We start from the raw sequence: 72,089 nt of genomic DNA, 5'->3' as shown, positions 1-72,089 counted from the left end.
TGTGGTACTGGCAAATGAACCTTTTTTGGAACACCATTAGTTTTGTCTTACTGAGATTTACTGTCAGGGCTCAGTTCTGAAATATCTTCTGCACAGATTCTAGGTGCTGATGTAGGTCCTCCTTGGTTGGGAACAGAATCACTAGATCTTCAGCAAACAGTAAACATTTGACTTCTGATGCTCGTCGGTTGAGGCAATGTCATAAAACCTGATTTGTAGCCAAGGCAAACATGTGACATTCAACTAGCCTCGTGACACCATGCCAGGAAAACAATAGCGGTCCATTCCAGTAATTTGCAGCCTGGGCTTAAGTCTTCCCCACAGGAAAGATTACATTGATGATAGACTCATCATCACAGAGATAGCAGTCAGTGACAGGGCACAGGACCTGCTGTTTTAGCATGTATCTATCGGTCTATTCTCCACTAAAGCAAAGACAACATGTGCAGTAGTGGGCAGTACTGTTGGCAGGCAAGGTCTTTGTACCTGGGCTGTATCATACTGTATTGAGGATCTTATTGTTCCAGCTGTTGTTCAAGTGTTACATAATATCATTGACAACTCTGTACTGCTTTTTCCAAAATAGGAAACAATTCCCCACGTACACGCATGGGAAAAACAAAAAAGTTAGTTTGGAGTCGACAAATGGCATAGAGGTGGTGTATGGATTCTTTTGGAGAAATTCAATTGGACTTTGAGCATGAGAATTCCCACGAGGGCTTTAAACATTAGCGCTTCGGGACGGAAAAGTCCATATTTGAGTGTAAACAGATGATCAACTGAAAGCTCAGAGGGATTATTTTGTGCCTTGTATCACTGCTTAACTACATGAACTTCCCTTTTTAAAGAGGACTTTTTCAGTTTCAGGTTTTGGCCGGGGAAGCAAAGGGAAGCGGTGGACTGCTCTCGCACATATCCTTCTCCTCCCAGCTAGGATGAAGAAAGCAGCCCATTCACCCTCTCAGAGTATTTGAATTAGACAAGAGTGCATGTGAACTGGAAAACATCTAAGGTTACACCACAAACATAATACAGTGGGGTAAACACAGAGACAGGGCCGGACCACAGAGTGCTATTGTCAAATATAGTTTGTATGAAATTAAACTATAATCAGTATTGGATCAGGTACAGTGGGGTAGACTACTAGACAGTCATACATGCAATACGGCTATGTCCTCGAGTCCACATAACAACCCTTGTTTTCTTCCATCCAGACCAGAGTCACATAAACAACACATGGGCATAGAAACAAAGGGTTTTCCACTTACAAATGTTTCCACCGAGACCTGACACCAGTGTTAGTAGCTATTTACATACTGAGAACGCACTGGCGGAGATTTGCATAATGTTTTTTGGAGCCGGATGCTCAGGGGAGCAGCATTGTAACATATTGGCGCTTAATGAACTCAATAATTTTTTTTATTTTGAACAGAGTAAATTAAGGAACGCATTATAGCTGTTAAAGTCATCTGGAGGGAAATAGGAAGCCTTCCACTGCTAAACTATGCTTAAATCAGTAATAAATTACGTTACACTTTTTTTGCTCTAATTCATGCTAATTTCACCCAATTAATATATCACAGTGGTTCTGAGAGAGGGCCGCCACAAGAGGTTTAATTATTTATCCGATTTCTGTATGTTCATGTGTGTGTTTTCCTGTTTGCATATCTGTGTGTGTATGACGGGCTTCTTTCACTGAGTTTATTCATGACTGTTTGTGTGCTATTATGAATGTATATGTAGAAGTGAGTTTTGTCTGTACACAGGGGCGTTTCTAGGATTAGAAGACATTGTGGATTTAGTCTAAAGCCAGTAGGGGGGCATTCTCCCACTGCAGAAAAACAGTATTTCAACAGCTAAATGCATGAATTTGGTGCACATTTTGATGAACATTGAGAGATTAGATCTAATAAGTTTTTTTGTGAACAATTTATTTAGTTTGTCAGTTTTACAAATTGGGGGTTATACAGGTATAATATTCAGACAAATATCAATGAATATCTTCAGTTATCATATTTCCACAAATATTTTGTGAAAATAAAATTGTAATACCTGAATATATTGTAACTTCCACCTTCCACAGCAGACACTGCCAGTATGCATTTACAGTAGCTACTGTGGGGGTCTCTACTCTTAAACACTCCTTACTTCTGGAACACATATCAACAGTGTATTGCCAAAACCCTCCATACCACTCCTCTGCTTCTCTCCATCACTTTTTGTGTTATCTGTTGCTGTCTCTCATCTTCCTTCTTCGGTTGCAGTCTTCGTTTACCCTCCTCTCTGGTCCTGTCAATGTTGTGCAAATAGTACAAGTAAACAGTTGTTTTAAAAGCCATTTCACCTCAACTGCAAATTCTATGATTCATTTCTCGTCAGTTATACCAGCTTATGTGAGACTTTTAGATTATATTTGAGAACTATAACTTAATGGCCTATGTATTTTCAACTGTACTGTTCACCTACAATCTAACCACAAAGCTGGCCCCTCTCTTTCTGGCTGTAGAATGGAAAACAGCATGACTTAAGAACATCAATAGAATCCCCTTTCACTAAATATACTGTTAAATACCTCTAACTAACCCAATAGCTTATGGATGCTGAGCGCTAACGCTAACTTGTAAGCATTAGCCAAACCTTATGCTTAGGGAGACTAGCTAGCTACCAACAACCCTTATGCTGAGGGAGACTAGCTAGCTACTTAGCTACCACCAACCCTGCACAAACCTGTGGCTAACTCTGCTGCAGTGACTTTCTGGCTGTTCTGCCCTCGCCACCTCACTCCCTGCTGCCTGCTCATACTCAACCTGCTTGCTTTTTTCAGAATATCCATATTTGCTCTGTGCTACCCATCCATATATGGCTTTATATATATTGAAGAACGAGACATACAGTACTAGTCAAAAGTTTAGACAAACCCTTGAATGAATACTGTAGGTGTTTCTTTATTTTTACTATTTTCTACATTGTAGAATAATAGTGAAGACATCAAAACTATGAAATAACACATATGGAATCACGTAGTGACCAAAGAATTGTTAAACAAATCAAAATATATTTTAAATGTTAGATTTTTCAAAGTAGCCACATTTTGCCTTGATGACAGCTTTGCACACTCTTGATATTCTCTCAACCAGCTTCACCTGGAATGCTTTTCCAACATTATTCCCACATATGCTGAGCACTTGTTGGCTGCTTTTCCTTCAGTCTGTGGTCCAACTCATCCCAAACCATCTCAAATGGGTTGAGGTCAGGTAATTTTGGAGGCCAGGTCATCTGATGCAGCACTCCATCACTCTTCTTCTTGGTCAAATAGCCCTTACACAGCCTGGAGGTGTGTTGGGTCATTGTCCTGTTGAAAAACAAATGATAGTGGGACTAAGCACAAACCAGATAGTATGGAGTATTGCTGCAGAATGCCCTGGTAGTCATGCTGGTTAAGTGTGCCTTGAACTCTAAATAAATCACTGACAGTGTCACCAGCAAAGTACCCACACACCATCACACCACCTCCTCCATACTTCACGGTGGAAACCACCGTGGAGATCGTCCGTTCACCCACTCTCTCTCTCACAAAGGCATGGCGGTTGGAATAAAAAATCTCAAATTTGGATAAATCAGACCAAAAGGACAGATTTCCACCGGTCTAATGTCCATTGCTCGTGTTTCTTGGACCAAGCAAGTCTCTTCTTATTACCGGTGTCCTTTAGTAGTGTTTTCTTGATGTTGCAGAAATTCGACCATGGAAGGCCTGATTCACGCAGTCTCCTCTGAACAGTTGATGTTGAGACGTGTTAACTTGAACTCTGTGAAGCATTTATTTGGGTTGCAATTTCTGAGGCTGGTAAATCTAATGAACTTATCCTCTGCAGCAGAGGTAACTCTGGGTCTTCCTTTCCTGTGGCAGTCCTCATGAGAGACAGTTTCATCATAGCGCTTGATGGTTCTTGCAACTGCACTTGAAGAAATTTTCCGGATTGACTGACCTTGATGTCTTAAAGTATTGTAATGATGGACTGTCATTTCTCTTTGCTTATTTGAGCGGTTCTTGCTATAATATTGACTTGCTCATTAGCAAATATTCTATTTTCTGTATACACCCCTACCTTGTCACAACACAACCGATTGGCTCCAACACATTAAGGAAATAAATTCCACAAATTAACTTTTTACAAGGCACACCTGTTAATTGAAATGTATTCCAGGTGACTACCTCATGAAGCTGGTTGAGAGAATGCCAAGAGTGTGCAAAGCTGTCATCAAGGCAAAGGGTGGCTACTTTGAAGAATCTCAAATATATTTTGATTTGTTTAACGCTTTTTTGGTTACTACATGATTCCACAGGTGTTATTCATAGTTTTGATGTCTTCACTATTACTCTACAATGTAGAAATAGTAAAAATAAAGAACAACCCTTGAATGAGTAGGTGTGTCCAAACTTTGAATGCTATTCTACAAGTTTTGAAAACGCACAGAATGCTAAGTATGAATGTTTATTTTCGTACACTATAGTTGTGGCTGTCCATAAGGTTATGGCATCACATTGTATTTATAAAACATGGTTTAGATATTATTGTTGTAATCAATGGCTGTATATGGTTGTAATCCACTATTATTTTGGGCAGAGTCTGCCCTCCCCTCAACTCTCGAAGATGACATTCGTGACAACTAATGTTTCTCCTGTCTCCTTTTTCTTTGTTCTGTTAAACTGGTATGTGGTGTACACAAGCATTTTTCCTATAGAAAATGTTAGAGTCAAAATGGTTGTCCGAGTGATACCTTTTATGTAGAAACTGTAAAGTTTAAATGTGTAAATTGATTGAGTGAAAAGTGTTAGTAATCTTGTCAGAGATGACTGGGTTTGAGGCTAAGCTAGGCTAGCCCATAGAATAACATAAGAAAAAATTGTGCAAGCCAATATTCTGGTTTGAACGTATTGATCTATAGCTCCTCTGAGGTAATATTGTGGTTTCTTTCCTACTCCGTTTATATTTTCTAGGCCATGACATCTCCCTATCTAAGGGTTGTATTTTTCTAGGACCTGACATCTCCCCATCCAAGTGTTATATATTACAGAGTTGCATAATACTTTTTTTACTGTATACGCTAACGCTAAGCTAACTGCGCTAATGCTAGCCTGTCAAACTTATATGGTTGCTATTAGCTTAGCGGCTACCATTAGCAGGCTCAGTATTGAGATGGCTGCACTGGTTTATAGTTCATTTAGCTATGACGGTTAAACAGGCTTGCTTATGTGCTTTTATTTTTATTGAAACAGTACATTATTGTTAACTTTTGTATCATCTGAGGTTAACATAAATACTGAGAAGATATATTTTCTAATACAAGTCAATGTTTTAGCTAGCGTGACCATTTTAAAAATAGAGGATGCATTATGTTACTGTACTTGCAATACTTTCAAGTCTTTTACAGCATCTGACTGAATTATTCATGTTTTGCATTCCCCCAGGCTCCAACGTTACGGTCCCAAGGAACGTCTGAAGGGCGGCCATGCATCCAGGCCAACAGTTTCACTGCAATGGCAAGAGTGCAGTTGGGTGCTTTTGATGTTGACATGTTGCTGAAAAGCAACCTGAGAGGTATGTACAGAGATTGCATAGATCGTAAAATTAGAACTAATAAAAGGGGCATAGCCCTTAGATCATGGCTAGGAGGAGCTCGGCCTTGGGTGTGAGGGAGAATCTTTCTCAGGCTCGATATAATTTTGTCTCCAAGTTTAAAGATTCAATCACATTGGGTCATTTTTGGGGGGTCCCCTTCTCAGATTGCACATATAAGGATAACAGGTAACCGGCGATACATCACATGTGAAAAAAGGCTAGTTGCTGTACACCCAAACCAACACTGTTTCGGATGGGACTGCCCGTTTTATTCTTTCTAATTCTATGGGAAAATGGCTGTGGTACAGGATGTACACGGAGTGTTTGAAACATTAGGAACACATGTTCATTCCATGACAGACTGACCAGGGGAATCCAGGTGAAAGCTATAATCCCTTATTTATGTCACTTGTTAAATCCACTTAAAATCAGAGTAGATGAAAGGGAGGAGACGTTAAGGATTTTTAAGCCTTGAAACAATTGAGACATCGATTGTGTATGTGTGCCATTCAGAGGGTGAATGGGCAAAACAAAAGATTTAAGTGCCTTTGAACGGGCTATGGCCATAGTTGCAAGGCTCACAAGTTTGTGTCAGGAGCTGCAATGCTGCTGGGTTTTTCAAGCTCAACAGTTTCATGAATGGTCAAAAACCCAGGGGTTCCTAATGTTTGGTATACTAAGTGTATATGCAATAAACATGTCAGTACCATGAGTCACACATATGAGTACATAAGGTAACATATGACATATCAGGGAAATATACAGTGAGGGAAAAAAGTATTTGATCCCCTGCTGATTTTGTACATTTGCCCACTGACAAAGAAATGATCAGTCTATAATTTTAATGGTAGGTTTATTTGAACAGTGAGAGACAGAATAACAACTAAAAAATCCAGAAAAACGCATGTCAAAAATGTTATAAATTGATTTGCATTTTAATGAGGGAAATAAGTAAGGTCTAGCCTTTTTGTCCGAGACTTGGCACTCTGCTTGCCATGCGGTAGTAGAGAGATCAGTCTATGACTGGGGTGGCTGGGGTCTTTGACAATTTTTAGGGCCTTCCTCTGACACCACCTGTTGTAGAGGTCCTGGATGGCAGGCAGCTTAGCCCCGGTGATGTACTGGGCCGTACGCACTACCCTCTGTAGTGCCTTGCGGTCAGAGGCCCGAGCAATTGCCGTACCAGGCAGTGATGCAACCAGTCAGGATGCTCTCGATGTTGCAGCTGTAGAACCTTTTGAGGATCTCAGGACCCATGCCAAATCGTTTTAGTTTCCTGAGGGGGAATAGGCTTTGTCGTGCCCTCTTCACGACTGTCTTGGTGTGTTTGGACCATTCTAGTTTTTTGGTGATGTGGACACCAAGGAACTTGTAGCTCTCAACCTGCTCCACTACAGCCCCGTCGATGAGAATGGCGGCGTGCTCTGTCCACCTTTTCCTGTAGTCCACAATCATCTCCTTTGTCTTGATCACGTTGAGGGATAGGTTGTTATTCTGGCACCACCCGGCCAGGTCTCTGACCTCCTCCCTATAGGCTGTCTCGTTGTTGTCGGTGATCAGGCCTACCATTGTTGTGTCATCTGCAAACTTAATGATGGTGTTGGAGTCGTGCCTGGCCATGCAGTCGTGTGTGAACAGGAAGTACAGGAAGGGACTGAGCACGCACCCCTGGGGGGGCTCCAGTGTTGAGGAGCAGCGTGGCAGATGTGTTGCTACCTACCCTCACCACCTGGGGGCGGCCCGTCAGGAAGTCCAGGATTCAGTTGCAGAGGGAGGTGTTTAGTCCCAGGATTCCTAGCTTAGTGATGAGCTTTGAGGGTAATATGGTGTTGAACACTGAGCTGTAGTCAATGAATAGCATTCTCACATAGGTGTTCCTTTTGTCCAGGTGGGAAAACGCAGTGTGGAGTGCAATAGAGATTGCATCATCTGTGGATCTGTTTGGGCGGTATGCAAATTGGAGTGGGTCTAGGGTTTCTGGGATAATGGTGTTGATGTGAGCCATTACCAGCCTTTCAAAGCACTTCATGGCTACGGGCGTGAGTGCTACGGGTCTGTTGTCATTTAGACAGGTTGCCTTCGTGTTCTTGGGCACAGGGACTATGGTGGTCTGCTTGAAAATGTTGGTATTACAGACTCAATCAGGGACATGTTGAAAATGTCAGTGAAGACACCTGCCAGTTGGTCAGCACATGCCCGGAGCACATGTCCTGGTAATTCGTCTGGCCCAGCAGCCTTGTGAATGTTGACCTGTTTAAAGGTAGGTAGTGGTCTCTTTGCAGCAATTCGACCATGAAGGCCTGATTCACGCAGTCTCCTCTGAACAGTTGAGATGTGTCTGTTCCTTGAACTCTGTGAAACATTTATTTGGGCTGCAATTTCCGAGCCTGGTAATGAACTTCTCCTCTGCCGCAGAGGTAACTCTGGGTCTTCCATTCCTGTGGCGGTCCTCATGAGAGCCAATTTCATCATAGCGCTTGATGGTTTTTGCGACTGCACTTGAACAAACTTTCAAAGTTCTTGAAATATTCCATATTGACTGAACTTCGTCTTAAAGTAATGATGGACTTTCGTTTCTCTTTGCTTATTTGAGCTGTTCTTGCTATAATATGGACTTGCTCTTTTACCAAGTAGGGCTATCTTTTGTATACCACCCCTACCTTGTCACAACACACCTGATTGGCTCAAACGCATGAAATTTTTTTTAGCAAGTCAGTTAAAACTCCTTATGGATCAGTTTCCCTTCCATGGGAAGGTTGAGCTAACGTAGGCTAATGAGATTAGCATGAGGATGTAAGTAACAAGAACACTTCCCAGGACATAGACATATCTGATATTGGCAGAAAGATTACATTTGTGTTAACCTGTTATGGCTAGGGGGCAGTATTTTCACGGCTGGATAAAAAACGTACCCGATTTAATCTGGTTACTACTCCTGCCCAGTAACTAGAATATGCATATAATTATTGGCTTTGGATAGAAAACACCATAAAGTTTCTAAAACTGTTTGAATGGTGTCTGTGAGTATAACAGAACTTATATGGCAGGCAAAAACCTGAGAAGATTTCATGCAGGAAGTGGCCTGTCTGACAAGGTGTCGTTCTTTTTGTCTCTGTTTATTGAAGAGTGAGGATCTTAGCTGTCCCGTGACACTTCCTACGGCTGCCATAGGCTCTCAGAAGGCGGCAAAACGCTGAATCGTGGCTTTGCAGGCTCTGGCTGAAACAAAGTAGCGCGTTTGGGTAGTGGCTGGTTACAGTACTGTGAGACTCAGGCTCGTGCCCGCGTCGACCGAAAGCTTTGTTTTCTTTCCTCTGTTTAGCTAAATGGACATTCCCGGTCGGAATATTATCGCTTTTTTACGAGAAAAATGGCATAAAAATGGATTTTAAACAGCGGTTGACATGCTTCGAAGTACGGTAATGGAATATTTAGATTTTTTTTGTCACGAATTGCGCCATGCGCACGACCCTGATTTACCATTTCGGATAGTGTCTGGGACGCACGAACAAAACGCCGCTATTCGGATATAACGATGGATTATTTTGGACCAAACCAACATTTGTTATTGAAGTAGCAGTCCTGGGAGTGCATTCTGACGAAGACAACAAAAGGTAATCAAACTTTTATAATAGTAAATCTGATATTGGTGAGTGCTAAACTTGCCGGGTGTCTAAATAGCTAGCCCGTGATGGCTGGGCTATGTACTTAGAATATTGCAAAATGTGCTTTCACCAAAAAGCTATTTTAAAATCGGACATATCGAGTGCATAGAGGAGTTCTGTATCTATAATTCTTAAAATAATTGTTATGCTTTTTGTGAACGTTTATCGTGAGTAATTTAGTAAATTGTTAGCAAATTCCCCGGAAGTATGCTAGTTCTGAACGTCACATGCTAATGTAAAAAGCTGTTTTTTGATATAAATATGAACTTGATTGAACAAAACATGCATGTATTGTATAACATAATGTCCTAGGTGTGTCATCTGATGAAAATCATCAAAGGTTAGTGCTGCATTTAGCTGTCTTCTGGGTTTTTGTGACATTATATGCTAGCTTGAAAAATGGGTGTCTGATTATTTCTGGCTTGGTACTCTGCTGACATAATCTAATGTTTTGCTTTCGTTGTAAAGCCTTTTTGAAATCGGACAGTGTGGTTAGATAAAGGAGAGTCTTGTCTTTAAAATGCTGTGAAATAGTCATGTTTGAAAAATTGAAGTTTTTGTATTTTTGAGGAATTTGTAATTCGCGCCACGCCTATCATTGGATATTGGAGCAGGTGTTCCGCTAGCAGAACGTCTAGATGTAAGAGGTTAATCTAACTGACTGTCCAATTTACAGAAGCTATTACAGTAAAATAATACCATGCTATTGTTTGAGGAGAGTGCACAATTTTGAACATGAAGAGTTATTAATAAACAAATTAGGCATATTTGGGCAGTCTTGATGCAACATTTTGAACAGAAATCCAACGGTTCATTGGATCAGTCTAAAACGTTGCACATACACTGCTGCCATCTAGTGGCCAAAGATGTATATTGCAAATGGGCTGGAATAATACATTATGGCCTTTCTCTTGCATATCTAAGATGATGGTACAAAAAAAATACAAAAGCATGGTTGTTTTTTTTCTTTGTATTATGTTTTACCAGATCTATTGTGTTATATTCTCCTACATTCCTTTTACATTTCCACAAATGTCAAAGTGTTTGTTTTCAAATGGTACCAAGAATATGCATATCCTTGCTTCAGGGCCTGAGCTACAGGTAATTAGATTTGAGTATGCCATTTCAGGCGAAAATTGAAAAAAAGGGGCGGATCCTTAAGAGGTTTTAAGAACAAATTCTTATTTACAATGACGGCCTACTGGGGAACAGTGGGTTAATTGTTCAGGGGCAGAACAACAGATTTTTTGTCAGCTCGGGGATTTGATCCAACAACCTTTCCGTTACTGGCTCAACGCTCTAACCACTAGGCTACCTGCTGCCCCTATTAAGAAGGTAAGAAATTCCACAAATACATTTTTAAGATGTCACACCTGTTAATTGAAATGCATTCCTGGTGACTACATCATGAAGCAGGTTGAGAGAATGCCAAGAGTGTGCAAAGCTGTCATAAAGGCAAAGGGTGGCTATTTGAAGAATCTCAAATATGTTTTGATTTGTTTAACACTTTTTTGGTTATTACATGATTCCATATGTGTTATTTCATTGTATATTAACAGTAAAGACAAACTATGCAAAAAAAAGTAAAAATAAAGAAAAACGCTTGAATGAGTAGGTGTTCTAAAATGTTTGACCGGTAGTGTAAGTATTATACATAAACTACATGACCAAAAGTATTTGTAATTGCACTTTTTGTGCATATGGAACATTTCTGGGATCTTTTATTTCAGCTCATGAAACATGGGACCAACACTTTACGTGTTGCGTTAATATTTTTGTCCAGTGTAAATAATGCAAGTTATGTGAGGGTATGGAAACTCGTATCAGACGTACAGCCTGAAATATAAAAAATATAACTATAATAATTATTGGACCATCAGAACATTCGGGGCTGGACCAAAAACATCTGGGGATTCAGCCCCGGAAGCCCAGGCTTAACGACGCCACTGTCAGTGTATGAAAGTGTGTTCATGTGAATGTGTGTGTGTGAGACAACTCAATCCCCTGGGTGACAGAGCCTTGTAAACAGAGTCCTGATTGTCTTTGTGTTGCCTGCCTTTGCTTTCCTGTACTCTGTGTGAGGAATGGAGTCTGCAGCAGCACAGACAGGCGATCAGCCTTCCTTCCCCAGCTAGCAGCAGGATGAGTCATTGTTTACAGGCCCTTCCATTCTGCCATCCTACAAACGACGGTGACGCCACTTTTCCATTGAATCACAACTTTTGCATGTCGCTACATGACACAAAGCTGGGCCTACGTTTCCTCTATAAAAGGAGACACTCTCTCTCTCTCACGGGCCTCTCGACCATCCTGTTTGTCCTCTGGAATCGGTCATTGGTATTTTTACCAGCTGCTGTACAATACTGTAGAAATACGGCAATAACATGGGAACATGTCAAGCACTTTAGAAGGTGAAGAAGAATATCAACAAAGTGGAAATGTAATATTTCAAACCGACAATTTTTTTTCTCAGTAATCAAAACATATTAGGGCTATATGTTACAGGTCTTTCTGGACCAAACATTTTTACCACTTCAGAATGCATCAAGTAAATACAAACATACACCTCACTGGAATGTTAAATGGAATCGCAGGCTGCCGGGTAAATGTTCCCAGAGCACGTTGGCAACACCCCTGGAAAAAGTTACTGTTGAATTAGCCTTCTGTTTCACTGCCGGCCGCAGAGAATACACTTCTACCTCAGAAAAAATGCTATCCAACCAGGAACTGTATGGCTTACTAATGTATATCAGGTTTTGATAAAACCACTACAACAGTGCAATATCAAGAATCTCAAGCACTGCATAGAACATGAAGCTTTTGTTACAAAAAATTGCATAGGCATTTAAGAAAAGATGCCCACGAATCACACCTAGGCCTTGTTAGCATGAACCAAGAGACTTTGATAAGGAATTAACTGTACTTTGTTTTCCGCCTGCTACAGTAGGCCTTCCCCTTCGGAGAGGCACCGGTATGTATCCGTTCCCGTCATACAGATATTAAAAAGCTTAACCGGAGATATTTTTCAAGTAAATTAGAGAAAACAAAATCTCCTGATTAGCCAATTAAGTGGCACATTAGCCAGGGAGTTAATTAAAAGATAGGGCCATAGTCTAAGGATACGTCGCTAAGGCAAGAGGAGTGTTTAAACAGGAGATTGAACAAATGGTGCTTATTAAAACACACATCTTGCACATAGAGCTACACAAACAGATTGTCACATGGTGCCAGTCCCTGGATTCCACTATGTAAATCTTTGGGATGGGAGAAAGCGAGGAGATGGAGAAGAGAAGTGCCATGCGTCACAGCATACTGGCACATCAAAATGTTAAAGCTTCCTACAATCAGGGGCTTAGCGTGGCTGCCACAGCAACTGAAGAGGAAAAAAAACACAGTTCTTACTGTTCACTATGCGTTGACTCTTCTAATTGCTGAAATTAATGTTTGTAACATTAGACGTAACATATCTCTGGACTGGCGACAAATCTCAGCCGCAGATGCTTAACCCCAAAAGTATTTTGTTTCGCATGAAGGTTTAGCTTGTGCATAAACAAGGCTGTGGGATGCTGTGTTTGTAAGCAGACACAATCATTCATAAGAACATTCAGAGAAAGGGGAATATTATAATTTACACCTTCAGAATGAATCAAGAAAAATAAAAACTCCGGGAGCAAAAGGCAGGAGTTGAGGCAGAGAGAGCCCCAAGAGTTAACAGTAAGGCACACTAACACATCCCAATTCAGTGGGTGTGTGTGTGTGTGTGTGTGTCTCTCAGAAAGACTGAGCCCTGAGAGTTAGGTACACTAAAACATTACAGTTCACTGCACTGTGTTGCCGCCTCAGTCACGTTCATTCCGGAACAATGCGACAGCTGACAGCTCACGTCAAGGAGCATCACGCTAAAACTGAATTATTTCTGCCACGTGTTAATTTATTAACAATCTATGCATGCTCTAATGTAGGCACATTTGCATATACATTTTTAACCTGGAAGCCGAATCATGAATATTCTTGCCAGGCAGGCATGAGGAATATTTCTCTTTGTTATGTACGTTCGAATTTTGAAGGATGGGGTGGGGGAAAAAAATAGGAGAAAGACAAATCTGTGTGAATGTCCGCAGGCCACTTCTTTAAGGGCAGATATCAACACTTCATCACCCAGAACATATGAGCTATGGCAATATGATCTGAAAGCTCCTCCGCCCCACAATCCTGTCTCTGCAGCTGATTTATTTCAGCTTTTTTTTCTTTCATCACAGTGGGTCAGAAGTTTACATACACTCAATTAGTATTTGGTAGCATTGCCTTTAAATTGCTTAACTTGGGTCAAAAGCTTCATGTAGGCTTCCACAAGCTTCCAACAATAAGTTGGGTGAATTTTGACCTATTTCTCCTGACAGAGCTGGTGTAACTGAGTCAGGTTTGTAGGCCTCCTTGCTCACACACGCTTCTTCAGTTCTGCCCACTCTAATACCTTGACTTTGTTGTCCTTAAGCCATTTTGCCACAACTTCTGAAGTATGCTTGGGGTCATTGTCCATTTGGAAGACCCATCTGCGACCAAGCTTTAACTTTCCGACTGATGTCTTGAGATGTTGCTTCAATATATCCACATAATTTTCCTTCCTCATGAAGACATCTATTTTGTGAAGTGCACCAGTCCCTCCTGCAGCAAAGTACCTTCACAACATGATGCTGCCACCCCCGTGCTTCACGGTTGGGATGGTGTTCTTCAGTTTGCAAGCCCCCCCCCCCTTTCCTCCTAACATAACGATGGTCATTATGGTCAAACAGTTCTATTATTGTTTCATCAGACCAGAGGACATTTCTCCAAAAAGTCCGATCTTTGTCCCTATTGTGCAGTTGCAAACCGTAGTCTGGCTTTTTAATGGCGGTTTTGGAGCAGTGGCTTCTTCCTTGCTGAGCAGACCTTCAGGTTATGTTGATATAGAACTCGTTTAACTGTGGATATAGATACTTTTGTACCTGTTTCCTCCAGCATCTTCACAAGGTCCTTTGCGGTTGTTCTGAGATTGATTTGCACTTTTCACACCAAAGTACATTCATCTCTAGGAGACAGAACGCGTCTCCTTCCTGAGCGGTATGACGGCTGCGTGGTCCCATGGTGTTGATATGTGCATACTATTGTTTGTACAGATGAACGTGGTACCTTCAGGTGTTTGTAAATTGCTCCCAAGGATGAACCAGACTTGTGGAGGTCTACAATTATTTTCTGAGGTCTTGGCTGATTTCTTTTGATTTTCCCATGATGTCAAGCAAAGAGGCACTTAGTTTGAAGGTAGGCCTTGAAATACATCCACAGGTACACCTCCAATTGACTCAAATGATGTCAATTAGCCTATCAGAAGCTTCTAAAGCCATGACATAATTTTCTGGAATTTTCCAAGCTCTTTAAAGGCACAGTCAACTTTGTGTATGTAAACGTCTGACCCACTGGAATTGTGATACAGTGAATTATAAGTCAAATAATCCGTCTGTAAACAATTGTTGGAAAAATTACTTGCACAAAGTAAAATTATAGTTTGTTAGTGGTTGAAAAACAATTTTTAATGACTGCAACCTAAGTGTATGTAAACTTCCGTCTTCAACTGTAGCAAACATATAGAAGACGTATCCATGAAGTAAAGAAATAAGGAACACACCCGAAAGATGAGGTACTGATTAACGGATGATAAAATATACAATTGAAAAAGAAAAGAGATAACGGCGTGAAAGACAACCAATAAACAAAGTATCTTACCGTAGAAACTAGTTAACACTTGCAGAGCGCTGACAAACAATCAAGCAAGAGGCTGGGTCACAGAGTTCACATTGTTACAATTATGTTACAGTACTACTAATGGGGCCATAAAACATTGCATATATTAATCAAGTATGTTGTGACAAAGAAGTCTGTCCCAAGTGTGAAGACAGATGTTTCGATGCACATACACCTGCAAAGTTTCTCACATATTATTATTCCCCTAGGTTACACATGCATGAAACCTGCAGATTCCTTCTTCAGGTTATGGGGCTGACTTCACCATCACAAACAAAGTCATTATGTGTAACATTGACAGGCTATTACCGAATGGTTGGTAAACAAGGATGTAAACAGAGATGTATTTGTTGACTTTGGATGAGACGATTAAGAGGTTGACAAGGAAACAAACACATCAAGGTGATGCATCTGCGAGTTGAGAGTCTCAGGTGTAGATGTGTGCCTACATTAGGTGGTATTTCTGTCGCAGTGAGATTGAAAGACTAAAAATGCATTGTTAAAAGTGCTATATGAAACGACTCAATAGGTATGCGGCGATTGATCAATTATTACAATTCATCTCAACTAAAACCATAGTAGGCATTTATTTATCTCTGTACTGCCTTCCTGAATGTGCAGCCACATTGCTGTGTGTGTGCTTTCCTCTGTGTATATGAGACTTCACTTGTCAGTCATGTTAACTCAATGTGAAGAGGGCTGCTCCAAGCGGAAATTTGAGTCCTATAGCAGCACAGGGCTGGTAGTATTAAGACCTTCTATCCATCCGCCCATGTTTTTTTTCTGCATGGGAGGAGGTAAACTACGCTCTCTTAACTACCAGCCTGTGTATAGTCGCTCCGCTGGGCTTATTCGGGGGCGGGGGGGGGTTAACGCCAGCCTGGTGTGTATCTACACACACAAAGGTTTTTGTTATTACACACCATTAGATATGATGTTCCATCTCCTGTCAGGATTCTAAAAGCATTGTTGCATAGTGATAGTTTTGAAATGAAAGAAGACATTCCACAATGAAGAATCTACATAGTAACATGAATGTTAATTATGCTAATTATTTATACATTCCGTCTATTTACTATTGAATAAAAATGGGAGCAAAGTAATGATTGATCTGAAAATAGGATACGTAGTAAAGCGAAGATTGTATTTTTAAGAACAATCTTAAAAAGAAACCATTGTCTGTGTTTAGTTTATTAGGATCCCCATTAGCTACTGCACATGTAGCAGCAACTCTTCCTTGGGTCCACATAAAACGTACAAATACATGACAAAGTACAGAACAGTTATAGACAAGATAAAACCTCTTAAGGATCGGACCCTAAAATGACATACCCAAATCGAACTGCCTGTAGCTCAGGACCTGAAGCAAGGATATGCATATTATTGATACCATTTGAAAGGAAACACTTTGAAGTTAGTGGAGATGTGAAATTTATGTAGAATAACACATTAGATCTGGTAAAAGATAATACAAACAAAAAAACATGCGTTTCCTATTTTTTGTTGTTGTTCCATCATCTTTGAGATGCAAGAGAAAGGCCATAATATAATATTGGAGTTTAGGTACAATTTTGATTTTGGCCACTAGATGGCAGCAGTGTATGTGCAAAGTTCAGACTGATCCAGTGAAGCGTTGCAATACTGCACAACATTTTGTATCAAGTTTGCCCAAATGTGCCGAATTGGTCAAATGATACATTTAAGTACATACACAAATGATATGGTAATAACAAATTTAAGTTTACACACTCCCAGAGAGGTCATATATGATTGAGAATTAGCTACCCTACAGAAAAGACACTAACCTACACACATCTAGATGGCCGGTCGGGGTGGGTGTGAGACCAGAAACAGCAGGGTTTCAAACTTTAGAACCCAGCTCCTACATTTGAATTTAAAAATGGATTTTATCATACAAAACTATGCTACATTTTATTCCTGGGACCCTCAAGATGACAAATCAGAGCAAGATTACTGAATGTAAGTACATTGTTGACCTTCAGAGGTGAATGTATCAAACCAAGTGCCGTGATAAAAGTTGTTGTTCTGCACTCTTCTCAAACAACAGCATGGTATTTTTTCACTGTAATAGCTACTGTAAATTGGACAATGCAGTTAGATTAACAACAATTTAAGCTTTCCACACATATAAGACATGTCTGTGTCCTGGAAAGTTGGATGTTACTTACAATGTCATTATTGTCACATTAGCAACAACCGTCCCAGTGTAGGGACACCGATCCCGAAGAGGTTTAAATTCAAAATAAAAAATTAAATACAAGTTATATTTTGGAAAGAAATACTTTTTACACAATATGCATACACTACATGACCAAAGGTATGTGGACACCTGCTCGTCGAACATCTCATTTCAAAATCATGGGCATTAATATGGAGTTGGTCCCCCTTTGCTGCTATAACTCTTCTGGGAAGGCTTTCCACTAGATAACGAACATTGCTGTGGGGACTTGCTTCCGTTCAGCCACAAGAGCATTAGTGAGGACGGGCACTGATGTTGGGTGATTAGGCCTGGCTTGCAGTCGGCGTTCCAATTCATCTAAAAGGTGTTCGAAGTCAGGGCTCTGTGTAGGCCAGTCAAGTTCTTCCACACCTCTCTCGACAAACCATTTTTGGATGGACCTCGCTTTGTGCACAGGGGCATTGTCATGCTGAAACAAGAAAGGGCCTTCCCCAAACTGTTAAAACAAAGTTGGAAGCACAGAATCGTCTAGAATGTCATAATATGCTGTAGCGTTAAAATTTCCCTTCACTGGAACTAAGGAGCCTAGCCCAAACCATGAAAAACAGCCCCAGACCATTATTCCTCCTTCACCAAACTTTACAGTTGGCACCATGCAGTGGGGGCAGGTAGCATTCTCCTGGCATCCGCCAGATGGTGAAGCGTGATTCATCACTCCAGACAACGTGTTTCCTCTGCTCCAGAGTCTGATGGTGGCAAGCTTAATTAACACCATTCCAGCCGACGCTTGGCATTGCGCATGGCTTGTGTGCGGCTGCTCGGCCATGGAAACCCATTTCATGAAGCTCCCGATGAACAGTTCTTGTGCTGACGTTGCTTCCAGAAGCAGTTTGCAACTTGGCAGTGAGTGTTGCAAAAGAGGACAGACGATTTTACGCGCTTCAGCACTTGGTGGTCCCGTTCTGTGAGCTTGTGCGGCCTACCACTTCGTGGCTGAGCCGTTGTTGCTCCTAGACATTTCCACTTCACAATAACACTTCAAGTTGACTGGAGCAGCACTAGCAGGGCAGAAATTTGACGAACTGACTTGTTGGAAAGGTGGCATACAGTGCCTCCGGAAAGTATTCAGACCCCTTGAATTTCTCCACATTGTTTTATGTTACAGCCTTATTCTTAAATGGATTAAATAAAAATAAATTTTTAAAATCCTCAGCAATCTACACACAATACCCCATAATGAAAAAGCAAAACCAGAAATACCTTATTGACATAAGTATTCAGACCCTTTGCTATGAGACTCGAAATTGAGCTCAGGTGCATCCTGTTTACATTTATCCTCCTTGAGATGTTTCTACAACTTGATTGGAATCCACCTGTGGTAAATTCAATTGATTGGACATGATTTGGAAAGGCACACACCTGTCTATATAAAAGGTCCCACAGTTGACAGTGCATGTCAGAGCAAAAACCAAGCCATGAGGAGGCACAGATCTGGGGAAGGGTACCCAAACATTTCTGCTGCATTGAAGCTCCCCAAGAACACAGTGGCCTCCATCATTCTTAAACGGAATAAGATTGGAACCACCAAGACTTTTCCTAGAGCTGGCCACATGGCCAAACTGAGCAATCGGGGGAGAAGGGCCTTGGTCAGGGTGGTGACCAAGAACGTGATGGTCACTCTGACAGAACTCTAAAGTTCCTCTGTGGAGATGGGAGAACCTTCCAGAAGGACAACAATCTCTGTAGCACTCCACCAATAAGGCCTTTATGGTAGAGTGGCCACACGGAAGCCACTCCTCAGTAAAAATGCACATGACAGCCTGCTTGGAGTTTACCAAAAGTTATTTATTAATACGTTTGCAAAAAAGTTCAGAAGTTCAGCTTCTTCGACATGTTCAATGGTAACACCCTTTACGTACAACTCCAGTTGAGGTTTAGGTCTTAGAGAATGTTTTGAACCAAATACAATGCTTTAAGTTTTAGATGTATTAGAACAGTTTTAGAACAGTTTATTCTTAATTACCCATTATGACACTGACTGTAACTCCTAGTCTCAATGACTTCACTGGCTGTAGGTGCTGATGTGTAGAGTGTGCAAACAGCACTTTAATTAATAGCCCAGGCGTTATTTTCTTAAATCACTGAACACAACAGGCACTTAGAGCCAGGCTTCCATTTCCTTAATGCACAAAGCTTTTGCTCATTTGCATAGTTCATTGTTTAAAACTTTTATGGCTCGTCCCACCTCGACAAATTCCGGTGAAATTGCAGAGCGCCAAATTCAAATTAAATTACTATAAATATTTAACTTTCATGAAATCACAAGCGCAATACATCAAAATAAAGCTTAACTTGTTAATCCAGCCGCCGTGTCAGATTTCAAAAAGGCTTTACCGTCGAAAGCAAACCATGCGATTATCTGAGGACAGCGCTCAGCACACAAAACATTACAAACAGTTAGCAGCCAAGTAGATTAGTCACGAAAGTCAGAAATAGCAATAAAATGAATCACTTACCTTTGATGATCTTCGTATGGTTGCACTCACAAGACTCCCAGTTACACAATAAATGTTTGTTTTGTTCGATAAAGTCCCTCTTTATATCCAAAAACCTCAATTTTGTTGACGTGTTTGTTCAGTAATCCAATGGCTCAAATGCAGTCACAAGAGGCAGATGAAAATTCCAAATAGTATCTGTAAAGTTCGTAGAAACATGTCAAACGATTTTTATAATAAATCCTCAGGTTGTTTTTAGCCTAAATAATCGATAATATTTCAAGCGGAAAATAGCGTCATCAATATAAAAGAAAAACAACGAAAGGCGCGCTCTCGGGATTGCGCACCAAACAGGTTGGGGACTTTCCACTGGCCTCTCATTGAAACTGCTCATTCTCCCTGATTTTTCAGAATAAAGGCCTGAAACAATGTCTAAAGACTGTTCACAGCTAGTGGAAGCCATAGGGAACACAATCTGGGTCATAACCATTTATATGGTGGATAGACTTTCAATGGAAAAACACCCATTTCAAAATAATAGCACTTCCTGGATGGATTTTCCTCAGGTTTCCGCCTGCCATTCCAGTTCTGTTATACTCACAGACATTATATGCACATTATATGCATATCCTAGCTTCTGGGCCTGAGTAGCAGGCAGTTTACTTTGGGCACGCTTTTCATCCAAAATTCAGAATGCTGCCCCCATCCTAAAAAAGTAAATTCCAACATTTTAATTTATTTTTCCAGGTAAATTGGACTGAGAACACATTCTCATTTACAGCCACAAGCTGGTTAAATAGTTACAGCAGAGAGGGAGGGAGATTATTGAGCCAATTGGAAGCTTATGTGGCCATTATGGTATGAGGTCCAAATTGGGAATTTAGCAAGGGCACCAGGGTTAACACCCCTACTCTTACATTAAGCACCATGAGATCGTTAGTGACCACAGAGAGTCAAGACCTCCACTTAACATCCCATCCGAAAGATTGCACATTACACAGGACAATGTCCCTAATCACATTGCCCTGGGGTATTGGGTTATTATTATTATTTTTGACCAGAGGAAAGAGTGCCTTCTACTGGCCTGCCAACTCCACTTCCGGCAGCATCTGGTCTCCCATCCAGGCACTGACCAGGACCAACCCTGCTTAGCTTCAGAGGGAAGACAGCAGTGGGATGCAGGGTGGTATGCTGCTGACCTGAAGACTGACTGTGCATTTAACAGTTCTTACTTTCGCCACTAGAGGGCGATCAGACGATTTCTAACTCTCGAAGTAGTTGACTTTTTATGTTTGCCAGTTAGCTGGCAGTTCTCAGCTGTTAGCAGCCAATGGCTAGCAGTTTATCACTGGCAATAAAAACAGATTTTTGCTGTCATTACTGAATTATTTAATGTAAGAAATCAAACAAACCTCAACCAATTCATGGTAACATCATAAACAATTCATTTAAACCCAGTGTTTATTAGAAACAGGCATTTATTAGCTCAAAAGTGAGCCAATACCGGGCTATTAGAAAGGGACAGGTAGCTATTTGAGACTGCGTTTAATTTATGTTTTACAGTAGTCATTTGTAAAAATAGAGAAGAGTAACGGCCCAAGGCAACTGCCCTGAGGGATACCGCACTTTACATATCTGATATTATTGTCTGCATTAGTTAGTTACGTACCTTTGACAAGCATGGCAGCATTACCTGGTTGTAAATACCCTGAGTATAATGAAGCAAGCACTCAGCGTTCCAAACAAACAGTCAATCCCAACGAGATGACTGGAGGCCACTTGGCGCCGTTCATTTAAGTGATGTTAAGATCAAACAATCAAACCAGCGACCCGGGGAGAAAATACAACACATCCACATCAGTAAATGACGGGTAACAATGGTGACATCTAATTTATAGTTCAAGGACCGTGTACAAGCAAACAAACAGGCATTTCAGTTCCACATGTCCTTCTCAATTTGCCTCTCCCACGGTCCATTGCCTATGGAAGGGAAAAAAAAGTTGAAAGTGCACAACTTTAGTCTGATGTCTCACTTGCAGTGCAGAGGCCTGAGCCTGCAGCCTACCAGTCTTAAACTACTCCCTCCCCCCCAAACAAAGGAAACAAGCTGACAGGCCTTGACACAAATGGTCCATTTACATGCACGCTTACTTACAGATACAACCCACAGAGGGTGGGGTGGGGGGGCTAGAAGGCTGTAACTGGTGTGGGGGGGCACTTTGTGCAATCGAGCGGAAATGATTTGAAAACATCTCAATGTGTCTACCCCATTTCCTTCCATCCCTCCTTGCCTTCTTTCTTTCCATCATTTCTTCCTTTCATTCTCTCAGGCAGGTGTTGTCAGTCCCCACTTCACAGAGTCAAGTGGCAGAAACTTTGAACCTCTGCGCCCCATTCATCTGGCAGGTTTTGGGCTCAGCTCGTGATCTTTGTAAGCGCCTGGCTCTTGCTGTCTTTACATGTTGTCAGCAGCGCCTCCAGGTAACAGAGAGATTAAGCACAGTGAGATGCCCTCGTACATCAGCAAAGCTTTAGTGAAGGGGGTCTTTAAATATTTAGGTTATGAGTAGAATGACACGTTGCTGCGCAAAATAAAAAAATAATACAAATCTAACCATTTACATTTAATTCCTGGGTGTCTGTTTTGTAGGCAACTATGGTTTAGAAAAACTGCAAAAAATGCATTTTTGTACAAGATAATACATTTCTTTGTATGACAGTGATATCCTGTGTGAGGTGATGGTGGAAAATGTCATGTTAAATATAAAAGCGTTCATACATCATTACATGCACATACATCAAATCACTGTTAAAAACACATCTATAAAGGCTCAGATATCTAGGCATTTCTATAAATAATCATCCATTAAAATGATTTAAAAAAAATACAAAAAAAAATAAAATCTAAAATCGTCTAACTTTATCTCAAAAACCCCTTTGACGTGACTTCCACTATCTTTTCATCCTATTCCATCAATATAATTTTCATGTGTGCAGACTCAAGCCACATTCTCAAGCATTTTCAAAACAAGAAAATAAACATCATGTGATTTCATCATTCTGGCCCTGTGTCAGAGTCAATTAACTTCTCCAGGTTTTTTGCATAGTAAACCGGGCCCGCGTGTGTGAACCCTAATGGGGCCACTACCTGAGGAGATTAATTGAGAGTGACATGACTTGAACTCCATTTTTTTCCCCTCTTTCTTGCTTACCCCCTCCGAAAGATCTGCCTCATATTATTTTTCTACCGCGCTACAAGCCTAAATAGCAGGAGTCCTTCAAACTTTGACACGGGCTCTGAGAAGAAAGGACGTTGCTTGCATTATGCATTATTACATGTGATGTTCGGAGCAGGTGCATCACCGGGCTGCATGGTGTTCCTAGCCATGGCAGAGAATAAAATAATACCCCAGCTTCATCAGTGAAATGGAACATGAGATGTGCCTTATTACCAAACATGTAGCGTCTCTGTTCTAATTACCATGTAGCGAGGTTTAAATTTGCACAGGCTAAAAGGACAGCAGTACAAAAGCACAAAAAAAGACAAATCCACTGTAATGCTAAACATAAGAGTACTGGAGCCATTTGGAAGACACAGTCCTCTGCGGCAAATTGCCATGTAATGCACCCATCCTCGTTTCCTATCAAATGACTTGTATTAGATATAATTACCGGTATGGTTAATCTTATCAATATGTGAATGAAGTCTACCTCTAATGTGAAACTGAGACAACTAAAAACACCATTAAACCCCCGTCCCTTTATGCAATAAAAAGTGACAGTATAAATTTGTTCTCATGGCTAAGGGCAGCAGACATTCATTTTCTAAGTGACAATTCCATCCCACCCAGAAAGGAGAGGAAGGAAGAGAGAGAGAAAGAGCGTGCACGTGAGAGAGCAAGGAAGAGAAAGAGGGGTGGCAAGGCACTCTGACTTATTTAATATTGTAAGAGAGATGACCCCAGGTCCAAGAAGCGCCACATTTTAAGACTGAAAACAGAAACAATGGATTCGTCTTAATTGTGACATTACAGGCACTCGCACAGCCAGGAACAGAGGGGGACTGATTAAAAGGACGGGAAAGGTGGGTGACTTTGTGAAAAGGTCATGGCACACTTATACACCTGGGGTTTTCACGTATTTTCCTCTCAAAAAAAAGAGAAAAAAAGAGAAAGAACAAACTCCTATGCAATAAAAAGAGAAAGGAAAGGCGTTTCGGGATGATATTTTACAATGCATTAGTGAAATAAGATGGTAATTTCGTGGGCAGTGTGTATCCGGGCAGAAAATTACAAAAGGGAATGATCCTCCCTGTCTCGGTTAGCTTTCAGCGGGTTCGCCTGCCATCACCCAATTGCCAGGTGGGCTAGGCGCAGGGGTTAATTGAGAGGTTAACAGGAGGTTGTGTCAGTCAAAGGTCAGTGCTGTGCTCTACCTGGCAGGGGGCCCGTGGTCTCCATGGTCCCTGCTAACCTCGCCGAGTGTTGGTGGCCGTGTTTCCGTGTTCCTCCGCTGCGTCTACGTGAGAGGCTCTCTAATTGAGAGTAGAGCAGATGGGAGCCACACTGAGCCGTACTACAGACTACTTATTGTCTCAGTGATGAATAGTGGGAAAGATGAAAAAGGACAGTAGCGTAACAGAGTATCATAGGGTCTCTGGTCGGTGCTGTAGTCATACTACTGACCCCCCACATGACACACTGGTGTCATTTGATGTTACACTATAGATTGATTAAAAAAAATACTATAATACTATAAATTGCTTAATATTGTAACTACCAATTCATAAGTATTTTGGAAAGCAGACAGTACAATTACAGTACACCAGCTAATAAAGTTGGTCAAAGTAGAAAGCACACAGACCTGACTTGGAGACCACCACACATTGACTGCTGCCAACCAAATAAGGGTGTACGGTACTTATGACATACAATGCATTCGGAAAGTATTCAGACCCCTTGACTTTTTCCACATTTTGTTACAATTTAATCCATTTTAGAATAACGCTGTATTTTTTCCTCAATCTACACACAATACACCATAATGACAAAGCAAACCACTTTTTTTGCAAATAAAAAAAAGTACTACATTTTAACATCACATTTACATAAGTATTCAGACCCTTTACTTAGTACTTTGTTGGAGCACCTTCGGCAGCGATTACAGCCTTGAGTCTTCTTGGGTATGACACTACAAGCTTGGTACACCTGTATTTTGGGATTTTCCCATTCTTCTCTGCAGATCCTCTCAAGCTCTCTCTGGTTGGATGGGTAGCGTCCAACCATCCCCACAGCATGATGCTGCCGCCACCATGCTTCACGGAAGGGATGGTGCCAGGTTTCCTCCAGATGTGACGCTTGGCATTCAGGCCAAAGAGTTCAATCTTAGTTTCATCAGACCAGAGAACCTTGAGTCCTTTAGGTGCCTTTTGGCAAACTCCATGCAGGCTGTCATGTGTCTTTTATTGAGGCTTCCTTCTAGCTACTATACCATGATGACCTAATTGGTGGAGTGTTGCAGATATGGTTGTTCTTCTGGAAGGTTCACCCATCTCCACAGAGGAACTCTGGAGCGCTGTCAGTGACCATCGGGTTCTTGGTCACCTCCCTGACCAAGGGTCTTCTCCGCCGATTGCTGTTTGGCCATGCGGTCAGCTCTAGGAAGAGTCTTGGTGGTTCCAAACTTCGATTTAATAATGGAGGCCAACGTAGTCTTGGGGACCTTCAATGCTGCAGAATATTTTTGGTACCCTTCCCCAGATCTGTGCCTCGACACAATCCTGTCTCGGAGCTCTACGAACAAAGTCTGAATACTTTCCAAATGCACTGTATGTGCTTTAGCCATGTGTTCATCCTGTTAATCTCATGCCAAGGCTAGGTACGGCATGACAAGGAGTGACAAAACAGTTGGCTAAAGTGCCAACAGATCTGCTTCCATGCCAGGAAAGTGTTACACAATGGCTCATAGCAAATCTGAAGACAAGTAATAAAAGTTAATTTACAACATTCATACTTATTTTTAAATGTTTTATTATTTCAGACATGATTCTGAATTAATGTATAACAACCTACAAAGTGTGTTGTATGCTAAATGCAGTGAAAAGAGGTCTTCTAGAAGATAGAAACGGTGAAGACGGTACAGTATATCACATACACATCAACTCATGGACAGAATATAAAAACATACTAGTTTTAGAAAAAGATAAATACATGTAAATACTATGTCTTCACATTATCTATAGTGTTGTTCCTGTTAATAGGCCTGCATATCCAGAGAAAGACTGTTAGTTCATCATACGAATGTTAAGAGGTCTGCGGCTTAGTTTCATACAGAGTGCGACGGAACGCTATCTGCTGCGGAGGTGTCCTTCCAACTCCTTTAAACATAATAACAATCCACCATTAGAGAAGCAAGCCTAAGATTTGACAGCACATTATCTTTGATGGTGTGAAGAGAAGGAACATTACCATTTAGAATAGCAACACACTAATGAGTCCCCGTGTTAAGTATCACTAAAACAAGATCAAAGCAAATCTTTTCTTCGAGACCGAGAAAATGATTCACCACAAACTCAACTTGATACACAGAATTAAGAAGAGAAAAAAAATCTGCTGAAAAAAAGTTGTGCATTAGTTTAGGATTCTCTTCTCCTCCGAATCTGACAGTCAAGAATATTTCCTTATTGTGTTGCGAGTCATTCACTTGTAATCCAAAAGCCGCTTATGGCAAACAGGGTCAGCCATGTTATAATTCCTTATCACTTTCAGTTCCTAAAGAGTGCAGTTGAACAAGTAATACTGGAGGCAGTATCCCAAATACATGCTAAATAACGTCACAGAAGTAACAGTCGTACCGTACAGTATGTAATCAAAGTGAGTGTAAGACTGAGCAAATAATTGATCGTCAACAATATAAAAACATTGTTTCCTACAATAAGAAAATGTGCAATTCACCAGTCGGACAAATTTCTTATCCCTTGTATATTCCAGGACGCCAGTATTTCCAATGTATATCCAGTATATTCACGGCTTGAAAGACTGACAGGTGAAAACCATGGTGAGAGTCTTCAGGATAGACTAAAACCATTATTTCCAACAATATGGCTTTAACATTGCGTAAGGGCACACGCTACAGTATAACTCAAATGTTCATTAAATCATTAGTTATATCAGGCCAACAATCAGGAACAATCTGACAAGAATAATACCACTCATATCTGGAGTGAACTGCTGACAGTAGGCCTAAATCAAAATCTCCTCTGATCTAATAACAGCAATGGCAGCATACTCCAAAGCCTGACAACCCAGATGTCCTTTAACTCCATGTTAACCCTGTAGTTAACCCTGCCTGTGATCCATCAATTCTTCTCAAAGAGATTTGTTGACACAGTTAGATATTTTGCTATTAGACTACGTAGCATAAATGGTATCGTAACATCTGTCAAACGACACTGGGATGGGACAACTAACAAGCAATAGATTTTAGTTCTAGGTTTCCGAGATTAGCATTGGTTATACATAATGGAGTTAAATTTGTGCAGTTTTGTAAGTAACTCAAGCACACTTGAATCCGAAAGACAACTAAAATGTGTCCTACAAAGCACGTACATTATTTACATACAGAACAAAAAGTGATTAAATACATTGTTAACAGAAAAGGTATACACTAATCTACCTGATTTAGTGCTGATCTTCAAACTTTCTTTACATGAAGCTTTTCAGTATGTATCGTTTTGCAAACTACAGTAGATATGGACTAGAACTACGGCTGTTCTGATCGGTTGACGCAGATTGTTCATGAATATGTGTCATGAAGGTGTATTAATAGGAGTAGGAAAAACACATCCCAGAAACATCAACGTTATTACAGTGTCATACAGTACTGACTAAACACACTAAAAGGCTGCTAAATATCAAGGTAAAATATATGTATTCCTTTGATTTTGCGTCAGGAATTGACAGTTTGGTAGTGAAGAAACACTTAAGGCAAAGATGTCAGTCGGATAGGATTCCTGAAATGATAGAGATGATCTTTCAATCCAATAAGGCATCTAAAGTAATTCTTTTTAAAGAGCTGATTAACATATTTGTCAACAGAAAACACACTTTGGTCAATTAAAATAACATTTTTATACTTGTGGTACGTAACAAAAGCATTTCTAAACTATTTTTGGCCCCTGCTTGGCCATGTTGGCAGAGAGGCCCAGTGTAGATTAATAGATCTCTCTGTGTGGGCTTATAGCGAAGGCACGCACTTGTACACACGCACATATGCTAACACACACCGCACCCACCATTAACCCACACACACTTTCCATCTCTCCCTCCCTTTGCTGGAGTGTAAAGTACAGGTAACAGTAGCACTACGGCCATCATTCCCAATCCCATCCCCATCATGGTCCTTCCTATGTGGGGAAGCAGATGCCGCAGCACTCCATGCAGATCTCCAGGCAGTCGGAGGACTCGCAGCAGGCATCCATGATGCCACAGTCCATGTCGTCGCAGGGGCAATTGCAGTCGTCTCCCATGTCCTCAGCGCAGCAGCAGCAGCAGCAGACCTCCGAGGTGCAGGTGCCACAGCTAGCCTGGGCCACCACCATGTTGCACAGGGTCAGGAATTCACAGAACAGACAGGCCAGGATGCAGTGGACACAGCAGTCTGGGTCCAACACACACCATGTCCACAGAGACGGGTGGAGGATGAAGGATGGATGAAAAAACACAGAAAACCACACGAAGCATGATCAAATACAAAGAAAACAAGCAGAAAACAAGAACTAAAGCCTATTAAAAAGTGGGAAAAATCTGATTAAAACCCCTGCCTGGAACAGAGCAAGCTAATCCCTGGTCCTTTGTAATCAGAAGCCTTGAGCAGGGCTCAGGCAGTTATACAGTCACAAATCAGACTGGCCAATTACTCAGACACGTACAGTATGATAATGTCCTAACAGTAAATAGGGCAAGATAACAGACTATCACTATTAACTGACAACATAATGTGCAAAACAGACAAAACCACAGAATGAAATGGAACAACAGTAGTATAGTCAATAGTAGAATATTGTCTCTATGGATGAAACTGTGTCCATGACTGGGTGTGTGTATTGTGTGGGCGTGAACCTGTGTGTGTGTGTGTGCATGAACATATATATATATATATATGTGTGTGTGTGTGTGTGAGTGTGTGGGCATTCAGGTGCATAAGAGAGAGTATTAACTGAGTAGATGGTGCAGACTAAGCAGGGAGGAGGAAGGAGAGCCAAATGGAATCAGGGAAAATTCCAAAAGGGACTGAATTCCACTTCTGAGTTTTGATTAGCAGCTTTCTAAATAATTGGGGCATTATCATGCAAATGCAGACATGATTACGTAAAGCTGATTAGCAAAGTCCGAATTCTTCTCCTTGGCAAATTGTTGTGCCAATGCTGCCGTTTTCATCATCACTGATTAACATTCAACCTCTTCTTCGACCTTTTACGTGGCTGGGGAGCACAACGCCAAATCACTGTTGTCTTCCAATAAAAGGATGGAGAACCCTCCTCTCAGCTTCACCAATGAGACAGCTGTCGTTTTATTGTATGGAATTTATTATTCCGTTTTTTGTTCAGAATGTAAGTGATGTCATGCACTAACGTCCGTTACATGAAAATCAGGTGGTACACAGTAAAAACTACAAAAATACACGGACGGACAACAGATTTAGACAAAACAATAAGTAAAGAACATGTAGAATTAAAATAATCAAAGCACATGCAAGCATTTTAAACAATGTTAGTTGAAATGAATAAACATATTTGTACTAAGTCCTGTGTACTACGTCACAGATCTCCTCTGCCGTGCTGTTTTCTGTACCATGCAAGGAGCTGAGAAGGCTGTCCCTACCACCGCGTCCGGCAAGAACATGCACCTCTACCCACACTGTAGTCAAAGCCCAGCAGAGCTTTTGAGCTGCAAGATATGGATATGGATGCAGAAAAATGCCAGTACAAACAGAGTGCCTTTTCAGAACTTTCATCAGACTATCTCAGCCTGTCAGAAAGACAGGGCTCCTTTCTGACTTGGTTTGAGGAAGAGAACGAAGGAGAAGGAAAAGAGGAGAGGATGGGACGGGCTGAGGAATGCTGAATGCTCATGTTTGAGCAATCAAAGTAGTTTTTTCCCCTTCCTCACACAGGCAGGCCAAAAAGCTTGACCAGTAGTGCTGTATCGGATACAAACCAGATAGAATGCCAACATGAAACGATACAATTGTGTTCCCAAAGATGTTTGAACGCAGATAAATCATAGGCAAAACTACAACGGAGACACTTTCGAAGAAACGCTTAATTTGTCAGCATTTGAAACAATGACATTAAGTTATTGAAAAAAAACATGAATTCATGATACTGTACCTATACATATTGTGCACCGTATTCTAGAACTGAAAGCGTACACTGTTCTGATACATTTTACATTTACATTTGGTGATACTAAATACTGTACATAGCATCAAGCAGTTAGCTATTCACTTGGATGTATAATTCAACGGCAGCGATTAGTGAAAGCGTTACAGAAGTTGGCTGGGTCATGTACACAAGAACGCCAGACATCTCTCCTACCACAAAAGAAAAATACGGCGCAAACTGACACCGCCTCAGTGAGAGATCGTTCATGTTTAATGTCAGGACGCGGCGAAGATGCCCAGATTCTGGAGGGCCAAAAACAGAGGCGAGCGCATCAGAGGAAATTGTTTGAGACATCTGGAGAAAAAAAAAACTCCAAAGGCTCACATCAAAAAGAGGAGCAGCATGACATAAAACAAGCTGGAATGGGTGCACACCATCGAGCCAAACGAAAACATTCAAATGAAGAGAGACTGTTGGGTGGAGGGCCAGGACACTGCCTAGCTGCCTGCCAAGCACAGGGAGGGAGAGAGGGAGGGTGAGAGAGAGCGATTGAGAGGAGAGGCCCACCCCATGCAGTAGCCTTTAGAGTGCAAGTCCATAACACATGAATAAGGGTCAAACTTGTGGATACGGGGAATATACACACGAACCAAGGTGTGACGACAGAGCAAAGAAAGCAAAAGACAGCATTCCAAATCAGTCACCACAAAGGTCTTAAAAAGTATTGAATGGGACTTAAGGAGCTCAAATCATAATTGATTATACAACAAATAAAAACCACAGAAAGGCCCCAACCGACCCCCAGCCTGACTAAAAGACGAGCGGTAAACAACTCTTCAGTCAGTAGCGTATACAGAACTTATCACAGCTTTATTTCAGTGCTAGAGAACATGTGCCAAGAATCCCCCGAGCTAGGTTCTCTTCCAGAAGAGCTGTTTAGTAGCTCATTTCACAGGCAAACAGATTATGGTAATCCATGTAAACATTAAAACACAACAGCTTGCTGTTTTCCACCGGGAGATAAATACTTGAGTGTGAACATATTGACTAAGAAAAACACAAGTCGAAAAATAAGCAACACAAAAGCTGTAATGAGACAGACTTATTGAACTGTTGCTGCTATTTCTCTTTGCCAATTAAGACGTGGAAGAAAAACATGACACCGGTGGAATACATCATTGGTGAATATTTAACTTGTATCATATCTTATATTTATAGGGAACTCTATAACTTGTTAGTCTTAGCCCTACCATTAATCTGCTGCATATTTCAAATAGCTTAACCTTGGTGATGACAATCTCAAATTCCCCAATCCATATAAAAACACAGAGCGAGCTCCAAAAGTCTTTTGTTTTGGCTCTGCACTCCAGCACTTTGGATTTGAAATGATACAATGACTATGAGGTTGCAGTGCAGACTGTTAGCTTTAATTTGAGGGTATCATTCAGGACTACCCATAATCATGGTAGCATTCACATTAATGAAGATGTGTTTAGAAACATATTCTTCTCTCATTTACAATAAAAGTGACTCCAAAATGGCAATACATTATTTACCATTCATTTCTATTGGGCACAAAATAATCTGAAAACACAACCAAAACAAACAGCAAATGCATCCAACAAGTGTGGAGGAGTCACAAGCTTGATGTAATCATTGTGAGCTATGAATATAGGACCAAATAATACACTTTTGACTACTTTAACACACAAGTGAATTTTGTCCCAATACTTTTGGTCCACTAAAATGGGGGGGACTACGTACAAGACGTGCTGTAATTTCTCAACCGTTCACCCGATATGGACGAAAATACCCCAAAAGGAAAGCTGGTAGTCTGCACTTCAACCTCAGTCATTGTATAATTTCAAATCCAAAGTGCTGGAGTACAGAGCTAACATAAAAAAAATGTGTCACTGTGCCAATACTTTTGGAACTCACTGTGTCACACATTTCACACTTCCTATCATCCCATCTTATTTTTACTCCCTCTTCCTCTATAAGACAAAGTAAAAGACAAAGCGAGCGGAGTCAGAGACGAGGCGATGATAAGCAGGGAGCAGCAGGCAGGTTAGATAATGGATAGCAGACAGCTGTTACGAGATAAAAAAGAGGATGTGTGTGTGTGTGACTCCCAGACAGACAGAGCCACTGTTAATGAGGAGCCACAGTGGGGCTGGAGACTGGAGGACAGACATGGGCCCATGCAGAGGGAGGGAGGTTTGAAAGGAAGGATGACACTTCGCAGGCAACCTGGGCGGCTCAGCCTCATTAGCGGGTCACACCTTACTGACCATTAGTCATTCAGAACACCAATCACCTTCATTACACACACCTCCGCACAACACCAGAGAAAATGATGGTTCCCCCTGAATTCTAAAATCCATCCTTTCGGTTGTTGTTGAGGAAAATTAAGCCATTGGAAGTAGGCCTTGGCCAAATGAAAGTGTACTTTCATCATTAAAATAAGACAACCGACATAATCTGTCCATTTTTGACTGTCTATTCTGTCCCCTCCACAAATGGCATGTTAATGGTGGAAGACCTGCACTAAAGGTGTTGATGAAGTGCTAGGGGAAAGTCAAGCCAAGCAGATGAAGGATATGCGTGTTCATTGTGTGATTATTAGTGTGTGAGTGACTCGAATGACCTTAAGTTGGAGCACAGTACTTACCTACTGGTGAGAGTGTGTGTTCTATATAAGACAGTATATGTGTGTGTACAGTCGGCGCCCAGTACTTATAACTCACCCTCTGGTAACGTCCCAGGCTTGTTGGATCCGGTGGAGCTTCCCTTACTCCGTCTGCTGCTGTCGCTGTTGACCGACAGGCTGGAACGAAGCTGGCTCTGCATCTTCTGGGAGATGCCGGGCGATGGGTGCTGCTTCCTGTGCTGCTCCGCCCCACAGGAACATTGCCGGCGGATTCCATTGCCGTTACTCAGGCCGGTGGAGGATTGGTGGTCATTTTGACTCCTGGCAGAAGCAGCATCTTCTCCTCCCTCGTCGGGCTCTCCCTGCGCAGAGGCGGTTGGCTGGGGCAGCGGTTGAGGTTGAGCTGGATGGGAAAAGTTCTTTTTTTTAAATGTCACACTCCTCTCTTTTCAGTTACAGAGCACTTACTGTGCTTTCAGCATGTTTGACTGAAAACATGGCATTTATTCTCTACTCAGGTTTTATAGAGAAGGATGTTTAGAAGGTTCAAGGTACTGCATGTCTTTGTTATGTTGGGTGCTCATGACAAGTACCAAATAAGTCACTTAAGGTTACTTTTTTGTAACCCTCAAGATTTCTCATTTTGATCTTTTCATACCATCAGAACAGATACGGGAATCCCGAGGCTAAACCTTCAACAACTGCACTTTTTTTGTATTGCCATCATGGAGCCTTAACAAATAAAAGAGCACAGAAGAGGATGCAACCTTCACCACAGCCAAATGATCACACAGTACAGTATCCCTGTACAGTGAGTGAACAAGCGTTTTCTTGGAGAAGCACCCAGGTGTGAGAGAGAGAGAGAGAGAGAGAGAGAGAGAGAGAGAGAGAGAGAGAGAGAGAGAGACTGATCATGCATTCCTGCCTCTGCTACAGTAGAGTAGTGATTTCCCTTCCCCATTCTCAAAGCTCTGGCTCTTCACACTCTTACAGTCGCTCCACGTGTGACAGGTAGCAGCCAGCCATGAAGAGTCAACCCCCGAACAAATGAATGTCGGGCATCTGATAAAATAAAGGGAGCGTTGACATTTCCAGTGGAAGAGACTCCTGCACCTTCAGCTCTACAGGGAGCTAGCTCCTGCATTACCTTCCATCTGCATCACAAAGGAGAGACAAGTAGCAGCACGGTGACTTATTGATCTCCGTTGAATTATTCAGCTCTTTAGAGTTTCTCTCCCTTTCTTTTTCACAAACTCTGCATTTTAGGGTGCGAGTGCTGTACAAGCGGCGGCCCATACGGCAATACAACACTCACAGGGGAACTTTGTTGGCGACAGCCACACGATGTAGTGTTGATTTGCAGAGTGCTACTACTGTACCTGAACTTATCCAAGTCAAAGTGGATGCACCAAACAGCGATCTGAAAATGGCCATTCTTTCGATACCTGTCTGCTCACCAACTAGAGCAAAGTGATAACAAGAGAAAGGAAAATCGAGATCTAGCCAACCTTTTTTTTTTTTACAACACTCTCAGCACCCAGGGAGACCTCTCTGACGAGAATGTGGATGCAAAACAATGCAATTAAAAACAGACACTGCTTTGTCTCCTCGTACAGTGGTCCGCATGCTGCCTCTATAAACAAATAGACTTTTGGGATCAGGTTTCAATGCAATTTGAATTAGACAACTGGTTAGCACAAAGGAGAATTCATTATGCTCTGATTTAAACCCAGGTTGATGAATTTTACAGCTTTTTACGTGACATTGTTAGTAAACTACGGTGGCTAAAAAGGAGATTCAACAATTGCTTGTTGTTTTCTTTCACCATATCCACATGTAACATCAACTTTGTTCTTCTATAGTGAACATCAACAATCTATTCTGTACTAAGGCACATTTTGTAACAGTGGAATTCAGAATCGGTAACAAACACACCATAATATAAACTAGTGCAAAAGTTATCTTAAGCTTGCCTCCCGAGTGGCGCAGCGGTCTAAGGCACTGCATCACGTCACTAGAGCCTCGGGTTCGATCCTAGGCTGTGTCACAGCAGGCCGTGACCGGGAGACCCATGAGGTGGCGCACAATTGGCCCATCGTTGTCCGCCTTAGGGGAGGGTTCGGCCGGCCGGGATTTCCTTGTCTCATCGTGCTCTGGCAACTCCTTGTGGTGGGCCGGGCGCCTGCAAGCTGACTTCGGTTGTCAGTTTGACGGCATTTCCGCCGACATATTGGTGCGGCTGGCTTCTGGGTTCAGCGAGCAGTGTGTCAAGAAGCAGTGCGGCGTATGGCTCTCGACCTTCGCCTCTCCGGAGTCCGTAGGCGAGTTGCAGCAATGAGACAAGACAAATTACCAATTGGATAACACGAAATTGGGGAGAAAAAGGGGTAAATGTAAAAAATGATATATAATAAGCTCAATACCCTTTACTGACATAGCCTACTGGGTAGGTACAAACACAGTATGTAGGCAGGACTATGTGACGGCACACTCTGGCCTAAAAGATGACACTTGCCTATGAAATAAATTATCCATAGCAGCTTGTGTAATAAAGCAGTCTCTTTTCTCATACAGGGGTCATGGAGGCATCCACAAACGACCAACGCACAGTCTATTCTCTGCCTCAGCCAGCATAATTACCTTTCCCTTTGGAGAAAGTCAAGCTTTCAATTTACGAAGTCTAAATAGTTATTAGGAAACCAGCAGATAAAAAAGCAGCGGTTTGGGTTTCCGACACACTAGAAAGCCTAGAAAGTGGTTCAAGTGCGAGCCTAGGAAGACACATTTCTAGGGACAGGTTCCCAGTGTCTCTGGCAGACATTTTTATTTTTATCCAGAGAAGGCAATGGGAGACGAAGATGAATTAACAGGAACAGGGTAATATTCAGTATCATTGATCACCTTAATGATGATCCTGCCAAAGATGATGGCATGATGAACCATGTAACCACACTGAACCAAGCTAGCTAGTAGAACGTAGAATATACTGTAGAACTCCTTCTGGTAATAATAGAGAAATAGAACTAGCAGCAATAGACAATAACAGTAAAACATCAACTTGGATAACAACTGTATACTCTATAGATCAGGTATACAATATAAATGCCTATGTAATATAAATGCAATGCAAAGTCAATGTTCCTATCCAGACAAGGAAACATATCCATCATAAAAATAAAAAATACATCCTCCCAGAAGTTTAAATAATCATAAGCGATTAAAATTGAACAGTTGAGTGGTTTACCACAAAAACTTGTTCGGAGCTGGTGGACGTACACAACCTGACAGATGGCATTAAAAAAACATGTTTAGGAGAGGAAGAAAAAACACACTTCAAATTGGACTTCTAACCACCCTATTTCTAACACAACAACTGTTGAGAGTGTACATCTGTAGCTGAATAATACATGGAGTATTCCTCTACACAGGCTGTCAAACATATCAGAGGGAACTGGGGGTGAGTGGTTCTTGACTGTCTAAGCAGCATCCCAATTTGGTCCCTTATATCTGACAGGCTCAAATATCTCGGGAGCATTTTTTTAAAAGGCCAGTGTTTGATGGATTCATGAAGAACACACAAATATAATTGCCATTTGTCACCAAGTCTTCAGCAAGTAGTACCCCACGCCATGGGGACAGCAGCGCCGGTGCGCCTAGAGCGCGCTACGGTCTGTGTGCGGGATCGCTCTGTATGTAAAACTGTGTATAAACACCTACTTTTTTTGTGTGTGCCAGAAAATAGGTCCTATAGGAAGAATTAAAAATTGCACCCAAAAGACACGAGTATATCACACTGACCCACCAGGAAGACACAGGAATATGAACATCGACTCAAATGTGCTGTATAAACAATAATATAACTAAGAGGTCAAAACAGGGCAGCTTGGAAATTCTAATTTGCACATTACTACACTGTAAGTCATAGGTAAGGCATGAGCTGGATTAAAAACTAGAACGCTGTGCTTCTATGGCTCAATCCTTTTTAATATTAAACGGGAGAGAGAGAGAGAGAGAGAGAGAGTTCTGTTTGCAGAGACCTATTAGGATGCCTATCATAAGGAACATACAGTTAGTTATTCAAATGTCACATGTCAGCAGGCTAAACAGATCCATCCAGCCCCATCTCCTAATAGCTAGCCAGATACAGCATGCTTGTCAAATGCACTGTGGAATACTCACAGGAAGAAAAAAAAAATATATATATGACAAACAAGATGTAAACTAATCCAACTGGAGCATCTCTTTCAAAAACACTGAAAGACACTTCAAATGGTAATTCTTCAAGTAACTTATTTGTTTATCTTTGTACTCATTACATATGTACATATTATAAACATGTTTCCTATACATGTTCCGACCTTATACCTGGTTGATCGAAATGCTAATTTGGGAATGTGCCAATGACCTAGCAGCGGTCTCATCATCCCCTAAACAGCCCGGGGTGGCGTTTCCCCTCCTAACAAACACCCCTGTAATGTCTGGCTAGCTGGGCTGCTCAATCCAAAGGGATATATTTTCTCATTAGAAATGATACTTCTCCCATTCCCATAGTTATAGACGCAAAACCAGGGGAATTATATGTAGAGAAGGGGGGGAAAAAATAGCACCATGAATGTTATTACAAAGGCTCTGATTTAAAATGTTCCTTCGGCATATCAAAGCTCATTTACAGTTTGACCTTCCAACTCTGTGACAAGGACTTTATTGTGTCAGAGGACAGGTTGTTGGAAGAGACATGCAATGTCAGAATCATCATGAATTGTCCTTTCAACTACTACTCAACACAACCCAGGCTGTGATCATTGTACATGTATCAGGCGTAAAAATTGCATTTTAATTGCATTCAAATTGATTAAATAGAAAATCTAGCGTGAAAATGTTGAGTGTTAGTGTGCTGTAGCTCAGAATAGCCTGGATAAGCTAGTCCAACTAGCCTAGTCTAACTAATTAATGGAGACAGACTAGCATTCACCTAAAAGCAGGAAGACATTCAACACATGCAGCGTAACAGGAACATGTATCATGCTTCAACAGAATAAAACGTGACAATCTCAGGATGACTCCGTGGTGGTTGTCGTGGTAAAGATCACTCCTATACTAAAAAAGTAACCGTCCAACTGATCACACACAGCTCTATTCATCTTAGCCTAGTGACGACGGGCCATCTGTGCCCGTTGAGGGAACTAAATGACCTTCTCTGATAGAGTATCCTATCAGCAGGATGTGACATGTTATGCGACAGAAGTGTTTTAACTCCATTAGCCCTCCTACCCTCTATTCTGATGGTATTTTATAATATAGCATCTAATTCCTGGAGAAACATCCATATCTACAGTAATGTCTTATTTTCTTGCTGTTTTGAATGAGGAAAGTTACTACTACTCAGCTGGTTTTCACCTTGGCACACTTAATTCTCTGTGACAAATTATCATTCAAATGTAGGTCTTCAAATGTAACCTGCTGCAGTGATCTGACACGAGTGTTTTAATATTCTGAGCCGTCCTCTCTTTCCCTTGTTTGCAGTCTCTTTCCTTCCCTCTTTTAGACTGCCTCTCTCTCACCCTCTTGATAACAATGACAAGGAAAGCAGGGCGTCTGGGATTTACTCATTTCAAATTTGGTCATTTCGCCGCTGATTGAGGGGAAAAAAATAACCCCTTCGGACCTTGTTCTGCTTAATTACATTTTACAGTGGAGAAGGCAACTTGAAAGACAAGAGCTTGATTCGACGACCTGAACCTTTCAGGCACTCTTGGGGGAGGTGGAGGCTATCATCAATTATCCTTCGATTTCAAAATGGAACATTTGGTGAGATTAATATGTCTGACTGCTATCTAAATCATTAAAAACACCCAATGAGATGCCGTTTTCTCTTAAATGAATCACATAGAGAGGAAAATCATTCACATGGTGCAAACGCCAAAAGCTCACAGGCGTTGTTCTCTTTCCCCCTCTTGTGTTGTGTGGAATTTGGTGTGCTGCTAATTTGAGTGGTGCTAATGTAGCATAACAGAACAGATCAAGGACATCCACCACAGCCTTAAAATCTGAGCACTGTTGAATTACACTTTTCTCCCTCCTTTTCATCTAAGATAAAAAAAGAAACCTGTGCTGTGATTCTGTCTTAAGCTTTATAAAATCAACATTTTTCCCCAATCTGTTTCCATCTGAGAGCAAGAGAGGAACGTAGTAAAAATCAAATGTAAACATATCTTCACAAGTTTGTGAAAATTCACATATAGCACAGATTTATACTTTACACAGGCATCTACCACATTTTCTAGAAAGATCAATTATGACGTGACTCAGAGCAGGCCTAGGGGAGCTGCCAGACTCCATACTCGCAGAGTGCTCCACCCTCTCTCTGACGACTCAAAACCAAAATTAAGCAACAGCGAAATAGAGTGAAGGGGGGGGGGGGGGGATGAGGAGATTATTTTCAGTTTCAGTTACATTGATGACTCACAGATTCCACAAATGTCTAAATCTGTATGCTGATGTTAGCTACAAATTCCACAGGAAACAGACTTGTTTGAAATTCAAACGGGGCACAATGCATCTGGAGGGAGGGCATTACTGTACTAACAGCACCTGAGAGGAGGACAGATGCATTCCAAATCAACACACAGCAAAAACAACAAATGACAAAAGAAACAAGGCAAAACTGAGCTGTCCATAAAGGCCAACTAGTATAGGGTCTGTATGGGGCAGTCAGTCTATAAAAAATATCTATAGACATGGTTCCTTTATTTGCTCAGTATCAATCTGAGCATTAACCACAGCTAATGGGACAGCTATGGGTCAATGGTCTTTGTCTTCAGAGGTGCCAATCAGGGCCTTAAGCTGTGTGATCAGACTAGGGTACAGAGGTGCTAGTCTGACTCTGAGTGGGTTTTTAACGGAGACGGACGTATTGATTTCAGCTCTATCCAGGGAGCGCCGTCTGCACTGTGTCTGAATGGAGCCAGCCCAGCCGGGTCCCCAGTCACAGTCCAGTGATCAGAGCCCTGGCAGAATGACCTACCAGAGAGGTGGTGAACCTGCAAACACCGTGGGGGCAACATCACTAGAGATCTCTGTAATAGAAAAGGGTTTTAACCTTAATGTTGGAGCCAAAACCCTGTTAGAAGCAAAGTAATCCCCCCTGCACCGCTCTCATTTGAAGTGGGACCCTGTGTGTGTGTGTGTGTGTGTGTGTGTGTGTGTGTGTGTGTGTGTGTGTGTGTGTGTGTGTGTGTGTGTGTGTGCGAGCGAGCGAGCCTTCCTTCTCTTTTCTCCAAGGCACTACCTCTGTGCTGTGAAGTTGGTTTGGGAACCAACAGAGTGGAGCTGCACTAGGGCATTGCTGTTGAGGGAATGCAGCAGAGCCTTTGCAGTAGAGTTGATATAGCGGAGCTCTGTGCACACCTGCTCCGACTACTCCAAGAAGACAGGTAAACTAGGGAATGAGATCTAGGCCTGTGTGTTTTACTATTATTACAAAACTGACAATAATTTGAATGTGTTTGAGTATTCAAATCCTCCCTCCAACACTGCAAAACAATATTTTGTTCTCCATAGTCTGTTTCTTTCGTTCTCCATAGCCAGTAACCTTGTTTGTTTGCATTATGGCGGTGAGAAGATATCCACACATTAGAAATACTTGTGTATAAGATTTCAGAACATAGATGGAGGTGTACATACAGTGCATTCAGAAAGTATTCGGACCCCTTTGACTTTTCCCACATTTTGTTACATTACAGCCTTATTCTATAATGGATTAAATAAAAATCCTCAGCAATCTACACACAATACCCCATAATGACATAGTGAAAACAAGTTAGTAGGAATTTTTGAAAATGTATTACAAATAAAAAACTGAAACACCTTATTTACATAAGTATTCAGACCCTTTGCTATGAAACTCGAAATTGAGCTCAGGTGCATCCTGTTTACATTTAAATGTGTCTACAACTTGTTTGGAGTCTACCTGTGGTGAATTCAATTGATTGGACATGATTTGGAAAGGCACACACCTGTCGATATAAGGTCCTACAGTTGACAATGCACGTCAGAGCAAAAACCAAGCCATGAGGTCGAAGGAATTGTCCGTAGAGCTCCGAGACAGGATTGTGTCGAGGCACAGATCTGGGGAACGGTACCAAAACATTTCTGCAGCATTGAAGGTCCCCAATAACACAGTGGCCTCCATCATTCTTAAATGGAAGAAGTTTGGCATCACCAAGACTCTTCCTAGAGCTGGCAGCCTGGCCAAACTGAGTAATCAGGGGAGAAGGGCCTTGGCCAGGGAGGTGACTAAGAACCCGATGGTCACTGACAGAGCTCTACAGTTCCTCTGTGGCGATTGGAGAACCTTCCAGAAGAACAGCCATATCTGCAGCACTCTACCAATCAGGCCTTTATGGTAGAGTGACCAAATGGAAGCCTCTCCTCAGTAATAGACACATGACAGCAGCTTGGAGTTTGCCAAAAGGCACCTAAAGACTCTCAGGCCATGAGAAACAAGATTCTCTGGTCTGATGAAACCAAGATTGAACTCTTTGGCCTGAATGCCAAGCGTCACATCTGGAGGAAACCTGGCACCATCCCTATGGTGAAGCATGGTGGTGGCAGCGTCATGCTGGGTGGATGTTTTGTCAGCGGTAAAAACTGGGAGACTAGTCAGGATCAAGGCAAAGATGAACGGAGCAAAGTACAGAGAGATCCTTGATGAAAACCTGCTCCTGAGCGCTCAGGACCTCAAGATGTTCACCTTCCAACAGGACAACAACCCTAACCACACAGCCAAGACAACACAGGAGTTTCTGAATGTCCTTGAGTGGCCCAGTCAGAGCCCGGACTTGAACCCGATCGAACATCTCTGGAGAGAACAGAAAATAGCTGTGCAGCAACGCTCCCCATCCAACCTGACAGAGCTTGAGAGGATCTGCAGAGAAGAATGGGAGAAACTCCCCAAATACAGGTGTGCCAAGCTTGTAGCGTCATACCCAAGAAGACTCAAGGCTGTAATCGCTGCCAAAGTGCGTCAACAAAGTCCTGAGTAAAGGGTCTGAATACTTATGTAAATATGATATTTTTTGTATTTTTAATAAATTAGCAACAATTTCTAAAAACTTGTTTTTGCTGTCATTATGGGGTATTGTATGTAGATTGATGAGGGGGGAAAACGAATCAATTTTAGAACAAAGCTGTAACCTATCAAAATGTGGAAGTCAAGGGGTCTGAATACCTTCCGAAGGCACTGTATCTAATCATTATTTTCAATCTCTTTTTTTGTTTAAAACATCCACAATGAAAATGCTTCAACACTTCTGGAAATACTCATTTCAATGCTTAAAATGTTCCATATGAAATCCATCTACAGCAAGACAATGAGGAAATAATTACAATGGCCATTTTAATCAACCTCTGTGCTACCATTTCACCCTATTTATACTGTTTTGATTCCATGACCCACTGGTAAGTAATCACTTGAAAATGACGCCTCTGTTTTTAATGCGCTCATGCTTTAGACATTTTTTCAGTAGAGACAGGGGTCTGCTGGATTACAATAAAGATTTAGCTCTTGGATAACAACAACCATGCTGTTCTTTTTGGAAGAAAGAATAGCACAAAAAAATTAATGACACATTTTTTGAATATAGGAATGTTTCTGAAGTTCACAGGATCTTACCCTGTTTACTAGGGTGCTACATTTAGCATGTGCGTCTAACTCATCTTTACACAACTCTATTAAAAACAATGACGATTCCTGGATATCTCACTATTCTGCATTCATTTCATAGATGCTATATTGAGGCATCAATAAGCAAGCTCTTCTGCAACAATTCATCAACATACATCTACCATTGGAAGTGTCAAATATGAACTACCTAAAGGTAATTTCTGCACCCGGGTAATAACCTTGAAGCTTCCAGAGTAAAAGCACAATCAGGGATTCACACAAAGGCCACACTAATGTATTTCTTTTCAAGGCGACAGCCATGTTATTTGACCTCACGACTTCACTTCAGAATTTCCCTCAAGATAAAAAAAATAAAAATTATAATCAGTTCAGCAGCCAGGGTTCTTCTTTATCCACGGCGAGAGCACTTCAACTATTTGACAATCACAGTGAATAATGTGGCGATTAAACACCTAAAACTGGCGTTAGGTCCTGGCAATTTATTTAAGGCCCGGGCCTGCAGAGCCAAAGCCCAGTCTAGAGGAGATATTACCTGAGTATATTCCCCTAGGGGCCGAGCCACACAAGACCCTGCTAGCTGCCACATACTGGGGCCTTATAGGTGAAGGGCTCTAACAAAAGACAGTGATCTGAACATACATGCCCTTCACGCTTTGCATAATTAAGGTCAGAAATAACTTGAGCTAAATAACGCAAGTTTAACTGTTGAAGAGTAACTTTAAAAAAAAATCTGAAACCAGTTGTTTTAGGCTAAGTTGTAGTGAAACACTTCAATTCTGGTCTTCATTTTAACAGTTTGTTGCAAAAGTGATACATTTGTCTTTTAGTAGTAAATCTAGCTCTTTTTACCCCAAGCGGATCAACTCTACTCTCGCTTGAGAAGGTTCCTCTATGTCATCTCAAGGGAGAGGTTCAGTATGAAATCCACTCCCTTCTAGATGTGCTGGGTGGTACCACCTCAAGGCTTACTATAAAAGGAAGAGATTCAGTATGAAATCCACCTCCTTCTAGATGTGCTGGGTGGTACCACCTCAATGCTTACTATAAAAGGGAGAGATTCAGTATGAAATCCACTCCCTTCTAGATGTGCTGGGTGGTACCACCTCAAGGCTTACTATAAAAGCAGATGACAGCGTGCCTTATTTGGCAATGGTCTTGGTATGTGGAGTGTGCCAATATATTTAGCTAAATGCTTCCTTGACTACTGACGTTACACGAAATTCAAAAGGCAGTAAGGCATATTTCCACATATGATCAAATTCAACATTTTTGCTTACAGTTTCAAAGAAACATGCCTATGTGCTTTTATAAAGTTTGGGGTCACTTAGAAATGTCCTTGTTTTTGAAAGAAACGCAACTTTTTTGTCCATTAAAATAACATCAAATGGATCAGAAATAGAGTGTAGACAAGGTTAATGTTGTAAATGACTACTGTAGCTAGAAACAGTTGATTTTTAATCAAATCGAACCCAAAAATGCTGATGCTCCAGATACTCAACTAGTCAAAAGAAGGCCAGTTTTATTGCTTCTTTAATCAGAACAACAGTTTTCAGCTGTGCTAACATAATTGCAAAAGGGTTTTCTAATGATCAATTAGCCTTTTAAAATGATAAACTTGGATTAGCTAACACAACGTGCCATTGGAACACAGGAGTGATGCTTGCTGATAATGGGCCACGGTACTCCTATGTAAATATTCAATTTTTTTATTTTTCTTTATTAACCGTTACCAGCTACAATAGTCATTTACAACATTAGCAATGTCTACACCATTTCTGATCAATTTGATGTTATTTTAAAATAAAAAATATATTTTTTAAATTGGCTTTCAATCAAAACAAGGACATTTCTAAGTGACCCCAAACTTTTGAACGGTAGTGTAGGCTATGAGGATTATACGTTTATATTCATTGCAACATCCATTGTCAAAAGACAGATGACAATGGTGGTCATGCCAACTATTTTCCCAATCGCTATGACTGGCACAGTCTGCTAAAACAGTTGGCTCATACATAGTTCAGTGGTTGTGAGTTCAAATCCCACAAGGGGCAGATATTTTTCCTGTGCCCATATACTTTTAATTCTGAAAAGTGAAACCATACCTGTAACAGGGGGGTCTCCCTGGTAGTAGTAGTTTTTTTTACAGTGCCCAAAACCAATTAGAGTTCATTTGACCATTGGAATTGATTTTTTTATTTTATTTAACCTTTATTTAACTAGGCAAGTCGTTAAGAACAAATTAGCACTGAGATGCAGTGCCTTGGACCACTGCGCCACTCGTGAGCCCCCCCAAAAAGAGCTACTGCATAAATACTGCAATGCGGGTTGGATTGAATTGATTCCCTGATTTTCATTTTGAAGGTGATGATTGCACTTTTCTTCCCAAAGCAAGAACGCAATAAATGCGAGTCCACTAGAGGTCGACCGATAATGACTTTTCAACGCCGATACCGATTATTGGAGGACCAAAAAAATCCGATACCGATTAAATTTGGCTGATATATATATGTTCAATTTTGTTTAAATAATGCAAAAACAAAAGTGTTGGAGAAGATAGTAAAAGTGCAATATGTGCCATGTAAAAAAGCTAACATTTAAGTTCCTTGCTCAGAACATGAGAACATATGAAAGCTGGTGGTTCCTTTTAACATGAGTCTTCAATATTCCCAGGTAAGAAGTTTTAGGTTGTAGTTATTATAGGACAATTTCTCTCTATACCATTTGTATTTCATATACCTTTGACTATTGGATGTTCTAATACGTAATTTTGTATTGCCAGTCTAATCTCGGGAGTAATAGGCTTGAAGTCATAAACAGCTCAATGCTTAAAAGCATTGTGAAGAGCTGCTGTTAATCGCAGTAAAGTACTGTTTGAATGAATGCTTACGAGCCTGCTGCTGCCTACCACCGCTCAGTCAGACTGCTCTATCAAATCATAGACTTAATTATAATATAATAACACACTGAAATACGAGCCTTAGGTCATTAATATGGTCAAATCCGGAAACTATCATTTCGAAAACAAAACGTTTATTCTTTCAGTGAAATACAGAACCGTTCGTATTTTATCTAACGGGTGGCATCCATAAGTCTAAATATTGCTGTTACATTGCACAACCTTCAATGTTATGTCATAATTCCGTAAAATTCTGGCAAATTAGTTCGCAACGAGCCAGGCGGCCCAAACTGCTGCATATACCCTGACTCTGTAGCACAGAACGCAAGATAAGTGACACAATTTCCCTTGTTAAAAGAAATTCATGTTAGCAGGCAATATTAACTAAATACGCAGGTTTAAAAATATATACTTGTGTATTGATTTGAAGAATTATGATGTTTATGGTTTGGTACACATTGGTGCAACGACAGTGCTTTTTTCACGAATGCGCTTGTTATATCACCCGTTTGGCCAAGTAGCCTGTGATTCAATGATAAATTAACAGGCACCGCATCGATTATATGCAACGCAGGACAAGCTAGATAAACTAGTAATATCAACAACCATGTGTAGTTAACTAGTGATTATGTTAAGATTGATTGTTTTTTGTAAGATACGTTTAATGCTAGCTAGCACCTTACCTTGGCTCCTTGCTGCACTAGCATAGCAGGTAGTCAGCCTGCCACGCAGTCTCCTCGTGGAGTGCAATGTAATCGGCCATGATCGGTGTCCAAAAATGCCGATTACCGATTGTTATGAAAACTTGAAATCGGCCATTCCGATTAAATCGGTCGACATCTAGAGTCCACATTTCAATTTTATTTGTGCCCCATGGGGGATTTGAACTTACACCACAGGTGGCAATAGATAAAGAACTCAGCGCCTTACCAATCTGGGACAACTATCCAGAGCCTAATATACTCGCAATGCACAGAATTGCATTATCAGAGTGCCAGTGGACTTCTGGTAAGTATGCTTTAGTGAGAAAGTGTTGGGATCAGGTACAACTAAGTTTACCCACCAGCAAAATGAATATTTATGAGCATCCCCCCACCCACAACTTCTCACCTGAATGCATAATTTCTGGGGGGAGGGGTTAGGCAAAGGCTGAAATTGGGGCTGAAGTTACCCTTTAAGACAGAAATAGACAACAAGTTCAAATAACAAGCACCAGATTTTCTGTTTTGATTCAGGCTAATAAAAAACAACAGACCCAGACAGATCCCATGCAGCCTAGGGCACCCAACAAGTTGGAAATCGGACAGTGGGAGGAAAGAAAAAGGAATAAAGTGGCACTACGTGGTCAGTAAGATGATTTCCTGTTTCAGTAAGCGAGGGCTTCATTAAAGTCAAGCAGGCCCTCTATACACAGATTAGGTTTTAATCATTATTTGAAGTGACTAAAACATGTTCCTGTACCTTTCGCTCAAAAGAAGATTTGTCGTCTCCCTCACTTTCTTATTCCCCAAACACAGTCTGTGGGGGGTGACTACAATTGCTACATTAAAACTGTTGGCACAGACTTCTTTATTTTTTAGATGAAAGTGATGCATTTCACATGCAAGTAATGCAGTACACCATACAGTACACTACATAGCCTACACTTAGGGCTGGCACAATAACCTTGTAACTGAAAGTTACGGATGAAGAACTACATGAAAATAAAATAACAGTCATAACCCTTTAAAAAATATGTACACACACACACACACACACATATATGCTGCCTGGTATTGTGATGCAATAATTGTAATGGTAATGTAGAAAGTCCATAAAAATTATCTTAACATACGTGGCTCATGCATTGGAACGTATTTTTGTCAGGAACGGAGAGGAGAAAATGTACTTCAATGTTTTTTTAAAAACACATTTTTGCCATTCCGTTATTACGGTGACCGCGGTCATTTGGGTGGCCAATTACCATCATCCAAAATTCCATGACCATCAGAACACCTACTTACACCTGCTAGCTACAGTAGAGACCTTAGTTTGACAAGTTCTTGCTTAAAAATCCCTCTTCGAAGACTGCGCCGGTAAACAAACCAACGGCAAGTCATTAGCGAAAAGGCGCCCTGGAAAAGTTTAACAGCCTAGAAACAAAGAGCTGTTGCTTCAGAATGTAAACAATACTCTTACAGCTACATGGATGGAAGCAATCAGGTTGTTGTTGCTATTAGTGTTGCCTGACAACACACTCTCCCTATGGAGTTGGAAACACAAGAAGGTTTTAGAGGAGTTTGAGTTGCTGCTTTTTCTGATTCTACTGCTGTACTATTCTGACCTGGAATGTGGATAATCAAGTTTGTTTCAAACAACAGTCAATCTTCAGGTAATGAGATTGCTTTAGTCTCTTGGCAAAAGACAGTGTGATTTAAGTGTAAAATATTGCTTTGGCAAACTTGGCAGGTTAAATGTCGAGCAGTAAGAGGCATTGTGAGTGGGTTAATAGTGACACCTCAAGACAAGAGATTGGTTGGCAGTGAATTGGCAGAACATTCTGGAAAGAACTGTGATAATAGAAACAACCTGTTCTGTTCTAACTCAGTGGGACTCAGAGTTGGAAATAGGTTGACATTCACTTTCCATTCAAAAACAAAACGGTGAGAACTTCCCAATCAATTTATTTGTTTCCCCTATTATTTCTGCTGAACAAAAGGGCACAACGACGCATTTACATTGCTTAACCCTTTACACTCGTGGGAATTTAAATGTTTTACAGAAGAAATATGAAAAGCATATGCATAACCATGGTAGCAGTTGAAAGGGAACAGTTTGGCGATAACGGGACAATTATTACACTAAAAGGTGAGGACACAGTTCACCTGACAAGACTGAATCCAACCATTACACTGGTGGTTTTATCTGCGTTTCACATTTACTGTACATTTTGCCGCATCTGTTGATAACGAAATCTGAAAATACTCCGGAGACATTCAGTAACATGATAAGACTATTCCTGGAAAACGTGAGCTAGGTGCATCATAAGACCAAAAAAAGGACAGGAGTTTGGTTGATGACTAACTGGTGTTTCCACGTGGCCACACACCTTTCCAAAGTGTGCACAGTTCCTAAGTAATTTCAATGCACTTTAATAACGCAAAGAACAGTCTTTAACTCTTGTCGCGTGCGGTGCTCAACCTCAGAACGTCTGTCTGAAGCTCAGAGCCAGAACTCTGACGTTATGTATAGCGTGTTACTGTACAGCCACTACGTTCCAATTTAGCTGCTTATTAGTTTCAACTTGTATACTGGTATGAGTGTAAAGGGTTAAGAAACAACCAAGTGTGTATCACCTTGACTGCAAAATAACCACAGATTCCTTTGTTGTTGCTATGGCACCTTCTTTCATTAGTAACTGGATATGTCAGGCGTGTTGCATATTTACATTTGAGTCACTTAGCACACGGTTACCCAAACTCAGTCCTGCCCCCCCCCCCCCCCCCCTTGGGGCACGTTTTGGTTTTCCCCTAGCACTACACAGCTGATTCAAATAACCAACTCACCATCAAGCTGTGATAATTTGAATCAGATGTGTAGTGCTACGGCATAAACCAAAACGTGCACCTAGGGGGCCCCACCAGAGAGTTTGGGAAACCCTGATTTAGCAGGCGCTCTTATCCAGAGCGACTTACAGTTCGTGCATTCATCTTAAGATAGCTTGCTGGGACAACCACATATCACAGTACATTTCTCCTCAAAGTAGCTATCAGCAAAGTCAGTGCTAGTAAGGGAGATTTCTTATCTCACAAATAAAGGACAACTAAGCATGTTATCTGCTTCAACCTAAACATGGCTACAGTGCAAACACGCCATGTATAACACTATGATTGCCTTCTAAAAAGATTAAAGTGCACTGAAAGCTGAAACAAGTGGGCCTAGACAGTCAAAGCCAAACCACAACAGGATTTCCTCACTCACACTACAGCAAGCTGAAGGGTTAGAAGAGCAACCATGCCAACTATTGGTCATTATAGCAGAATGAGAGAACACGCATGTTACTTCCTCCCATGTGATTGTTATTTAATCCCACAAGACCATTGTATTAGACTTCAAAACTATCTTGCCATTTCTCTCTGAAACTTGGAGGGTAACTTTTCACAGGGACCATCTGTCAACGGGCATACAGCGTAGCCTAGTGGTTAGAGTGTTGGACTAGTAAAGGTTGCAAGTTCGAATCCCCGAGCTGACAAGGTACAAATCTGTTGTTCTGCCCCTGAACAAGGCAGTTAACCCACTGTTTCTAGGCTGCCACAGGGCCTAGTGACAACAAGTGTTGATTGATGATGCCAGCTTATGACAAGTCTGAAGGTCCTGACAGAACATGTGCATGACAAAAACATTGCTCAGGTATGATAGCTGGGCTTGGCTACTGCACAAGGCTATACATGTTTAGAGTGCTTCTGTCAATGCGTATAATACAATTTTTAGGTATTGTGTTTTATGTGGATCCCAGTAAAGTAACAGATGAGGATCTGGTCAAACACGTAACAGCAGGATTTCCCGAGGTGCCCCTCATTGTAACACTTACTTCGAACAGGGTCACAATAGGTCGTGTTGTCCCCCGTCACGTGACTTTGTACTTCAGTGGACGTGCCACTGGGACACGATGTTCCGGATGGGTTTGTAGTTTCACAAGCATCTAGGTTCAAAGCACAGAACATAAGAAAATGAACAACTGTTTCGCAGAAAAAGAAGGTGGGAGAGAGAGACAGAGAGATTGTTAGCATGTACTCCCACTGAACAACTCAACTGGTCAAAATAAAGTTGCATTATATACTTCTACTCAGAAACAGATGTAAACGGTGATGAGAAGGTCAACTTCGGTGGACGTAATACTAATATCAAGGACAGAAGGACAAGCCAAGTCAGGGTTGCCTTATTTTTGCCAGAGAAAACATTGTCCTTTGTTCGAAAGGTTACACAACAGAGTCGGGAGCAAGGCGGTTCAGGTAAAAGCCAACGCCAGATTTCTGGATCTCATTTTCTCTACTCTCGGGTGTGCACTACCTGCCAAAGTTGTTACAACCATAAAGACAGCCTTCATCTATATTGAAAAACGGACGCAGACAAAAACCTGCTCCGATAACTATGCAAAAAGGTCAGACCCATCTCGCTGAGTGATGTTATTAGTACTATGTGATCCCTCATCAAATACTGTACATTAAAAGATCAATGCAAAAATACCATCTCCATTCCTGCTATGTTTAGCTAATTGGCTACAACCATCAAAAACATCTACAATGTCTTTATGACATAAAAAAGAAGTGAGGACCAAGGCACTCTTCATGCAATTAAAATGCCTTTATTTGTATAGCATGTTCAATGGAAACAAAGTTCAAAAATGCTCACGCGTTTCGGCTGCATGACCTTTGTCAGGGAGTCTTTGTGACACAGTTGAAAAATCTAATTCCGTTCGCTTCAGACAATTCCTGTTATTTTAGCTTTTTTTGGGGGGGGGTTATGTTTTGGTTGTAACCATAGCCCTTTCATGTTGTTTGGTTCTGGAAAAGAAGGTGACGAATGGCTCAGCACAACATGGCAAATGTTATTTTCCTTAGCCGGATGATGTATTTGTCGCAGGCCTGTAATGCTGCCGCTCTGTTTAGTAAGCAATGGCAGATAGATGAATGAGCCACAGTGGCTCTAGATAGATATGGCCCAATCTTAGCCAGAGGCATGGGCTGATAGATGACCAGTCTTTAGTCTTGGTGTGACTCCCTCCCTCTCAGATCGATGCACACTTACAGTAGCAGTGTGTGATGCATCGCTGTATTTAGTGATTACAGTTAGAAATACATTTGCCTATTCTCAGAACATCTACAGCCTCCTGAGAGAGGGGAAATCCAGTCTTAACTGAGAAAGGCTTTGAAGGTCCAGTGGAAATCCATTTGCCACCCGTCCCTGTGATTGCTTACTCTGTCCTACTTTGCTATTTTTGACAGTGCTGTAATGATGCTTGGTATAAATAGGATGGGTAACGGTTCACGGGCTGTTTGAAAGAAGAAGAAAGAAAAAACAGGGCCAAGCTTATTTTACATGTTATAATCTTACGGGCAACTAGAAAGTTAATTAAAAACTCTAATTGGCTGTGGTTCCTGCTAATAGTCACCAAGGCGTTCCTTCAATCTTTATTGCGAAATAATGAAAACATTAACATGCCTAATGCTGGTGTATAGATACTGATGTCTGGTAAAACGACAGGAATATAATTTAGGGGAATGGGTTCATGTTGGTTGTTATTATTGTTCTGAGTGAGCTGATGGATTTTGACATGCAAGGAAAATAAGATCATGATTTCAATGATGACTAATCTTCCATCTTGACCAAGTTAGTATTGATGGAATATTCCCTCAATGGTAAATTGACACCAGTGTTCATTGAAAGTGAAAGAGATGTAGAGCACAAGTACAACACCTTCACAGAACAAGTAAACAACAATTGCATAAGAGTCATGTTGTCAGCCTTTATAAGCAGTATATTGTCATACCGTGAGAGTTTGGGAGAAGAGGACTTGTCTCCTGTTGAAGGTTCTTCCCTGGCCCAGCAGGCCCTTCCGGAGGTAAGACAGTCTCCGTGGACATGAGACAGTCCTCTTGGAGAGATACACGACAGATAAAGATGAGCCTCCTTTTCCTCCTTAGCCCTTAACCCTGGGAATTTGAATGTAGATTTGAGTAACAAATTACCACTCAAGTTAACGACAATGCTGGTTCTCTCTCATAGAGAGCAGAGTATGAGTGACGTCAACCCACAATATGTCGTTAAAGTTAGTGGAATTTTCCCCTTTTACTGCCTTACAGAAACTTTAGAAACGGCAAGGAAACCTACAACTAAGTCGTTTACATTTATACATATGGTTATTTATTATCGAATAAATCACATAGGCCTGCACTGTAAACACATGCATAATAAGTTTGTTGATAAGTACCTTACAAACATGACAACTCCCTGCCTCAAGTTTGACTTATTCCCATCCCTCCTCCATAGTGAAACGCCTTCTCGTTTGAAAATTCTGCACTAGTTGTCAATTCAAATATCTCAAAAGCTATCAATCCGTTTCCAATGATTCGCTTTATTCCGATTATCGCGCGGGAAAAGTTGTAATATTACTCCTAATGTCCTCGACGTTCTGCTGGTTCGCTTGATAAAAGTTTGGTCTAAAACATTTTCATCATATCCGGATTCTGAAAACCACTCGGCCAGCTGCAGAAATTACAGTAGAGAGCTCGTGTGCAGTGTCTGAAGGACCATGGGAAAATGTTGGAAAAATCTACTTTGACGTGTAAACAAACTATTGCCACTTGACTGTATCCTAAACAAAGTGTCCTCAAGGTATAACTGCTGCTTATTTGCTCTGAAGATTATTATCTGCTTGTCACCTATCATTATATTGATATGCATCGATGCACCTTGTCCAATAATGATGCAGATCATCCTCCAAGTCATCACACGACTCAAATCTTTTTTTTTTAATCTAACTATTAAGCTGATCACTACTGAAGTTTAAAACGTATTGAAGAGTACTTTTACAACATAATACGTTGCATGGACTCACACTGTGTGCAATAATAGTGTTTAAGATTATTTTTGAATTACTACCACATCTCTGTAACCCACACATACAATCATCTGTAAGGTCCCTCAGTCAAACAGTGCAATTCCAATACAGATTTAACCAGGGAAATTGTCCAATGCCCTGTAAAGAATGGCACCTATTGGTAGATGTATATATACAGTGCCAGTCAAAAGTTTGGACACATCTACTCATTCCAGGGTGTTTCTTTATTTTTTACTATTTTCTACATTGTAGAATAACAGTGAATACATCACAACTATGAATAACACATATGGAATCATGTAGTAACCAAAAAAGTGTTAAACAAATCAAAATATATTTTATATTTGAGATTCTTCAAAGTAGCCATCCTTTGCCTTGATGACAGCTTTGCACACTTGCCATTCTCTCAACCAGCTTCATGATGTAGTCACCTGGAATGCATTTCAATTAACAGGGGTAAAGTTAAATAGTGGAATTTCTTTATTTCTTAATGCATTTGAGCCAATCAGTTGTGTTGTGACAAGGTAGGGGTGGTATACAGAAGATAGCCCTATTTGGTAAAAGACGAAGCCCATATTATGGCAAGAACCGATGAAATAACCAAAGAGAAACGACACTCCATCATTACTTTAAGATATGAAGGTCAGTCAATGTGGAAAATGTCAAGAACTTTGAAAGTTTCTTCAAGTGCAGTCGCAAAAATGGTCAAGTGCTATGATGAAACTGGCTCTCATGAGGACCGCCACAGGAAAGGAAGACCCAGAGTTACCTCTGCTGCAGAGGATAACTTCATTAGAGTTACCAGCCTCAGCAATTGCAGCATTAATAAATGACAGAGTTCAAGTAACAGCCATCTCAACATCAACTGTTCAGAGGAGACTGCGTGAATCAGGCCTTCATGGTCGAATTTCTGCAAATAAACCACTACTAAAGGACACCAATAATAAGAAGAGACTTGCTTGGGCCAGGAAACACGTGCAATGGACATTAGACCGGTGGAAATCTGTCCTTTGGTCTGATGAGTCCAAATTATAATTTTTTTGGTTCCAACCGCTGTGTCTTTGTGAGACGCAGAGTAGGTGAATGGATGATCTCTGCGTGTGTGTTTCCCACCATGAAGCATGGAAGAGGAGGTGTGATGGTGTGGGGGTGCTTTGCTGGTGACACTGTCAGTGATTTATTTAAAATACAAGGCACATACATGTGAAACGATTGTCCTGACTCTCTGTGGGTTGAACAGGCTTGTGGTAATGACTGAAGCAGAATAGGTGGAATGGTATCAAATACATCAAACACATGGTTTCCAGCAGCCTCCTATGCCCTACTCTTACAACAAGTACAAGCCCGTTCAACCCATTGTACTTGTTGTAAGAGTAGGGCATAGGAGGCTGCTGAAGAGAGAATGGCTCATAATAATGGCCGGAACGGAGCAAATGGAATTGCATCAAACACCTGGAAACCATGTGTTTGATGTATTTGATACCATTCCACCTATTCTGCTTCAGTCATTACCACAAGCCCGTTCAACCCAATTAAAGTGCCACCAAACTTCCCAATCTGGCCTTCGTACCATGATGGCCACCTAATCATCCCCAGCTTACAATTTGCTCATTCATCCCCCTGCTCTTCCCTGTAACTATTCCCCATGTCGTTCCTGTAAATGAGAATGTTTTCTCAGTCAAGTTACCTGGTAAAGTAAGGATTATAATTTTAACCATTTCACCATAAGGCCAATGGTGACATTAAAACAGTTACTGAGTTTAATGGCTATGATAGGAGAAATCTGAGGATGGATCAACAGCATTGTACTTTCTCCACAATACTAACCTAAATGACTGAATGAAAAGAAGGAAGCTTGTACTGAATAAAAATATTACAAAACATGCATCCTGTTTGCAACAAGGCACTACAGTAATACTGCAAAAAATTTGGTAAATAAATACACTTTTTGTCCTGAATACAAAGCATTATGTTTAGGACAAATCCAACACAACACATCACTGAGTAAAACTATTGATATTTTCAAGCATGGTGGTGGCTGCATCATGGTATGGGTATGCTTGTCATCGGCAAGGACTAGGGAGTTTTTAGAATAAAAAGAAACGGAATGGAGCTAAGCACAGGCAAAATCCTAGAGGAAAGCCTGGTTCAGTCTGCTTTCCAACAGACAGTGGGAGACAAATTCACCTTTTAGCAGGACAATAACCTAAAACACAAGGCCAAATATACACTGGGGTTGCTTACCAAGATGTCATTGAATGTCCCCGACTGGCCTAGTTACAGTTTTGACTTAAATTGGCTTGAACTGGCTGTCTATCAATGATCAACATCCAACTTGAAAGAGCTTGAAGAATTTTAAAAATAATAATGTGCAAATATTGTACAATCCAGGTGTGCAAAGCTCTTAGAGACTTACCCAGATAGACTCACAGCTGTAACCGCTGCCAAAGGTGATTCTAACATGTATTGAATACTTATCTAATCAATATATATTAGTTACATTTACATTTTTTTTACAGAGTATTTTGTGTAGATCGTTGACAAAAAAACAACCAAACAAAATGTGGAAAAAGTCAAGGGGTGTGAATACTTTCTGAAGGCACTGTATCCTCCTACTTTGAAGGGGTAAGAGGGGTAGGCTCTAGTCGAGATGATCCTATCTGCCAATCAAATATGTAAATATATTTAAATATATATCAACAAGGCCACAAAGGGCCTCCCGAGTAGTGCAGCAGTCTAAGGCACTTTAGGAGTCACTACAGACCTGGGTTCGATCCCAGACTGTGTCGCAGCCGGCCGCGATGGGGAGACCCATTAGGCGACGCACAATTGGCCTAGCGTTGTCTGGGTTAGGGGAAGGTTTGGCCGGTAGGGATGTCCTATTCCCATCGCGCTCTAAATAAAATCAAATCAAATCAAATTTATTTATATAGCCCTTCGTACATCAGCTGATATCTCAAAGTGCTGTACAGAAACCCAGCCTAAAACCCCAAACAGCAAGCAAAGCATGTGAAAGAAGCACGGTGGCTAGGAAAAACTCCCTAGGAAAAACTCCCTAGAAAGGCCAAAAACCTAGGAAGAAACCTAGAGAGGAACCAGGCTATGAGGGGTGGCCAGTCCTCTTCTGGCTGTGCAGGGTGGATATTATAACAGAACATGGTCAAGATGTTAAAATGTTCATAAATGACCAGCATGGTCAAATAATAATAATCATAGTAGTTGTCGAGGGTGCAACAAGCACGTCCGGTGAACAGGTCAGGGTTCCATAGCCGCAGGCAGAACAGTTGAAACTGGAGCAGCAGCACGGCCAGGTGGACTGGGGACAGCAAGGAGTCATCATACCAGGTAGTCCTGAGGCATGGTCCTAGGGCTCAGGTCCTCCGAGAGAAAGACAGAAAGAGAGAAAGAGAGAATTAGAGAGAGCATATTTAAATTCACACAGGACACCGGATAAGACAAGAGAAATACTCCAGATGTAACAGACTGACCCTAGCCCCCCGACACATAAACTACTGCAGCATAAATACTGGAGGCTGAGACAGGAGGGATCAGAAGATCCCTCTAGCGACTCCTTGTGGCGGGCCGGGCGCATGCAGGCTGACTTCGGGGCGTTTCCTCCAACACATTGGTGCGGCTGGCTTCCGGGTTAAGCGAGCAGTGTGTCAAGAAGCAGTGCAGCTTGGCAGGGTGTGTTTTGGAGGACGCAAGGCTCTCGACCTTCACCTCTCCTGAGTCTGTACGGGAATTGCAGCGATGAGACAAGACTGTAACTACAAATTGGGGAGAAAAAGGTGTAAAAAGTTATAAAAACATAATAAAAACAACCCGTACAATCAGACTGAGCAATGGCAAAAGGAGGCTCGGAAAATAAATTATATAAAATATATGTTGAGTTATTGTCATGAAATAAACACACAGTGATTTATTAGACATACAGTGATGATTTTAAAAGACTACACAGGGGCTTTAAAACTGGCAGCAATGTATTCCAAAATAGTCCAACTGAAGAATGAACCAACAGACCACTTCAACTACAATAGCATTCTCAGTAACGGTTACAGAAAAAAAACGAATCTCGCTATAACTTTGATATGTTGTTGTTTATCTACTTTGAATGCACTGTAAGTTGCTCTGGATAAGATTGTCTGTTGAATGACAAAATGTAAATTTAAAAACAAAGCCTTGCAAAGCATGTTGGGTATTATTCTAATAAGCTCCACCCCCAAACAAGTGCACATTTTGATGTTTCTGGCCTGACCAAATCTGAACGAATCATAGACCTCTAGCCTATGTTTCACAAGTTTGAACAGCACAGTAAAGTTTGATACAGTTCAGTACAGTATAGCACAGTAGAGTACAGTACTGTATGGTATGGTACGGTACAGGACAGTAGAGTTTTATCACTGTGGACGATCTCCCTGCCATCCAGGACCTCTCTGCCAGGCGGTGTCAAATACTCCAGCCACCCAAGCCATAGACTGTTCTCTCTGCTACCGCACGACAAGCTGTACCAATGCACCAAGTCTGGAACCAACAGGAACCTGAACAACTTCTACAGCCAAGCCATAAGACTGCTGAACAGCTAATCAAATGGCTACCCGGACTACCCGGAGTACCTGCACTAACTCTCTTACACTGACTCTATGCACACACACTGGACTCTACCCACAAACTCAAACATACTTACACTGACAACCCAACACAAACATACACACACTACAAACACCCACACATACATAACATGTGCGCACACTCACAGACTCACACGCTCTGCTGCTACGGTCAATTATCTATCCTGTTGCCTATACACTATACCCCTACCTACAGTGCATTTGAAAGTATTCAGACCCCTTGAGTTTTTCCACATTTTATTACGATACAGCCTTATTCTAAAATGGATTGAAAACCCCATAACGACAAAGCAAAAAAACGATTTTCTGACATTTACACTTTTTTCGAACTGAAATATCACATTTACAGAAGTATTCAGACCCTTTACTCAGCACTTTGTTGAAGCACCTTTGGCAGTAATATTACAGCCTTGAGTCTGCTTGGGTATGACGCTACAATCTTGGCACACCTATATTTGGGGAGTTTCTCCCATTCCTCTCTGCAGATCCTCTCAAACTCTGCCAGGTTGGATGGGGAGCGTCGCTTCACAGCTATTTTCAGGTCTCTCTAGAGATGTTCGATCGGGTTCAAGTCCGGGCTCTGGCTGGGCCACTCAAGGACATTCAGAGACTTGTCCTGAAAACTTCCCAGGACATAGACATATCTGATATGGGCAGAAAGCTTAAATTCTCATTCATCTAACTGCACTGTCCAATTTACAGTAGCTATTACAGTGAAATACTACCATGCTACTGTTTGAGGAAAGTGCACAATTATGAACTTGTGAAGTCATTAATAAACCAATTATGCACATTTCGGGCAGTCTTGAATCAACATTTTGAACAGAAATACAATAGTTCATTGGATCAGTCTAAAATTTTGCACATATGCTGCTGCCATCTAGTGACCAAAATCTAAATTGCGTCTGGGCTGGTATAATACATTATGGCCTTTCTCTTGCATTTCAAAGATGATGGTACAACAAAAATGTAAACACATTGTTTTTTCTTTGTATTGTCTTTTACCAGATCTAATGTGTTATATTCTCCTACATTAATTTCACATTTCCACAAACTCCAAAGTGTTGCCTTTCAAATGGTATCAAAAATATGCATATCCTTGCTTCAGGTCCTGAGCTACAGGCTGTTAGATTTGGATATGTCATTTTAGGCGAAAATTGAAAAAAGGGGCTTATCCTTAAAAGGTTTTAACTAGTCGGATGTGAAGGATTTACAAGGCCCACATCCCCGTCATTCGCAAGAGAAACAGACAGAGATATTGGGGACGTAGGTTGTGGTGCCTTGTAAGGATCCGACGGCGAGTGGGTAATCTGCCTCTACCATCAGTCCTAATAGCCAACGTACAATCATTGGATAACAAAATAGACAAACTACGATCACAAATATCCTACCAACAGGACATTAAAAACTGTAATATCTTATGTTTCACCGAGTCGTGGCTGAACAATGACATGGATAAAATACAGCTGGCAGGGTTTACGCTGCATTGGCAAGATAGAACAGCTGCCTCCGGTAAGACAAGGGGTGGCAGTCTGTGTATATTTGTAAACAACAGCTGATGCACGAAATCTAATATTAAGGAAGTCTCAAGGTTTTGCTTGCCTGAGGTAGAGTATCTCATGAAAAGCTGTAGACCACACTATTTACCAACAGAGTTTTCATCTATATTTTTTGGAGCTGACTATTTACCACCACAAACCAATGCTGGCACTAAGTCCGCACTCAATGAGCTGCATAAGGCCATAAGCAAACAGGAAAACGCTCATCCAGAGTCGGTGTTCCTTGTGGCCGGGGACTTTAATGCAGGGAAACTTAAATCCATTTGACCTCATTTCTACCAGCATGTTAAATGTGCAACCAGAAAAAGCCCTTTACTCCACACACAGAGACGCGTACAAAGCTCTCCCTCGGCCTCCATTTGCCAAATCTGACCATAATTCTATCCTCCCAATTCCTGCGTACAAGCAAAATTTAAAGCAGGAAGCACCAGTGACTCGGTCAATAAAGAAGTGGTCAGATTACACAGATGCTAAGCTACAGGACTGTTTTGCTAGCACAGACTGGAATATGTTCCAGGATTCTTCAAATGGCAGTGAGGAGTACACCACATCAGTCACTGGCTTCATCAATAAGTACAACGGTGAAGTCATCCCCACAGTGACTGTACGTACATACCCCAACCAGAAGCCATGGATTACAGTCAACATCCTCACTGAGCTAAAGGGTAGAGGTGCCGCTTTCAAGGAGCGGGACTCTAACCCGGACGCTTATAAGAAATCCCGTTATGCCCTCAGACGAACTATCAACTAGGCAAAGCGTCAATACATGACTAAGATTGAATCGCACTACACCGGCTCCGACGCTCGTCGGATGTGGCAGGGCTTGCAAACTATTAGAGACTCTAAAGGGAACCACAGCACCGAGCTGCCCAGTGACACGAGCCAACCAGACAAGCTAAATTACTTCTATGCTCGCTTCAAGGCAAGCAACACTGAAGAATGCATGAGAGCATCAGCTGTTCCAGACGACTGTGTGATCACGCTCTCCGTAGCCGATGTGAGTAAGACCTTTAAACAGGTCAACATTCACAAGGGCATGGGGCCAGATGGATTACCAGGATGTATACTCCGAGCATGCGCTGACCAACTGGCAAGTGTCTTCACTGACATTTTCAACCTGTCCCTGTCTGAGTATGTAATACCAACATGTTTCAAGCAGACCACCATAGTCCCTGTGCCCAAGACCACTAAGGTAACCTGCCTAAATGACTACCAACCTGTAGCACTCACGTCTGTAGCCATGAAGTGCTTTGAAAGGCTGGTCATGTCTCACATCAACTCCATTATCCCAGAAACCTTAGACCCACTCCAATTTGCATACCACCCTTACAGATCCACAGATGATGCTATCTCTACTGCACTCCACACTGCCCTTTCCCACGTGGACAAAAGGAACACCTATGTGGGAATGCCATTAATTGACTACAGCTCAGCGTTCAACACCATAGTGCCCTCAAAGCTCATCACTAAGCTAAGGATCCTGGGACTAAACACCTCCCTCTGCAACTGGATCCTGGACTTCCTGACGGGCCGCCCCCAGGTGGTGAGGGTAGGTAACAACACATCTGCCACGCAGATCCTCAACACGGGAGCTGTCATGCCAAATATTGTCCCCCGGCCAGATAGTGTCCCCTTCTACTTCACAATGGGGTTTGATAAACTATTAGCGTCTGTTGTTATATCAACAGTGTGATGACCTAATGATTAGAATTTTGGAGATCATTACAGCCTAAACGGCGCTCTTTTCATCATCGCTATCTAAACAAGGCTGAATTCCTTGACAATTTCCTGTTTAAATAAGTTTTGTTTAGCTAATAAAAAGAAAACATTAATTCAAACTACTTTTGGGTATCTTGTTAACATTACAACATGAAATCCATGTCTTAAACATTGCTACGTTTCGGAAATGGCAAAGAAAACGTGTAATCTGCTTGACACATTAAAGTTACTTACCTTGCAGATCACGAAGTCAGCTAATTTCCACTCCATTCATATGTAAATCCATTTGATTCATACACTGGCTTGTCTGGCTGTCATGTTTTTATTTTAACCTGCCCTTCCCTTATCTACAAAGAAATAATATAATTTCAATAGTCCTGAAATGTTATATATTTCGCATCGCTCATATACTATATGTACAGAAACTTTAGAAGCTTCTGTTTGGCTAATTGACATCATTTGAGTCAATTGAAGATGTACCTGTGGATGTATTTCAAGAACTACCTTCAAACTCAGTGCCTCTTTGCTTGACATCATGGGAAAATCTAAAGAAATCAGCCAAGACCTCCAGAAAAAAAATTGTAGACCTCCACAAGTCTGGTTCATCCTTGGGAGCAATTTCCAAACGCCTGAAAGTACCACGTTCATCTGTACAAACAATAGTACGCAAGTATAAACACCATGTGATCACGCGGCTGTCATATCGCTCAGGAAGGAGATGTGTTCTGTCTCCTAGAGATGAACATACTTTGGTGCGAAAAGTGCAAATCAGTCCCAGAACAACAGCAAAGGACCTTGTGAAGATGCTGGAGGAAACAGGTACAAAAGTATCTATATCCACAGTGAAACAAGTCCTATATCGACATAACCTGAAGTGCTGCTCAGCAAGAAAGAAGCCACACTACGGTTTGCAATTGCACATGGAGATAAAGATCATACTTTTTGGAGAAATGTAATCTGGTCTGATGAATCAAAATAGAACTGTTTGGCCATAACGACCATCGTTATGTTTGGAGGAAAAAGGGGGGGCTTGCAAGCCGAAGAACACCATCTCAACCTTGAAGCACGGGGGTAGTTGCATCATGTTGTGGGGGTGCTTTGCTGCAGGAGGGACTGGTGCACTTCACAAAATAGATTGCATCATGAGGGAGGAAAATGATGTGGATATATTAAAGCAACATCTCAAGACATCAGTCAGGAAGTTAAAGCTCGGTCGCAAATGGGTCTTCCAACTGGACAATGACCCCAAGCATACTTCCAAAGTTGTGGCAAAATGGCCAACAAAGTCAAGGTATTGGAGTATTGAAGTTAAACAATTTAAAAGCAATGCTACCAACTACTAATTGAGTGTATGTAAACTTCTGACCCACTGGGAATGTGATGAAAGAAACACAAGCAGAAATAAACCATTCTCTCTACTATTATTCTGACATTTCACATTCTTAAAATAAAGTGGTAAATGTCAGGAATTGTGAAAAACTGAGTTTAAATGTATTTGGCTAAGGTGTACAGTATGTAAACTTCCGACCTCAACTCTACATGGTAAGAAAGTGTTCTCTTTCCAGTCTTTTCGGTCCTCTGAAGCAGCAGGAAGTCAGCAGGTTGTCACCGTCAAAAACACCGTCCTTGGAAACAATTCTGAGGTAATAATTTTGTGCGGACTGAGTGAGCGTTTATGCAGTGAAATAGAACTAGAACTGCCTGCATCCTCTTACGAGTTCAAATAGAGCCAAGCAACCACCATTGCAACGGACGTGTTGGTTCATTATGTAATCGGGTCAGAATGTTGCAAATTCTAGCAACAGCCCTAGCAACAGAAACTACAACTCATCGAATCCTATTGTGACATAGAGGGGGACACTATTTGGCCAGGGGACCTTATTTGGCATGACAGGGCCCCTCAGGTGTGTGTGTTCACCCATGACTTCATGGCCAGGCACGACTCCAACACCATCATTAAGTTTGCCATTGACACAACAGTGGTAAGTCAGCCTGATCACTGACAACGACGAGATAGCCTATATGGAGGAGGTCAGAGACCTGGCAGTGTGGTGCCAGGACAACAACCTCCCCCTCAATGTGATCAAAACAAAGGAGATGATTGTGGACTACAGGAAAAGGAGGACGTCCCCATTCTCATCAACAGGGCTGTAGTGGAGCAGGTTGAATGCTTCAAGTTCCTTGGTGTCCACATCACCAACAAACTATCATGGTCCCAACACACCTAGACAGTTGTGAAGAGGGTACAACAAAGCTTATTCCTCCTCAGGAGACTGAAAAGATTTGGCATGGGTCCTCAGATCCTCAAAAAGTTATACAGCTGCACCATTGAGAGCATCCTGGCAGCCCAGTACAACACTGGGGCCAAGCTTCCTGCCATCCAGGACCTCCATACCAGGCAGAGTCAGACGAAAGACCTAAAAATTGTTGAAGACTCCAGTCACCCTAGTCATAGACTGTTCCCTCTGCTACCGCACGGCAAGCGGTACCGGAGCGCAAAGTCTAGGTCCAAAAGGCTTCTTAACAGCTTCTACCCCCAAGCCATAAGACTCCTGAACAGCTAATCAAATGGCTACCCAGACTATTTGCATTGTTGTCCCCCCCCCACCCCCACTTTTACACTGCTGCTACTCTCTGTATATAGCCTCGCTACTGTTATTTTACTGCTGCTCTTTAATTATTTGTTATTTTTATTTATATTTTTTACTTATTTTTCTTACAGCTGCATTGTTGGTTAAGGGCTTATAAGTAAGCTTTTCACTGTAATTTGATTTGATTTCTGCCGCTGAAAAACATCCCCACTGTATGATGCTGCCACAACCATGCTTCACCGTCGGGATGGTGCCAGGTCTTCTCCAGATGTAACGCTTGGCATTCATGCCAAAGAGTTCAATCTTGGTTTCATCAGACCAGAGAATCTTGTTTCTCATGGTCTGAGAGTCTTTAGGTGCCTTTTGGCAAACTCCAAGTGGGCTGTCATGTGCCTTTCACTGAGGAGTGGCTTCCGTCTGGCCACTCTACCATAAAGGCCTGATTGGTGGAGTGCTGCAGAGATGGTTATCCTTCTGGAAGGTTCTCCCATCTCCACAGAGGAACTCTGGAGCTCTGTCAGAGTGAGCATTGGGTTCTTGGTCACATCCCTGACCAAGGCCCTTCTCCCCTGATTGCTCAGTTTGGCCGGGCGGCCAGCTCTAGGAAGTGTCTAGGTGGTTCCAAACTTCTTCCATTTAAGAATGATGGAGGCCACTGTGTCCTTAGGGACCTTCAATGCTGCAGACATTTTTTGGTACCCTTTTTGGTGCCTCAACACAATCCTGTCTCATAGTTCTAAGGACAATTCCTTCGACCTCATGGCTTGGTTTTTACTCTGACATGCACTGTCAACTGTGGGACCTTATATAGACAGGTGTGTGCCTTTCCATGTCTAATCAATTGAATTCACCACAGGTGGACTCCAGTCAAGTTGTAGAAACATCTGAAGGATGATCATTGGAAACAGGAAAAACCTGAGCTCAAATTTGAGTCTCATAGGAAAGGTTAATGATTTAATTAAGGTATTTCTGTTAAAGATTTTTGCTAAATTTGCAAACATTTAAAAAAAAAACTGTTTCACTTTGTCATTATGAGGTATTTTGTGTAGTTTAATGAGGATAAAAAGAAAATCTATTTTAGAATAAGGCTGTAACATAACAAAATGTGCAAAAAGTAAAGGTCTGAATACTTTCCAAATGCACTGTATATATAGATACAGTATCCACCTCAATTACTTCTTAGCCTTGCACATACTGGTACTCCCTATATATAGCCATGCTATGTTTACTCTTTATTGTTATTCATTATTCACTGTGTATTTATTCCTTGTGTCACTATTATTATTATTATTTTTTTTTTTAAATCTTTATTTTTAACTCTGCATTGTTGGAAAAGGACCTGTAAGTAAGCATTCCACTGTTAGTCTACACCTGTTGTTTACGTAGCATGTGACAAATAACATTTCATTTGATATTGATTTGATTTTTTATTTGTATTTGTAGAGTACAGTAGAGTACAGTACAGTATATTTTAATTCAGTAGAGTGGAGTACAGAATGGCACAGTACAGTAGTACAGACTAGTTTAATTCAGTATGGTACAGTTCAGTTTAGTTCTATACTCTAGTAGTCTGTTCTATACTCTACTGTACTGTGCTATACTCTACTTTTCGTAACTGTACTGTACTATAGTGTACTGTAATGTGCTCTACTGTACTGTGCTGTCCAAACTTGTGAAGCATAGATGTCTATGATTGGTTCAGATTTGGTCCGGACCGAACCAAAAAGCACCATCTGTGGACATTGAAATCAAGGTCTGTCCGGAGCGCACCAAAAAAAGACCCCCCAAAAAAGACAGGCGGTCCGGACAGGACAAAAAAAAGACGTCCAAAAGACGCTGACGTTGGTCCGTGCTTAGTGGGAACTGTCCTCACATCTCTGTGCCAAATGCCTTAAAAAGACAATGTGCTATATTCTAAACCATCTACTAAAGATTAGACATGCATTTATTCAGTTAAACATTTGTTTTGAACTTTGTCTTTGCTTTAAAAGAAAGATGGCACCCCATGCAGTGACCCCTGTGCAGGAGCCGTATAGGGCCTATTGTTAGCGCCGTATCATGCTGATTGCTATTATATATGAACCCTTTTGGTAACGGAAGGGAAATGTAACATGAAAGTAGGGTGACTGATGTGAAATATGCCCTCCTCATTGACTGGGTGAACTCCATTTTCTGCTCCTAATGCAAAAATCACTCTGGGTCTCCGGCATAATGATTTACGATGAATCTGTGTCAATGTTGAACTCACAAACCCCACATAATCCATCTTGCAGATACCTACCCACCTTGCAGTCGGACTGGAGGAATGCAGCATTCCCCGTTTCTAAGTGTCGAATCTATTACTGGGCTCATCTGTAATCTCTGTGCCCCACAGATGGTAATTACCTGTATACAGACACACCCTGACTCCCTGCTAAAGGTAAAAACTCGGAAAACCACAGTTGCTGTGCTTCCAAGCTATTTCCCCTGTCGGTTTGGGGTGTTTCAATGGATGGTAACTGGGAACGGATATGGCTAAAATCACATTAAAGTAATAGGCCACTGACCTTGGTGGAATGGATATTGTACAAGTCAAAGATTGAATGATGTGCACTGCAAATATCTCAAATGCTGTATCTCAGATGTATAGCTTCTTGCGCAAGTCAAGCTTCCTCTTTGAGACAGTGATTTTTCACTCATTCAGACTACATTGCAAAATCTATTTTCCCCTTTTTTACAGAGCGACACACGCTGACAAACATTAGCTTGTGTGGGATCATGTGCGGTATCAGCGCCTAAATAAGGCGAGGTGGAATCCTCTGTGTACACACTACATCACAGCAGGTTGTCACATTGTGTTGTGTCAGCGCCGTGTCAGCATTGTGCATCTGTTGCAGTCACATCTCAGAAGACATAGGAAATGTCTCTATTGACTTCATCTGTTTGTTTGGCAGCCTGCCTGATTGCTGGAGTAGAAAAGAGCCAGACAAAGCCAGTCAGTAATCCCTATTCACTGTCTGAATCCACTGTCCAAAACACATTACTTCACAGTGCAAAAAATGCAGCCAAACTATCTGTCACCACCGCCACTACTCTAGTGATAAAAGGCCATCCGGTGTTGTAATGTTGTAAACATCGCAGCATACATACTGTGCAGCCCAGGCCCACTGTTTAGAAAATAACTTCTGGACATCAGAACAGCGATTACTCACCACGAACTGGTAGAAGCTTTTTCCTTTAACCAGTCCTACGTGAAGGATATACAGCTTTCCTGGGAACAGGCCCTCATCCCTGTCATTTGCATGAAGAGAAGACTGAGAAAAAGGGGGCGGAGGTCGGGCTGCCGTCTGAGAATTCGTAGGCGAGCGAGTAAACTTCTACCACCATCCGCTTTATTGGCAAACATGCAATCATTGGAAAATAAAATCGATGACCTACAAGCAAGATTAAACTACCAACGGGACATTAAAAACGGTAATATCTTACATTTCACCGAGTCGTGGCTGAACAACGACATGAACAACATACAGCAGGCGGGTTTTACACTGTATCGGCACGACAGAACAGCAGCCTCTTGTTAGAAAAGGGGCGACGATCTATGTATATTTGTAAACAACAGCTGGTGCACAATATCTAAGGAAGTCTCAAGGTTTTGCTCGCCTGAGGTAGAGTATCTCATGATAAGCTGTAGACCACACTATCTACCTAGAAAGGTTCTCATCTGTATTTTTCATAGCTGTCTACATACCACCACAGACCGATGCTGGAACAAAGACCGCACTCAATGAGCTGTATACCGCCATAAGCAAACAGGAAAATGCTCATCCAGAGGAGGCGCTCCTAGTGGCCCGGGACTTTAAGGCAGGGAAACTTAAATCCGTTTTACCAAATTTCCACCAGCATTTTAAATGTGCAACCAGAGGGAAAAAAACACTAGACCACCTTTACTCCACACACAGAGACGCATGGAAAGCTCTCCCTCACCCTCCATTTGGCAAATCTGACCATAATTCTATCCTCCTGATTCCTGCTTACAAGCAAAAATTAAAGCAGGAAGCACCAGTGACTCGGTCAAATAAAAAAGTGGTCAGATGAAGCAGCTGCTAAGCTACAGGACTGTTTTGCTAGCACAGACTGGAATATGTTCCGGGATTCTTCTGATGGCATTGAGGAGTACACCACATCAGTCACTGGCTTCATCAAGAAGTGCACGATGGCATCGTCCACACAGTGATTGTACGTACATACCCCAACCAGAAGCCATGGATTACAGGAAACATCCGCACTGATCTAAAGGGTAGAGCTACCGCTTTCAAGGAGCGGGACTCTAACCCGGAAGCTGACAAGAAATCCCACTCCAATGAACTATTAAACGGGCAAAGCGTCAATACAGAACTAAGATCGAATCGTACTACACCGGCTAGGAGGCTCGTTGGATGTGGCAGGGCTTGCAAACTATTACAGACGACAAAGGGAAGCACACCTGAGAGCTGCCCAGTGACACGAGCCTACCAGACAAGCTAAATTACTTCTATGCTCGCTTCAAGGCAAGCAACACTGAAACATGCATGAGAGCATCAGATGTTCTGGACGACTGTATGATCACGCTCTCCGCAGCCGATGTGAGTAAGACCTTTAAATAGGTCAACATTCACAAGGCCGCAGGGCCAGACGGATTACCAGGACGTGTACTCCGAGCATGCGCTGACCAACTGGCAAGTGTCTTCACTGACATTTCCAACCTCTCCCTGTCTTAGTCTGTAATACCAACATTTTTCAAGCAGGCCACCATAGTCCCTGTGCCCCAAAACACTAAGATAACCTTCCTAAATGACTACCGACCCGTAGCACTCACGTCTGTAGCCATGAAGTGCTTTGAAAGGCTGGTCATGGCTCACATCAACACCCAGAAACTCTAGACCCACTCCAATTTGCTTACCGCACCAACAGATCCACAGATGATGCAAATGCTATTCATTGACTACAGCTCAGCGTTCAACATCATAGTTCCCTCAAAGCTCATCACTAAGCTAAGGTCCCTGAGACTAAACACCTCCCTCTGCAACTGGATCCTGGACTTCTGCGGCCAACTAATCGTTAGCTGTCTTATCGGCTGCTATCTTAATAGGTCTATCGGACAATTTTCTTGGGCCACTATAACTATAACTATTTTGCCAATTGGACTGGTCCCCCCTACCACACGGAACCCCACTAATCTACAGACGGAAACGCACAAAGTGGCTAAAAACAGACCTCCCTCCATCTTCTGCCAGCTTGCGAGTAAACCTGCTAGCTGCCGGCTAGCTGTCTGAATTTCACTTGGACATTTATGATCACTCGGCTAAGCATGCCTCTCCTTAATGTCAATATGCCTTGTCCATTGCTGTTCTGGTTAGTGTTTATTGGCTTATTTCACTGTAGAGCCTCTAGCCCTGCTCATTATACCTTATCCAACCTTTCAGTTCCACCACCCACACATGCTATGACATCTTCTGGTTTCAATGATGTTTCTAAAGACATTATCTCTCTCATCATCACTCAATGCCTAGGTTTACCTCCACTGTATTCACATCCTACCATACCTTTGTCTGTACATTATACCTTGAAGCTATTTTATCGCCCCCAGAAACCTGCTCCTTTTACTCTCTATTCCGGACGTCATAGACGACCAATTCTCATAGCTTTTAGCCGTACCCTTATCCTACTCCTCCTCTGTTCCTCTGGTGATGTAGAGGTGAATCCAGGCCCTGCAGTGCCTAGCTCCACTCCTATTCCCCAGGCGCTCTCTTTTGATGACTTCTGTAACCGCAATAGCCTTGGTTTCATGCATGTTAACCTGTTGGGTCTAGGGGGCAGCATTTGCACGTCTGGATAAAAAAAATGTACCCGATTTAATCTGGTTACTAATCCTACCCAGTAACTAGAATATGCATATACTTATTATATATGGATAGAAAACACTCTAAAGTTTCCAAAACTGTTTGAATGGTGTCTGTGAGTATAACAGAACTCATTTGGCAGGCAAAACCCTGAGACATTTTCTGACAGGAAGTGGATACCTGATGTGTTGTATTGACTTTAAACCTATCCCATTGAAAAACACAGGGGTTTAGGAATATTTTGGCACTTCCTATTGCTTCCACTAGATGTCACCAGCCTTTACAAAGTGTTTTGAGTCTTCTGGAGGGAGATCTGACCGAACAAGAGCCATGGAACGTTGATGTCCCATTAGACACCTGGCGCGCTAGTTCATGTTGGGTACCCTCGTTCCAATACGTTATAAAAGAGTATGCATTCGTCCACCTTGAATATTATTCATGTTCTGGTTAAAAAAGGCCCTAATGATTTATGCTATACAACGTTTGACATGTTTGAACGAACGGAAATATATTTTTTCCCCTCGTTCATGACGAGAAGTCCGGCTGGCTTACATCATGTGCTAACGAGACGGAGATTTTTGGACATAAATGATGAGCTTTTTTGAACAAAACTACATTCGTTATGGACCTGTGATACCTGGAAGTGACATCTGATGAAGAGAATCAAAGGTAATGGATTATTTACATAGTATTTTCGATTTTAGATCTCCCCAACATGACGTCTAGTCTGCATCGCAACGCGTATTTTTCTGGGCGCAGTGCTCAGATTATTGCAAAGTGTGATTTCCCAGTAAGGTTATTTTTAAATCTGGCAAGTTGATTGCGTTCAAGAGATGTAAATCTATAATTCTTTAAATGACAATATAATATTTTACCAATGTTTTCTAATTTTAATTATTTAATTTGTTACGCTGACTTGACTGCCGGTTATTGGAGGGAAACGATTTCCTCAACATCAATGCCATAGTAAAACGCTGTTTTTGGATATAAATATGAACTTGATAGAACTAAAAATGCATGCATTGTCTAACATAATGTCCTAGGAGTGTCATCTGATGGAGATTGTAAAAGGTTAGTGCATCATTTTAGCTGGTTTTATGGTTTTGGTGACCCTGTCTTTGACTTGACAAAACATTACACACAACTCTTGTAAATGTACTGTCCTAACATACTCTAAATTTATGCTTTCGCCGTAAAACCTTTTTGAAATCGTAAAACGTGGTTAGATTAAGGAGATGTTTATCTTTCAAATGGTGTAACATAGTTGTATTTTTGAAAAATTTGAATTTTGACATTTATTTGGATTCAAATTTGCCGCTCTTGAAATGCACCTGCTGTTGATGGAGTGCACCACGGGTGGCACGCTAGCGTCCCACCTAGCCCCAAGAGGTTAACATTAGAAGCCTCCTCCCTAAGTTTGTTTTATTCACTGCTTTAGCACACTCTGCCAACCCGGATGTCCTAGCCGTGTCTGAATCCTGGCTTAAGAAGTCCACCAAAAACTGAAATCTTCATCCCTAACTACAACATTTTCAGACAAGATAGAACGGCCAAAGGGGGCGGTGTTGCAATCTACTGCAGAGATAGCCTGCAGAGTTCTGTCCTACTATGCAGGTCTGTACCTAAAACATTTGAACTTAAAACAAGTCTCTCACCGTTGCCGCCTGCTATAGATCACCCTCTGTCCCCAGATGTACTCTGGACACCATATGTGAACTGATTGCCCCCCATCTATCTTCAGAGCTCGTGCTGCTAGATGACCTAAACTGGGACATGCTTAACACCCCAGCCATCCTACAATCTAAGCTTGATGCCCTCAATCTCACACAAATTATCAATGAACCTACCAGGTACCACCCCAAACCCGTAAACACGTGCACCCTCATAGATATCATCCTAACCAACTTGCCCTCTAAATACACCTCTGCTGTTTTCAATCAAGATCTCAGCGATCACTGCCTCATTGCCTGCATCCGTAATGGGTCAGCGGTCAAACAACCTCCACTCATCACTGTCAAATGCTCCCTGAAACATTTCAGTGAGCAAGCCTTTCTAATCGACCTGGCCCGGGTATCCTGGAAGGATATTGACCTCATCCCATCAGTAGAGGATGCCTGGTTATTTAAAAAAAAATGCCTTCCTCACCATCTTATAATAAGCATGCCCCATTCAAGAAATGTAGAACCAGGAACAGATATAGCCCTTGGTTCTCTCCAGACCTGACTGCCCTTAACCAACACAAAAACATCCTGTGGCGTTCTGCATTAGCATCGAACAGCCCCCGTGATATGCAACTTTTCAGGGAAGTTAGAAACCAATATACACAGGCAGTTAGAAATGCCAAGGCTAGCTTTTTCAAGCAGAAATGTGCTTCCTGCAACACAAACTCAAAAAAGTTCTGGGGCACTGTAAAGTCCTTGGAGAACAAGAGCACCTCCTCCCAGCTGCCCACTGCACTGAGGATAGGAAACTCTGTCACCTCTGATAAATCCACTATAATTGAACATTTCAATAAGCATTTTTCTACGGCTGGCCAAGCTTTCCACCTGGCTACCCTTACCGCGGTCAACAGCACTGCACCCCCCACAGCTACTCACCCAAGCCTTCCCCATTTCTCCTTCTCCCAAATCCAGTCAGCTGATGTTCTAAAAGAGCTGCAAAATCTGGACCCCTACAAATCAGCCGGGCTAGACAATCTGGACCCTTTCTTTCTAACATTATCTGCCGAAATTGTTGCAACCCCTATTACTAGCCTGT

General features: G+C 41.6%; 1 protein-coding gene across 1 annotated transcript; it reads right to left on the bottom strand.

Annotated features, from left to right (window-relative positions):
* Positions 1-25,771: 25,771 nt before the first annotated feature.
* LOC106576051 (myoD family inhibitor domain-containing protein) lies at positions 25,772-52,716 on the bottom strand. The gene is made up of 5 exons (XM_014152885.3): positions 52,345-52,716; positions 51,904-52,066; positions 49,945-50,055; positions 32,891-33,196; positions 25,772-28,417 (listed from the first exon to the last, which is right to left on the bottom strand). Exons 2-5 carry the CDS (start codon positions 51,995-51,997, stop codon positions 28,164-28,166), a joined length of 765 nt encoding a protein of 254 aa, XP_014008360.1. The 5' UTR covers positions 51,998-52,066; positions 52,345-52,716; the 3' UTR covers positions 25,772-28,163.
* Positions 52,717-72,089: the final 19,373 nt, after the last annotated feature.

The sequence above is a fragment of the Salmo salar genome, chromosome 17 (assembly GCF_965601325.2).
Source record: "Salmo salar chromosome 17, fSalSal1, whole genome shotgun sequence".
NCBI classification, from domain to species: domain Eukaryota; kingdom Metazoa; phylum Chordata; class Actinopteri; order Salmoniformes; family Salmonidae; genus Salmo; species Salmo salar.
This window is presented reverse-complemented; position numbering and strand designations above follow the sequence as displayed.

What these genes read in the sequence shown, in the direction of transcription:
- LOC106576051 (XM_014152885.3), bottom strand. Translation starts at nt 51,997, where the DNA reads ATGTCCACGGAGACTGTCTTACCTCCGGAAGGGCCTGCTGGGCCAGGG. An exon ending in CTATTGTGACCCTGTTCGAA is followed by an intron (nt 33,197 to 49,944) that starts GTAAGTGTTACA and finishes TTTCCCATCCAG; the next exon opens with CTCAACCTCAACCGCTGCCC. An exon ending in GCCTGGGACGTTACCAGAGG is followed by an intron (nt 28,418 to 32,890) that starts GTGAGTTATAAG and finishes TGTTGGACCCAG; the next exon opens with ACTGCTGTGTCCACTGCATC.